Genomic DNA, 72089 nt, shown 5'->3' on the forward strand with positions numbered 1-72089 from the left:
GAGGAGAACAGAGCGGTGGAGAGAATCACCAGCAAGTGAGTTATGAAGGAGTTACACTATCCTAACTGTTACCTAAAGTAGAGGGGGACATTCAGACTGGGTTCTGGGTTAACGTGCACTGAATCAACCCCTTCAGGTCAACTGGGTCCATCTGGAATCAAAACCGTACTGTGTTTACTCTGTGTCACCTGTAGCTAAACGGTGATGTGTCACCTGTAGCTAAACGGTAATGTGTCACCTGTAGCTAAACAGTGATGTGTCACCTGTAGCTAAACGGCGATGTGTCACCTTTAGCTAAACAGTGATGTGTCACCTGTAGCTAAACGGTGATGTGTCACCTGTAGCTAAACGGTGATGTGTCACCTGTAGCTAAACGGTGATGTGTCACCTGTAGCTAAACGGTGTTGTGTCACCTGTAGTTAAACGGTGATGTGTCACCTGTAGCTAAACGGTGATGTGTCACCTGTAGCTAAACAGTGATGTGTCACCTGTAGCTAAACGGTGATGTGTCACCTGTAGCTAAACGGTGATGTGTCACCTGTAGCTAAACGGTGATGTGTCACCTGTAGCTAAACGGCGTTGTGTCACCCGTAGTTAAACGGTGATGTGTCACCTGTAGCTAAACAGTGATGTGTCACCTGTAGATAAACGGTGATGTGTTACCTGTAGCTAAACAGTGATGTGTCACCTGTAGCTAAACAGTGATGTGTCACCTGTAGCTAAACGGTGATGTGTCACCTGTAGCTAAACAGTGATGTGTCACCTGTAGCTAAACAGTGATGTGTATCCTGTAGCTAAACGGTGATGTGTCACCTGTAGCTAAACAGTGATGTGTATCCTGTAGCTAAACGGTGATGTGTCACCTGTAGCTAAACGGTGATGTGTCACCTGTAGCTAAACGGTGATGTGCCACCGGTAGCTAAACGGTGATGTGCCACCTGTAGCTAAACAGTGTTGTGTCACCTGTAGCTAAACAGTGTTGTGTCACCTGTAGCTAAACGGTGATGTGTCACCTGTAGTTAAACAGTGATGTGTCACCTGTAGCTAAACGGTGATGTGTCACCTGTAGCTAAACAGTGATGTGTCACCTGTAGCTAAACGGTGATGTGTCACCTGTAGCTAAACAGTGGTGTGTCACCTGTAGCTAAACAGTGGTGTGTCACCTGTAGCTAAACAGTGATGTGTCACCTGTAGCTAAACAGCGATGTGTCACCTGTAGCTAAACGGTGATGTGTCACCTGTAGCTAAACAGCGATGTGTCACCTGTAGCTAAACAGTGATGTGTCACCTGTAGCTAAACAGCGATGTGTCACCTGTAGCTAAACGGTGATGGGTCACCTGTAGCTAAACAGCGATGTGTCACCTGTAGCTAAACGGTGATGTGTCACCTGTAGTTAAACAGTGATGTGTCACCTGTAGCTAAACAGTGATGTGTCACCTGTAGCTAAACGGTGATGTGTCACCTGTTGCAAAACGGTGAAGTGTCACCTGTAGCTAAACAGTGATGTGTCACCTATAGCTAAACAGTGAAGTGTCACCTGTAGCTAAACAGTGATGTGTCACCTGTAGCTAAACGGTGATGTGTCACCTGTAGCTAAACGGTGATGTGTCACCTGTAGCTAAACAGTGATGTGTCACCTGTAGCTAAACGGTGATGTCTCACCTGTAGCTAAACAATGATGTGTCACCTGTAGCTAAACGGTGATGTCTCACCTGTAGCTAAACGGTGATGTGTCACCTCTAGCTAAGCGGTGATGTGTCACCTGTAGCTAAACGGTGATGTGTCACCTGTAGCTAAACAATGATGTGTCACCTGTAGCTAAACGGTGATGTGTCACCTGTAGCTAAGCGGTAATGTGTCACCTGTAGCTACACAGGTGATGTGTAACCTGTAGCTAAACAGTGATGTGTCACCTGTAGCTAAACAGTGATGTGTCACCTGTAGCTAAGCGGTGATGTGTCACCTGTAGCTAATCGGTGATGTGTCACCTGTAGTAAAACAATGATGTGTCACCTGTAGCGAAACGGTGATGTGTCACCTGTAGTTAAACAGTGGTGTCATCTGTAGTTAAACAATGATGTGTCAACAGTGATGTGTCACCTGTAGCTAAACAGTGATGTGTCTCCTGTAGTTAAGCGGTGATGTGTCACCTGTAGCTAATCGGTGATGTGTCACCTGTAGCTAAACGTTGATGTGTCACCTGTAGCTAAACAGTGATGTGTCACCTGTAGCTAAACAGTGATGTGTCACCTGTAGCTACACAGGTGATGTGTAACCTGTAGCTAAACAGTGATGTGTCACCTGTAGCTAAACAGTGATGTGTCACCTGTAGCTAAGCGGTGATGTGTCACCTGTAGCTAATCGGTGATGTGTCACCTGTAGTAAAACAATGATGTGTCACCTGTAGCGAAACGGTGATGTGTCACCTGTAGTTAAACAGTGGTGTCATCTGTAGTTAAACAATGATGTGTCAACAGTGATGTGTCACCTGTAGCTAAACAGTGATGTGTCTCCTGTAGTTAAGCGGTGATGTGTCACCTGTAGCTAATCGGTGATGTGTCACCTGTAGCTAAACGGTGATGTGTCACCTGTAGCTAAGCGGTGATGTGTCACCTGTAGCTAAACGGTGATGTGTCACCTGTAGCTAAACAATGATGTGTCACCTGTAGCTAAACGGTGATGTGTCACCTGTAGCTAAGCGGAAATGTGTCACCTGTACCTAAAAGTTGATGTGTCACCTGTAGCTAAACAGTGATGTGTCACCTGTAGCTAAACAGTGATGTGTCACCTGTAGCTAAGCGGTGATGTGTCACCTGTAGCTAATCGGTGATGTGTCACCTGTAGTAAAACAATGATGTGTCACCTGTAGCGAAACGGTGATGTGTCACCTGTAGTTAAACAGTGGTGTGTCTCCTGTAGTTAAACAGTGGTGTCACCTGTAGCTAAACAATGATGTGTCAACAGTGATGTGTCACCTGTAGCTAAACAGTCATGTGTCACCTGTAGCTAAACAGTGTTGTGTCACCTGTAGCTAAACAGTGATGTGTCACCTGTAGCTAAACATTGATGTGTCACCTGTAGCTAAACAGTCATGTGTCACCTGTAGTTAAACAGTGGTGTGTCTCCTGTAGTTAAACAGTGGTGTCACCTGTAGTTAAACAATGATGTGTCAACAGTGATGTGTCACCTGTAGCTAAGCGGTGATGTGTCACCTGTAGCTAAACGGTGATGTGTCACCTGTAGCTAAACAATGATGTGTCACCTGTAGCTAAACGGTGATGTGTCACCTGTAGCTAAGCGGAAATGTGTCACCTGTACCTAAAAGTTGATGTGTCACCTGTAGCTAAACAGTGATGTGTCACCTGTAGCTAAACAGTGATGTGTCACCTGTAGCTAAGCGGTGATGTGTCACCTGTAGCTAATCGGTGATGTGTCACCTGTAGTAAAACAATGATGTGTCACCTGTAGCGAAACGGTGATGTGTCACCTGTAGTTAAACAGTGGTGTGTCTCCTGTAGTTAAACAGTGGTGTCACCTGTAGCTAAACAATGATGTGTCAACAGTGATGTGTCACCTGTAGCTAAACAGTCATGTGTCACCTGTAGCTAAACAGTGTTGTGTCACCTGTAGCTAAACAGTGATGTGTCACCTGTAGCTAAACATTGATGTGTCACCTGTAGCTAAACAGTCATGTGTCACCTGTAGTTAAACAGTGGTGTGTCTCCTGTAGTTAAACAGTGGTGTCACCTGTAGTTAAACAATGATGTGTCAACAGTGATGTGTCACCTGTAGCTAAACAGTGATGTGTCTCCTGTAGTTAAACAGTGGTGTCACCTGTAGCTAAACAATGATGTGTCAACAGTGATGTGTCACCTGTAGCTAAACATTGATGTGTCACCTGTAGCTAAACAGTGTTGTGTCACCTGTAGCTAAACAGTGATGTGTCACCTGTAGCTAAACATTGATGTGTCACCTGTAGCTAAACAGTGTTGTGTCACCTGTAGCTAAACAATGATGTGCTGTTTTTGTGTCCTATAGGTACAACCAACAGCAAATAGTCTTGTCTCAGCTTCTCAGCTCCAAGATCACCAAGACCGAGACAGAGGTGTGAGGAGTGGCCTTCACACAGACTGGACTTCACACAGACTGGACTTCACACAGACTGGACTTCACACAGACTGGACTTCACACAGACTGGCCTTCACACAACAATTACCAGAACAACAGTACACAGAATACAGGAGGGGACAGACTGTCCAGGGAAGAGAATGTTCAACATTTAACTGATATTTTTGTGTCCCAAATGGCACCCTATTCCCTATATAGTACACTACCTTAGACCAGAGCCCTATTCCCTATAGAATACTCTACCTCTGACCAGGGCCCTATCCCCTATAGAGTGCACTACCTTTGACCAGGGCCCTATTTCCTATAGAGTGCACTACCTTTGACCAGGACATTGCGCTGTATAGGGAATAGGGTGTATACTTCATCATAACTCAACCTGAAAGATTGCAGGAGAAAACAGATGTCCAGGGAAGATATTTTTCAATGTTAACCTGAAACTGTTACACAGCAGATGATGAACTGAAAGCAAAAAGTAGAAAAATAGGAAAAGTGAAATATGGAAATATTTTTCAATGAACCTGCATCTAATAGAAAGCACTTTTGGTACCAGACTGACTAGTCATCCCTCCACCTACACAGCTGAACGGGTAGTCATCCCTCCACCTACACAGCTGAACGAGTAGTCATCCCTCCACCTACACAGCTGAACGGGTAATCATCCCTCCACCTACACAGCTGAACGGGTAGTCATCCCTCCACCTACACAGCTGAACGGGTAGTCATCCTTCTACCTACACAGCTGAACGGGTAGTCATCCCTCCACCTACACAGCTGAACGGGTAGTCATCCCTCCACCTACACAGCTGAACGGGTAGTCATCCCTCCACCTACACAGCTGAACGGGTAGTCATCCCTCCACCTACACAGCTGAACGGGTAATCATCCCTCCACCTAGACAGCTGAACGGGTAATCATCCCTCCACCTACACAGCTGAACGGGTAGTCATCCTTCTACCTACACAGCTGAACGGGTAGTCATCCCTCCACCTACACAGCTGAACGGGTAGTCATCCTTCTACCTACACAGCTGAACGGGTAGTCATCTCTCCACCTAAATGGCTGAACAGGAAGTCATCCCTCCACCTACACAGCTGAATGGGTAGTCATCCGTACACCTACACAGCTAGCTCCAGAACAAATAGTCATCCTTCCACCTACACAGCTGAACGGGAAGTCATCCTTCTACCTAGACAGCTGAACGGGTAGTCATCCCTCCACCTACACAGCTGAACGGGAAGTCATCCTTCTACCTAGACAGCTGAACGGGTAGTCATCCCTCCACCTACACAGCTGAACGGGAAGTCATCCTTCTACCTAGACAGCTGAACGGGTAGTCATCCCTCCACCTACACAGCTGAACGGGTAGTCATCCCTCCACCTACACAGCTGAACGGGTAGTCATCCCTCCACCTACACAGCTGAATGAGTAGTCATCCTTCTACCTACACAGCTAGCTCCTGTTTCTGTAATAGATGCTTGACAACACAACAAATAAATGCTAGCTAGCTCCCAGTTTGTACACTGGTTTGTTACTGTTGAATCATATGAAGTGATTCATTTTTCAATAACTCACGGGCGGCTAGCTAGCTAACTGGCTAGCGGAGGTGTTATGATCACTAACATCATGGCAGGAATGTACTTTTGACCAATCAGATTACTTGGCCCGGACTAACGGTTTAATAAGCCCTATAAAGTGATGGTCTGCAAAGATTATAATTACCCAAGATTGGACAGCGGCATCATTTACATTGGGAGCCTCCTCCGGATGCTTCAGGTTTTTCCCCATGTGACTAATCTGGAGGCCGTACATAGATTTTCAGCTTCCTGTGATTACATTGGGGGTCATAGTGGTGGTTTTGAAGAGTTTAAAATGTTTTTTTTTACATATTTGTGACCAGTGGACAGTTAAGACCCGGCATATGAAATCTGAATTCAATCTGCCCAAAAGGATTGTTGGCCTCCATTGGACACAATTGTCTTACAGTACCAGAGGGTCTATATGTCTGTCCCCACCACCTTCGTCAAAATAGTTTCATTCTTAACCAAAATCCTGGAGAAAAAGATTTTTCAAACAGCTGAATGATTTTTAAAGTGCCAACTGTATTTTTGACAAATTCCAATCTGGTTTTGCGGCCCACCACAGCACATAGACAGCGTTAGTTCAAGTGGTAAATGATCCTAGAGCCAACACAGAGACAGCGTTAGTTCAAGAGGTAAATGATCCTATAGCCAACACAGAGACAGCCTTAGTTAAAGTGGTAAATGAACCTAGAGCCAATACAGATGGCAAACAGCTCTATGTCCTTGTACTCTTGTATTTAAATGGTGCATTCCTCAGTGTTGACCATGATGTCCTTCTACACAGACTGGAGAGGTGGGTTGGCCTCTCTGGTCCAGTTCTAAATTGGTTTAGAACTTGTTGTACCGGTCAAGAAGTTTTGGTCAACCTTGGTGAACATAACTCAGAGAATATACAAACTGTGTTAGTGATTTAAATACTTGAATGGCTCAACTTCCTCCAGCTAAATCCAGACAAGCCTGAGGTAATTATTGTTGGAGCCAAAGCTCAGAGAGAATCTCGACACATATTTTATTTCACGGGGAATAAAGATAAAACACCAGGTAAAAATCCTAGTTGTCATTTTAGATTCTGATCTCCGTTTCGAATCACACATTAGGAATGTGACCAAAATAGCTTTTTACCACCTGAGGAACATTGGTCCTCCTCAAAGTGCAGCCGTTTCTCTCTCAGGCTGATACAGAGAGACTCATCCATGTTTTATTACAAGAAGGCTTGACTACTGTAATGCTCTCCTGTCTGGTCTACCTAAGAAAGCTGTTGGTCAACTGTACAACATACAGAATGCTGCAGCACGGGTACTGACATTTGTAGTACCAGATTGGGTACTGACCAAGACCAGACGGAGACATTACATCGGTTCTAAGGTCTCTGGCTGCCTGTGAGTTTTATAATTAATTTAAAGATTATTCTAACCCCAATACATACATGCACTTAAGTTATGTACCCAGTAGGTCCCTCAGGTCCTCTGGGTACATAATACATCTTATACCTATCCCAATGCCTAGGACCAAGAGGCATGGAGAGACAGTCTTTAGTTATTATGCCCCGAGCCTCTGGAATAGCCTGCCAGAGAACCTGAGGGGAACCAAGAGGTATGGAGAGGCAACCTTTAATTACTATGCCCTGAGTCTCTGGAATAGCCTGCCACTGTGGACATTTTTAAAATAGATCAAAACACACAATTGTAGCTTTGATTTTCCTTAGGGTGATTTTTGAGTCGTTCAGGTTATATTATTATTCTTTAGTTGTTTTATCCTCTTCAGTTTTTTTCATTGTTTTCATTCGTTTTTTTCCTGTGAAGCACATTGTGTTGCATTCCACGTCTGAAATGTGCTGTATAAATAAAGTATGATTAGATTTGTTCTGTCTGTCTCTGTGTCCGTCTGTCTGACTGAGACTTTCACCAAATCAGCATTATCGCCATTTTTTTGTTGTTGCTTTGAATGCAATGTATTGACGAGAGAAAAGTGTGTCGTGGGAATATAGAGGATAGTTTGAGGAAATAGTGACAGACAAGAACTTTATAGTTTAATTAGTCGCATGTACATGACACACATGGTATACATCATCCAACAAAATGCAGGTTCCTTCTGGACAGTCAGAAATAATAAAATACGAGAATAGGAACATAAAGCAAGTTCCATTCATCACGAAAAAAAGAGTCCTATTCAGACTCAGGAGGTGTGGCGTCACTTGAGGAGGCGTCACTTGAGGAGGCGTCACTTGAGGAGGCGTCCCTTGAGTGGGTTGAGTCTGACGTGATCTTCCTGTTAGCCCCCCCCCTCCCTTGGGTTGTGCCGTGGCGGAGATCTTTGTGGGCTATACTCGGCCTTGTCTCAGGATGGTAAGTTGGTAGTTGAAGATATCCCTCTAGTGGTGTGGGGGCTGTGCTTTGGCAAAGTGGGTGAGGTTATATCCTGCCTGTTTGGCCCTGTCCGGGGGTATCGTCGGATGGGGCCACAGTGTTTATGTGTCGGGAGGCTAGGGTCAGTCTGTTATGTCTGGAGAAATTCTCTTGTCTTATCCGGTGTCCTGTGTGAATTGAAGTATGCTCTCTCTAATTCTCTCTCCCTCTCCTTCCCCTCCCAGAGGACCTGAGCCCTGGGACCATGCCGCAGGACTACCTGGCCTGATGACTCCTTGCTGTCCCCAGTCCACCTGGTCATGCTGCTGCTCCAGTTTCAACTGTTCTGCCTGCGGCTATGGAACCCTGACCTGTTCACCGGACGTGCTACCTTGTCCCGGACCTGCTGTTTTCGACTCTCTCTACCGCACCTGCTGTCTCTAACTCTGAATGCTCGGCTATGAAAAGCAAACTAACATTTACTCCTGAGGTGCTGGCTTGTTGCACCCTCTACAACCACTGTGATTATTATTATTATTATTATTTGACCCTGCTGGTCATCTATGAACGTTTGAGCATCTTGGCCATGTTCTGTTATAATCTCCACCCGGCACAGCCAGAAGAGGACTGGCCACCCCTCAGAGCCTGGTTCCTTTCTACATTTCTTCCTAGGTTCCGGCCTTTCTAGGGAGTTTTTCCTAGCCACCGTGCTTCTACATCTGCATTGCTTGCTGTTTGGGGTTTTAGGCTGAGTTTCTGTATAGCACTCTGTGACATCGGCTGATGTAAAAAGGGCTTTATAAATACATTTGAGTGATTGATAGTTCAAAGAGACAGCTCGGTACCTCTCATACATACAAGTAGTGATGAAGTCAATCTCTTCTCCACTTTGAGCCAGGAGAGATTGTTAATATTAGCTCTCTGTATACATCCAAGGGCCAGCCGTGCTGCCCTGTTCTGAGCCAATTGCAATTATAATAAGTCATTTTTTGTGGCACCTGACCACACGACTGAACAGCAGTCAAGGTGCGACAAAACTAGGGCCTGTAGGACCTGCCTTGTTGATAGTGTTGTTAAGAAGGTAGAAACTAGGGCCTGTAGGACCTGCCTTGTTGATAGTGTTGTTAAGAAGGTAGAAACTAAGGCCTGTAGGACCTGCCTTGTTGACAGTGCTGTGAAGATAGAAACTAGGGCCTGTAGGACCTGCCTTGTTGATAGTGTTGTTAAGAAGGCAGAGCAGCGCCTTATTATGGACAGACTTCTCCCCATCTTAGCTACTGTTGTATCAATATGTTTTGACCATGACCGTTTACAATCCAGGGTAACTCCATGCAGTTTAGTCACCTTGCTCATTTTCCGAATAATTTTTTACAAGATTTAGTTGAGGTTTAGGGTTTAATGAATGATTTGCCCCAAATACAATGCTTTTAGTTTTAGAAATATTTAGGACTAACTTATTCCTTGCCACCTTTTCTGAAACTAACTGCAGCTCTTTGTTGAGTGTTGCAGTCATTTCAGTCTCTGTAGTAGCTGACGTGTATAGTGTTGAGTCATCCACATACATAGACACACTGGCTTTACTCAAAGCCAGTGACGTGTCGTTAGTAAAGATTGAAAAAAGCAATTGGCCTGAACAGCTGCCCTGGGGAATTCCTGCTTCTACCTGGATTATGTTGGAGAGGCTTCCATTAATGAACACCCTCTGTGTTCTGTTAGACAGGTAACTCTTTATCCCCAACATAGCAGGGGGTGTAAAGCCATAACACCCTCTGTGTTCTGTTAGACAGGTAACTCTTTATCCCCAACATAGCAGGGGGTGTAAAGCCATAACACCCTCTGTGTTCTGTTAGACAGGTAACTCTTTATCCACAGTATAGCAGGGGGTGTAAAGCCATAACACATATGTTTATCCAGCAGCAGACTATGATCAATAATGTCAAAAGCTGCACAGAAGTCTAACAAGATAGCCCCCACAATCATTTTATCATCAATTTCTCTCAGTCATTTTTGTAAGTGCTGTGCGTGTTGTATGTCCTTCCCTATAAACATGCTTAACGTCTTGTTGTCAATTTGTTTACCTTGAAATAGCATTGTATCTGGTCAAACACCATTTTTTTCCAGAAGTTTACTAAGGGTTGGTAACAGGCTATTTAGGATCCATAATAAATACAAATACCATGAGCCCATGGTGACTTTAAAACAGGTGCAGAGTTTATCGGCCGTGACAGGAGAACACTGAGGATGGATCAACAACATAGTAGTTACCCCACAATACAAAATAAATGACAGAGTGAAAAGAAGGAACCCTGTACAACAAAAATATTCCAAAACATGCATCCTGTTTGCAATATGGCACTAAAGTAAATCTGCAAAAAATGTGGCAAAGAAATGTACTTTATCTCCTGAATATAAAGCGTTATGATTGGGGCAAATCCAACACAACACGTCATTGAGTACCACTCTTCATATTTTCAAGCAAAATGGTGGCTGCATCATGTTATGGGTATGATTGACATTGGCAAGAACTAAGGAGTTTTTTGGGGGGATAAAAATAAACGAAATACAGCTAACATCACAGGCAAAATCCTAGAGGAAAACCTGGTTCAGTCTGCTTTCCAACAGACACATTTACCTTTCAGCAGGACAATAACCTAAAACACAAGGTAAAATATACACTGGAGTTGTTTACCAAGAAGACATTGAATGTTCCTGAGTGGCCGAGGTACAGTTTGGACTTAAATCGGCTTGAAAATCTATGCCAAGACTTGAAAATTACAGTCCAGTAATGACCAACAACCAATTTGACAGAGCTTGAAGCATATTTTACATTCCGGGTGTTTAAAGCTCTTAGAGACATACCCAGAAAGACTCACAGTTGTAAACGTTGACAAATGTGATTCTAAGATGAATTGACGAAGGGGTGTGAATACTTACAATATTTAAATGAGATATTTCTGCATTTAATGTTCAATAAATTTGCTTAAAAGAAAAATATAAAAACAATGTTTTCACTTTGTCATTATGGAGTATTGTGTGTAGATGGGTGATTTTAAATACAGGCTTAAACAACCAAATGCGAAATAAGTCAAGGTGTATGAATAGTTTCAGAAAGCTGTGTGTGTGTTCGTGTGCTTGCGTGCGTTTGTGCAGAGAATCAGAGCAGGTTGTAAGTCCTGTTAGAATCAGAGCAGGTGGTCAGTCCTGTTAGAATCAGTGCAGGTGGTCAGTCCTGTTAGAATCAGAGCAGGTGGTCAGTCCTGTTAGAATCAGAGCAGGTGGTCAGTCCTGTTAGAATCAGAGAAAGTGGTCAGTCCTGTTAGAATCAGAGCAGGTGATCAGTCCTGTTAGAATCAGAGCAGGTGATCAGTCCTGTTAGAATCAGAGCAGGTTGTCAGTCCTGTTAGAATCAGAGCAGGTGATCAGTCCTGTTAGAATCAGAGCAGGTGGTCAGTCCTGTTAGAATCAGAGCAGGTGGTCAGTCCTGTTAGAATCAGAGCAGGTGGTCATTCCTGTTAGAATCAGAGAAGGTGGTCAGTCTTGTTAGAATCAGAGAAAGTGGTCAGTCCCGTTAGAATCAGAGCAGGTGGTCAGTCCTGTTAGAATCAGAGAAAGTGGTCAGTCCTGTTAGAATCAGAGCAGGTGGTCAGTCCTGTTAGAATCAGAGCAGGTGGTCAGTCCTGTTAGAATCAGAGCAGGTGATCAGTCCTGTTAGAATCAGAGCAGGTGGTCAGTCCTGTTAGAATCAGTGCAGGTGATCAGTCCTGTTAGAATCAGAGCAGGTGGTCAGTCCTGTTAGAATCAGAGCAGGTGATCAGTCCTGTTAGAATCAGAGCAGGTGGTCAGTCCTGTTAGAATCAGAGCAGGTGGTCAGTCCTGTTAGAATCAGAGCAGGTGGTCAGTCCTGTTAGAATCAGAGCAGGTGGTCAGTCCAGGTCAAGTGTTCCGCAGTCTGATGGCTTGTAGATACCAACCGGCTCAGAGACAGTTTCTATCAGACCTCATGCTCCGATACCATCTGCCGATGGTAAGGGAGAGAACAGCTCTTGGCTGGAGTGTGTGGGGTCCTTGATGATGCTGCAGGCCTTTCTCAGGCACCGTTTTCAGTAGATGTCCTGGATGGATGGGAGCATGATCCCACTACTGGGCCGTCTTCACCACCTGCTGGAAGGCCTTGCGGTCATGGACGGAGCAATTCCCGTACCAGGTCGTGATGCAACCGGTCAGGACACTCGATGGTACAGGTGTAGTATTTGGAGATTAACCTGGGGTGGCATGCTGAATTTCTTCAGCTGCCTTCGGAAGTAGAGACGCTGTTGTGCCCTCTTGACAAGAGTGATGGTGTTGTTGGTCCATGTCAAGTCCTCTGTGATGTGGACGACCAGGAACTTCAAACTGCTGACTCTCTCTACTGCAGATTAGTGGATCGGGGCATGTTCCCTCCTCTGCTCCCTGAAGTCAACAATCAACTGCTTTGTTTTGTTGACATTGAGGGAGAGGTTGTCATGATTCCACAATGCCAGTTCACTTACCTCCTTCCTGTAGGCTGACTCTTCGTTGTTGATTATCAGGCCTACAACTGTGGTGTTGTCAGAAAACTTAAACTGGCATTGTGGTGTCATGACAACCTCTCCCTCAATGTCAACAAAACTAAGGAGTTGATTGTTGACTTCAGGAAGCAGAGGGAACATGCCGTCTAAAATGGGAGATTTCCGTCTTTATTAATAATCCATTCGAAAAAAATAAAAATAAACAGTTTTTGCTTTGTCATTATGGGGTGTATTGTGATGTCATTATGGGGTGTATTGTGATGTCATTATGGGGTGTATTGTGATGTCATTATGGGGTGTATTGTGATGTCATTATGGGGTGTATTGTGATGTCATTATGGGGTGTATTGTGATGTCATTATGGGGTGTATTGTGATGTCATTATGGGGTGTATTGTGATGTCATTATGGGGTGTATTGTGATGTCATTATGGGGTGTATTGTGTGTAGACTGATGAGGGGAAAAAACTATTTAATCCATTTTTTGAATAAGGCTGTAACGTAACAAAATGTGGGAAAAGTCAAGGGGTCTGAATACTTTCCGAAGGCAATGTATATTATCACAGGCCGGCTCATAGCCTGTGAAAAAAATGAGGGGACACGAACAACAGGTATAGGCCAATTAAAAAGGTTCTTTATTCTAAACAAAACTATTAACTTTAAACAAAGAAAAAGGAATGAGGTGTGGAAGTATCATAATGTAGGGTGTATGTAAAGTGCAGGGATGCGGGAATCTGTGTGTGTGAACATGACTGAGTGAAAACTATGTACAACTACAAAGGAACAAACAAAACAGGATCATACCTGGAGGAGCAGAGAGAAGGAGAAGTAATTAGTGAAGCAGAAGTTTAAATACCCTGAGCCCAGGTGGCTCCAATCACTAACGACCCTCCTCTGCCTGCAGGAGGAACCGCCCCAGAGGAGGAGCCGTGAGAATACACATATATATGGCTCTATTCAATCCGCTGTATAAAATGATCAAATAAGATGATTTGCAGAATAAAAGTTGAATGACAAAGCTGTAAAAACATTGTCCTAAATATAAACCATTAACTTAGTGAATACCATTTGTGTGAAATATCCGTAATATATATTTTTTGACACAGTTGTATATATTTTACCATGTCAATATGTCTCTATTGTAAATGTTTTACCGCCAAACCCATAGCAGTGAAAACGTAAATAGTTAGATGAGTTGCAGAGTCAATTGAAAATAATGCCATTGTTGATTAGATGCTTTTTTAATTAATTAGGCTGTTTTCTCTTGAACCACATGGTCAATAGAGTAGAAAATCATGGACAATACAGACACAGATATACTAAATGAATAGAATATATAAATATATTAAACATGTAAGTTATTCAATGATAAGTTACCATAGATTGCCATAGACAGCGCAGGAAGTCTCTCAGAAGCCAAACTCTCACCTGGACAGCGGTCAGCTCTGGTCCTTGTGTTGCTTCAGAAGAGGTTTGGTTTGAACTGAAGAAATACTCCAGATCAGAGGCGAACACTAGGGAACTCTGTCATCTCTGTCCCAGTAGGGAACTCTGTCATCTCTGTCCCAGTAGGGAACTCTGTCATCTCTGTCCCAGTAGGGAACTCTGTCATCTCTGTCCCAGTAGGGAACTCTGTCATCTCTGTCCCAGTAGGGAACTCTGTCATCTCTGTCCCAGTAGGGAACTCTGTCATCTCTGTCCCAGTAGGGAACTCTGTCATCTCTATCCCAGTAGGGAACTCTGTCATCTCTGTCCCAGTAGGGAACTCTGTCATCTCTGTCCAAGTAGGGAATTATGTCATCTCTGTCCCAGTAGAGAACTCTGTCATCTCTGTCCTAGTAGGGAATTATGTCATCTCTGTCCCAGTAGGGAACTCTGTCATCTCTGTCCCAGTAGGGAACTCTGTCATCTCTGTCCCAGTAGGGAACTCTGTCATCTCTGTCCCAGTAGGGAACTCTGTCATCTCTGTCCCAGTAGGGAACTCTGTCATCTCTGTCCAAGTAGGGAATTATGTCATCTCTGTCCCAGTAGAGAACTCTGTCATCTCTGTCCTAGTAGGGAATTATGTCATCTCTGTCCCAGTAGGGAACTCTGTCATCTATGTCCCAGTAGGGAACTCTGTCATCTCTGTCCCAGTAGGTAAATCTGTCATCTCTGTCCCAGTAGGGAACTCTGTCATCTCTGTCCCAGTAGAGAACTCTGTCATCTCTGTCCCAGTAGGGAACTCTGTCATCTCTGTCCAAGTAGGGAATTATGTCATCTCTGTCCCAGTAGAGAACTCTGTCATCTCTGTCCTAGTAGGGAATTATGTCATCTCTGTCCCAGTAGGGAACTCTGTCATCTCTGTCCCAGTAGGGAACTCTGTCATCTCTGTCCCAGTAGGGAACTCTGTCATCTCTGTCCCATTAGGGATCTATGTCATCTCTGTCCAATTAGGGAATTATGTCATCTCTGTCCCAGTAGGGAACTATGTCATCTCTGTCCCAGTAGAGAACTCTGTCATCTCTGTCCCAGTAGGGAACTCTGTCATCTCTGTCCCAGTAGGGAACTCTGTCATCTCAGTCCCAGTAGGGAACTCTGTCATCTCTGTCCCAGTAGGGAACTCTGTCATCTCTGTCCCAGTAGGGAACTCTGTCATCTCTGTCCCAGTAGGGAACTCTGTCATCTCTGTCCCAGTAGAGAACTCTGTCATCTCTGTCCCAGTAGGGAACTCTGTCATCTCTGTCCCAGTAGGGAACTCTGTCATCTCTGTCCCAGTAGAGAACTCTGTCATCTCTGTCCCAGTAGGGAACTCTGTCATCTCTGTCCCAATATGGAACTCTGTCATCTCTGTCCAAGAGTAAAATGAATCTGGTCATCCACTGATAACATTTCCTGGTTATCCACTGATAAAAATCATATGATTAAAAACCACAACAAATAGATTCTTAAATAATGTCAGTTGAAATCAGTTTTATTAGAAACAAAATCACAACAAATCCTAAAAGAAATCTATGCAGTTTTGAAAAGTCAAGTCATTCAATGATGAAGCATGTCGTTTAGGCGTAACTCTGTAGATAGTCATGGTCATGTTCAGGAAGTCAGTAGACGGTGACGACTGGTCTGGAGTCAGTGTTACTTATTACAGGACGAAGAGGACAGATCATGTAGTTGTTGGTTGAAACAGATCTGGAGTCAGATTTGCTTCTGGCAAGAGGAGGTGGCGATCTCGTGCTTCTCATTACGAGGGTTAAACCACACCTCAAACGTACATGTCAGACGCTGTAAAACAAACAATTACGTCACATTAATGTCAATAAACTGTATAGACACTGTGATCTATGAGGTGAATATTACATGGTGTACTGTATGTATAGCCTGAGTACCAGGACTGTCTGTGCTATTGTTACAAACGTGTCTGGGACATAACATGGAGCGGAATGATAACACAAACCGTTCTGGTACCCCCAGGTCACTATATGTACTGCATGTTATAAAATGGTCGTTTTTGACTTATGTAAGAATGACGCTCTAATGCCCCGCTCAGTATCTGCATGAAGTGCTTAAATCTCTCCATTATCAAAGGAAAGAACTGATAAATCTGGAGCTTTCCAATGCAGAAGCACTTATTTCATAATTACACTTATGTAACACAGTGTACCACATGGCACCCTAATGCCTAAATAGGGCACTACTCTGGTCAAAAGTAGTGCACTACTCTGGTCAAAAGTAGTGCACGACTCTGGTCAAAAGTAGTGCACGACTCTGGTCAAAAGTAGGGCACTACTCTGGTCAAAAGTAGTGCACGACTCTGGTCAAAAGTAGTGCACGACTCTGGTCAAAAGTAGTGCACAACTCTGGTCAATAGTAGTGCACTACTCTGGTCAATAGTAGTGCACTACTCTGGTCAAAAGTAGTGCACAACTCTGGTCAATAGTAGTGCACTACTCTGGTCAATAGTAGTGCACTACTCTGGTCAATAGTAGTGCACTACTCTGGTCAAAAGTAGTGCACTACTCTGGTCAAAAGTAGTGCACTACTCTGGTCAAAAGTAGTGCACTACTCTGGTCAAAAGTAGTGCACTACTCTGGCCAAAAGTAGTGCACTACTCTGGTTAATAGTAGTGCACTACTCTGGTCAAAAGTAGTGCACTACTCTGGTTAATAGTAGTGCACTACTCTGGTCAATAGTAGTGCACTACTCTGGTCAATAGTAGTGCACTACTCTGGTCAATAGTAGTGCACTACTCTGGTCAATAGTAGTGCACTACTCTGGTCAATAGTAGTGCACTATATAGGGAATAGGGTGCCTTGTAGGACATACATCCAGTTTCTAAGTCACATACACTATATCTGTATTCTCTGCTCTGTATATCCATGAGCATCAGAAAACACAGTGTTTAGAAAAGTCACCTTCTTCCCCAGAACACAGGACTCCACATCTGAGTCGTGCTCTGTCTTGAGGCACTTGGTCTTCCCGATGACCACCTCTATCCTGTAGTTGATCATGTTAGTCACCTGTTTGGGTCATATAAAGGAGAGCCTTGGTAAGAAACAACCATACATTGACATCAGCTTTTTAGTTGAATAAATTAACTCATCATGAGAGATGTTTGTACAATTAATTTAAATTAATGTTATGCACTTCTCACATGAATAGCAGACGTTGTGTAAATTACTTTACCACTTAAAGGGAGGTAGTAAGAAGTATAGGAAAGTGTCCCAAATGGAAAAAGAAGTGCACTCTAGGGTCAATAGGGGACCATTCAGGACAAAGGCTAGCGGTAATAGGGGACCATTTAGGATGTAGTCTAGAGGTAATAGGGGACCAATCAGGATGTAGTCTAGAGGTAATAGGGGACCATTCAGGATGTAGTCTAGAGGTAATAGGGGACCATTTAGGATGTAGTCTAGAGGTAATAGGGGACCATTTAGGATGTAGTCTAGAGGTAATAGGGGACCATTCAGGATGTAGTCTAGAGGTAATAGGGGACCATTCAGGATGTAGTCTAGAGGTAATAGGGGACCATTCAGGATGTAGTCTAGAGGTAATAGGGGACCATTCAGGATGTAGTCTAGAGGTAATAGGGGACCATTCAGGATGTAGTCTAGAGGTAATAGGGGACCATTTAGGATGTAGTCTAGAGGTAATAGGGGACCATTTAGGATGTAGTCTAGAGGTAATAGGGGACCATTTAGGATGTAGTCTAGAGGTAATAGGTGACCATTTAGGATGTAGTCTAGAGGTAATAGGGGACCATTTAGGATGTAGTCTAGAGGTAATTGGGGACCATTCAGGATGTAGTCTAGAGGTAATAGGGGACCATTCAGGATGTAGTCTAGATGTAATAGGGGACCATTCAGGATGTAGCCTAGAGGTAATAGGGGACCATTCAGGATGTAGTCTAGAGGTAATAGGGGACCATTTAGGATGTAGTCTAGAGGTAATAGGGGACCATTCAGGATGTAGTCTAGAGGTAATAGGGGACCATTCAGGATGTAGTCTAGATGTAATAGGGGACCATTCAGGATGTAGTCTAGAGGTAATAGGGGACCATTCAGGATGTAGTCTAGAGGTAATAGGGGACCATTCAGGATGTAGTCTAGAGGTAATAGGGGACAATTCAGGATGTAGTCTAGAGGTAATAGGGGACCATTCAGGATGTAGTCTAGAGGTAATAGGGGACCATTCAGGATGTAGTCTAGAGGTAATAGGGGACCATTTAGGATGTAGTCTGGAGGTAATAGGGGACCATTCAGGATGTAGTCTAGAGGTAATAGGGGACCATTTAGGATGTAGTCTAGAGGTAATAGGGGACCATTCATGATGTAGTCTAGAGGTAATAGGGGACCATTCAGGATGTAGTCTAGAGGTAATAGGGGACAATTCAGGATGTAGTCTAGAGGTAATAGGGGACCATTCAGGATGTAGTCTAGAGGTAATAGGGGACAATTCAGGATGTAGTCTAGAGGTAATAGGGGACCATTCAGGATGTAGTCTAGAGGTAATAGGGGACCATTCAGGATGTAGTCTAGAGGTAATAGGGGACCATTTAGGATGTAGTCTGGAGGTAATAGGGGACCATTCAGGATGTAGTCTAGAGGTAATAGGGGACCATGTAGGATGTAGTCTAGAGGTAATAGGGGACCATTTAGGATGTAGTCTAGAGGTAATAGGGGACCATTTAGGATGTAGTCTAGAGGTAATAGGGGACCATTCAGGATGTAGTCTAGAGGTAATAGGGGACCATTTAGGATGTAGTCTAGAGGTAATAGGGGACCATTCAGGATGTAGTCTAGATGTAATAGGGGACCATTCAGGATGTAGTCTAGAGGTAATAGGGGACCATTTAGGATGTAGTCTAGAGGTAATAGGGGACCATTCAGGATGTAGTCTAGAGGTAATAGGGGACCATTTAGGATGTAGTCTAGAGGTAATAGGGGACCATTCAGGATGTAGTCTAGATGTAATAGGGGACCATTCAGGATGTAGTCTAGAGGTAATAGGGGACCATTCAGGATGTAGTCTAGAGGTAATAGGGGACCATTCAGGATGTAGTCTAGAGGTAATAGGGGACCATTTAGGATGTAGTCTAGAGGTAATAGGGGACCATTCAGGATGTAGTCTAGAGGTAATAGGGGACCATTCAGGATGTAGTCTAGAGGTAATAGGGGACCATTTAGGATGTAGTCTAGTGGTAATAGGGGACCATTCAGGATGTAGTCTAGAGGTAATAGGGGACCATTTAGGATGTAGTCTAGAGGTAATAGGGGAACATTTAGGATGTAGTCTAGAGGTAATAGGGGACCATTCAGGATGTAGTCTAGAGGTAATAGGGGACCATTCAGGATGTAGTCTAGAGGTAATAGGGGACCATTCAGGATGTAGTCTAGAGGTAATAGAGGACCATTCAGGATGTAGTCTAGAGTTAATAGGGGACCATTCAGGATGTAGTCTAGAGGTAATAGGGGACCATTTAGGATGTAGTCTAGAGGTAATAGGGGACCATTTAGGATGTAGTCTAGAGGTAATAGGGGACCATTCAGGATGTAGTCTAGAGGTAATAGGGGACCATTCAGGATGTAGTCTAGAGGTAATAGGGGACCATTTAGGATGTAGTCTAGAGGTAATATGGGACCATTCAGGATGTAGTCTAGATGTAATAGGGGACCATTCAGGATGTAGTCTAGAGGTAATAGGGGACCATTTAGGATGTAGTCTAGAGGTAATAGGGGACCATTCAGGATGTAGTCTAGAGGTAATAGGGGACCATTTAGGATGTAGTCTAGAGGTAATAGGGGACCATTCAGGATGTAGTCTAGATGTAATAGGGGACCATTCAGGATGTAGTCTAGAGGTAATAGGGGACCATTCAGGATGTAGTCTAGAGGTAATAGGGGACCATTCAGGATGTAGTCTAGAGGTAATAGGGGACCATTTAGGATGTAGTCTAGAGGTAATAGGGGACCATTCAGGATGTAGTCTAGAGGTAATAGGGGACCATTCAGGATGTAGTCTAGAGGTAATAGGGGACCATTTAGGATGTAGTCTAGTGGTAATAGGGGACCATTTAGGATGTAGTCTAGAGGTAATAGGGGAACATTTAGGATGTAGTCTAGAGGTAATAGGGGACCATTCAGGATGTAGTCTAGAGGTAATAGGGGACCATTCAGGATGTAGTCTAGAGGTAATAGGGGACCATTCAGGATGTAGTCTAGAGGTAATAGAGGACCATTCAGGATGTAGTCTAGAGTTAATAGGGGACCATTCAGGATGTAGTCTAGAGGTAATAGGGGACCATTTAGGATGTAGTCTAGAGGTAATAGGGGACCATTTAGGATGTAGTCTAGAGGTAATAGGGGACCATTTAGGATGTAGTCTAGAGGTAATAGGGGACCATTTAGGATGTAGTCTAGAGGTAATAGGGGACCATTTAGGATGTAGTCTAGAGGTAATAGGGGACCATTCAGGATGTAGTCTAGATGTAATAGGGGACCATTCAGGATGTAGTCTAGAGGTAATAGGGGACCATTTAGGATGTAGTCTAGAGGTAATAGGGGACCATTCAGGATGTAGTCTAGAGGTAATAGGGGACCATTTAGGATGTAGTCTAGAGGTAATAGGGGACCATTCAGGATGTAGTCTAGATGTAATAGGGGACCATTCAGGATGTAGTCTAGAGGTAATAGGGGACCATTCAGGATGTAGTCTAGAGGTAATAGGGGACCATTCAGGATGTTGTCTAGAGGTAATAGGGGACCATTCAGGATGTAGTCTAGAGGTAATAGGGGACCATTTAGGATGTAGTCTAGTGGTAATAGGGGACCATTTAGGATGTAGTCTAGAGGTAATAGGGGACCATTTAGGATGTAGTCTAGAGGTAATAGGGGACCATTCAGGATGTAGTCTAGAGGTAATAGGGGACCATTCAGGATGTAGTCTAGAGGTAATAGGGGACCATTCAGGATGTAGTCTAGAGGTAATAGAGGACCATTCAGGATGTAGTCTAGAGTTAATAGGGGACCATTCAGGATGTAGTCTAGAGGTAATAGGGGACCATTTAGGATGTAGTCTAGAGGTAATAGGGGACCATTTAGGATGTAGTCTAGATGTAATAGGGGACCATTCAGGATGTAGTCTAGATGTAATAGGGGACCATTCAGGATGTAGTCTAGAGGTAATAGGGGACCATTCAGGATGTAGTCTAGAGGTAATAGGGGACCATTCAGGATGTAGTCTAGAGGTAATAGGGGACCATTCAGGATGTAGTCTAGAGGTAATAGGGGACCATTCAGGATGTAGTCTAGAGGTAATAGGGGACCATTCAGGATGTAGTCTAGAGGTAATAGGGGACCATTTAGGATGTAGTCTGGAGGTAATAGGGGACCATTCAGGATATAGTCTAGAGGTAATAGGGGACCATTTAGGATGTAGTCTAGAGGTAATAGGGGACCATTCAGGATGTAGTCTAGAGGTAATAGGGGACCATTCAGGATGTAGTCTAGAGGTAATAGGGGACCATTCAGGATGTAGTCTAGAGGTAATAGGGGACCATTCAGGATGTAGTCTAGAGGTAATAGGGGACCATTCAGGATGTAGTCTAGATGTAATAGGGGACCATTCAGGATGTAGTCTAGATGTAATAGGGGACCATTCAGGATGTAGTCTAGAGGTAATAGGGGACCATTCAGGATGTAGTCTAGAGGTAATAGGGGACCATTCAGGATGTAGTCTAGAGGTAATAGAGGACCATTCAGGATGTAGTCTAGAGTTAATAGGGGACCATTCAGGATGTAGTCTAGAGGTAATAGGGGACAATTCAGGATGTAGTCTAGAGGTAATAGGGGACCATTTAGGATGTAGTCTAGAGGTAATAGGGGACCATTTAGGATGTAGTCTAGAGGTAATAGGGGACCATTTAGGATGTAGTCTAGAGGTAATAGGGGACCATTCAGGATGTAGTCTAGAGGTAATAGGGGACCATTTAGGATGTAGTCTAGAGGTAATAGGGGACCATTTAGGATGTAGTCTAGAGGTAATAGGGGACCATTCAGGATGTAGTCTAGAGGTAATAGGGGACCATTCAGGATGTAGTCTAGAGGTAATAGGGGACCATTCAGGATGTAGTCTAGAGGTAATAGGGGACCATTCAGGATGTAGTCTAGATGTAATAGGGGACCATTCAGGATGTAGTCTAGATGTAATAGGGGACCATTCAGGATGTAGTCTAGAGGTAATAGGGGACCATTCAGGATGTAGTCTAGAGGTAATAGGGGACCATTCAGGATGTAGTCTAGAGGTAATAGGGGACCATTCAGGATGTAGTCTAGAGGTAATAGGGGACCATTCAGGATGTAGTCTAGAGGTAATAGGGGACCATTCAGGATGTAGTCTAGAGGTAATAGGGGACCATTCAGGATGTAGTCTGGAGGTAATAGGGGACCATTCAGGATGTAGTCTAGAGGTAATAGGGGACCATTTAGGATGTAGTCTAGAGGTAATAGGGGACCATTCAGGATGTAGTCTAGAGGTAATAGGGGACCATTTAGGATGTAGTCTAGAGGTAATAGGGGACCATTTAGGATGTAGTCTAGAGGTAATAGGGGACCATTCAGGATGTAGTCTAGAGGTAATAGGGGACCATTCAGGATGTAGTCTAGAGGTAATAGGGGACCATTCAGGATGTAGTCTAGAGGTAATAGGGGACCATTCAGGATGTAGTCTAGAGGTAATAGGGGACCACTTAGGATGTAGTCTAGAGGTAATAGGGGACCACTTAGGATGTAGTCTAGAGGTAATAGGGGACCATTTAGGATGTAGACTAAAGGTAATAGGGGAACATTTAGGATGTAGTCTAGAGGTAATAGGGGACCATTTAGGATGTAGACTAGAGGTAATAGGGGACCATTCAGGATGTAGTCTAGAGGTAATAGGGGACCATTCAGGATGTAGTCTAGAGGTAATAGGGGACCATTTAGGATGTAGTGTAGAGGTAATAGGGGCCCATTCAGGATGTAGTCTAGAGGTAATAGGGGACCATTTAGGATGTAGTCTAGAGGTAATAGTGGACCATTCAGGATGTAGTCTAGAGGTAATAGGGGACCATTCAGGATGTAGTCTAGAGGTAATAGGGGACCATTCAGGATGTAGTCTAGAGGTAATAGGGGACCATTTAGGATGTAGTCTAGAGGTAATAGGGGACCATTTAGGATGTAGTCTAGAGGTAATAGGGGACCATTTAGGATGTAGTCTAGAGGTAATAGGGGACCATTCAGGATGTAGTCTAGAGGTAATAGGGGACCATTCAGGATGTAGTCTAGAGGTAATAGGGGACCATTTAGGATGTAGTCTAGAGGTAATAGGGGACCATTTAGGATGTAGTCTAGAGGTAATAGGGGACCATTTAGGATGTAGTCTAGAGGTAATAGGGGATCATTTAGGATGTAGTCTAGAGGTAATAGGGGACCATTCAGGATGTAGTCTAGAGGTAATAGGGGACCATTCAGGATGTAGTCTAGAGGTAATAGGGGACCATTCAGGATGTAGTCTAGAGGTAATAGGGGACCATTCAGGATGTAGTCTAGAGGTAATAGGGGACCATTCAGGATGTAGTCTAGATGTAATAGGGGACCATTCAGGATGTAGTCTAGATGTAATAGGGGACCATTCAGGATGTAGTCTAGAGGTAATAGGGGACCATTCAGGATGTAGTCTAGAGGTAATAGGGGACCATTCAGGATGTAGTCTAGAGGTAATAGGGGACCATTCAGGATGTAGTCTAGAGGTAATAGGGGACCATTCAGGATGTAGTCTAGAGGTAATAGGGGACCATTCAGGATGTAGTCTAGAGGTAATAGGGGACCATTCAGGATGTAGTCTAGAGGTAATAGGGGACCATTTAGGATGTAGTCTAGAGGTAATAGGGGACCATTCAGGATGTAGTCTAGAGGTAATAGGGGACCATTTAGGATGTAGTCTAGAGGTAATAGGGGACCATTTAGGATGTAGTCTAGAGGTAATAGGGGACCATTCAGGATGTAGTTTAGAGGTAATAGGGGACCATTCAGGATGTAGTCTAGAGGTAATAGGGGACCATTCAGGATGTAGTCTAGAGGTAATAGGGGACCATTCAGGATGTAGTCTAGAGGTAATAGGGGACCATTCAGGATGTAGTCTAGAGGTAATAGGGGACCACTTAGGATGTAGTCTAGAGGTAATAGGGGACCATTTAGGATGTAGACTAAAGGTAATAGGGGAACATTTAGGATGTAGTCTAGAGGTAATAGGGGACCATTTAGGATGTAGTCTAGAGGTAATAGGGGACCATTCAGGATGTAGTCTAGAGGTAATAGGGGACCATTTAGGATGTAGTCTGGAGGTAATAGGGGACCATTCAGAATGTAGTCTAGAGGTAATAGGGGACCATTTAGGATGTAGTCTAGAGGTAATAGGGGACCATTCAGGATGTAGTCTAGATGTAATAGGGGACCATTCAGGATGTAGTCTAGATGTAATAGGGGACCATTCAGGATGTAGCCTAGAGGTAATAGGCGACCATTCAGAATGTAGTCTAGAGGTAATATGGGACCATTCAGGATGTAGTCTAGAGGTAATATGGGACCATTCAGGATGTAGTCTAGATGTAATAGGGGACCATTCAGGATGTAGTCTAGAGGTAATAGGGGACCATTCAGGATGTAGTCTAGAGGTAATAGGGGGCCATTCAGGATGTAGTCTAGAGGTAATAGGGGACCATTCAGGATGTAGTCTAGAGGTAATAGGGGACCACTTAGGATGTAGTCTAGAGGTAATAGGGGACCATTTAGGATGTAGACTAAAGGTAATAGGGGAACATTTAGGATGTAGTCTAGAGGTAATAGGGGACCATTTAGGATGTAGACTAGAGGTAATAGGGGACCATTCAGGATGTAGTCTAGAGGTAATAGGGGACCATTCAGGATGTAGTCTAGAGGTAATAGGGGACCATTTAGGATGTAGTGTAGAGGTAATAGGGGCCCATTCAGGATGTAGTCTAGAGGTAATAGGGGACCATTTAGGATGTAGTCTAGAGGTAATAGTGGACCATTCAGGATGTAGTCTAGAGGTAATAGGGGACCATTCAGGATGTAGTCTAGAGGTAATAGGGGACCATTCAGGATGTAGTCTAGAGGTAATAGGGGACCATTTAGGATGTAGTCTAGAGGTAATAGGGGACCATTTAGGATGTAGTCTAGAGGTAATAGGGGACCATTTAGGATGTAGTCTAGAGGTAATAGGGGACCATTCAGGATGTAGTCTAGAGGTAATAGGGGACCATTCAGGATGTAGTCTAGAGGTAATAGGGGACCATTTAGGATGTAGTCTAGAGGTAATAGGGGACCATTTAGGATGTAGTCTAGAGGTAATAGGGGACCATTTAGGATGTAGTCTAGAGGTAATAGGGGATCATTTAGGATGTAGTCTAGAGGTAATAGGGGACCATTCAGGATGTAGTCTAGAGGTAATAGGGGACCATTCAGGATGTAGTCTAGAGGTAATAGGGGACCATTCAGGATGTAGTCTAGAGGTAATAGGGGACCATTCAGGATGTAGTCTAGAGGTAATAGGGGACCATTCAGGATGTAGTCTAGAGGTAATAGGGGACCACTTAGGATGTAGTCTAGAGGTAATAGGGGACCATTTAGGATGTAGACTAAAGGTAATAGGGGAACATTTAGGATGTAGTCTAGAGGTAATAGGGGACCATTTAGGATGTAGACTAGAGGTAATAGGGGACCATTCAGGATGTAGTCTAGAGGTAATAGGGGACCATTCAGGATGTAGTCTAGAGGTAATAGGGGACCATTTAGGATGTAGTGTAGAGGTAATAGGGGCCCATTCAGGATGTAGTCTAGAGGTAATAGGGGACCATTTAGGATGTAGTCTAGAGGTAATAGTGGACCATTCAGGATGTAGTCTAGAGGTAATAGGGGACCATTCAGGATGTAGTCTAGAGGTAATAGGGGACCATTCAGGATGTAGTCTAGAGGTAATAGGGGACCATTTAGGATGTAGTCTAGAGGTAATAGGGGACCATTTAGGATGTAGTCTAGAGGTAATAGGGGACCATTTAGGATGTAGTCTAGAGGTAATAGGGGACCATTTAGGATGTAGTCTAGAGGTAATAGGGGACCATTTAGGATGTAGTCTAGAGGTAATAGGGGACCATTTAGGATGTAGTCTAGAGGTAATAGGGGACCATTTAGGATGTAGTCTAGAGGTAATAGGGGATCATTTAGGATGTAGTCTAGAGGTAATAGGGGACCATTCAGGATGTAGTCTAGAGGTAATAGGGGACCATTCAGGATGTAGTCTAGAGGTAATAGGGGACCATTCAGGATGTAGTCTAGAGGTAATAGGGGACCATTCAGGATGTAGTCTAGAGGTAATAGGGGACCATTCAGGATGTAGTCTAGATGTAATAGGGGACCATTCAGGATGTAGTCTAGATGTAATAGGGGACCATTCAGGATGTAGTCTAGAGGTAATAGGGGACCATTCAGGATGTAGTCTAGAGGTAATAGGGGACCATTCAGGATGTAGTCTAGAGGTAATAGGGGACCATTCAGGATGTAGTCTAGAGGTAATAGGGGACCATTCAGGATGTAGTCTAGAGGTAATAGGGGACCATTCAGGATGTAGTCTAGAGGTAATAGGGGACCATTCAGGATGTAGTCTAGAGGTAATAGGGGACCATTTAGGATGTAGTCTAGAGGTAATAGGGGACCATTCAGGATGTAGTCTAGAGGTAATAGGGGACCATTTAGGATGTAGTCTAGAGGTAATAGGGGACCATTTAGGATGTAGTCTAGAGGTAATAGGGGACCATTCAGGATGTAGTTTAGAGGTAATAGGGGACCATTCAGGATGTAGTCTAGAGGTAATAGGGGACCATTCAGGATGTAGTCTAGAGGTAATAGGGGACCATTCAGGATGTAGTCTAGAGGTAATAGGGGACCATTCAGGATGTAGTCTAGAGGTAATAGGGGACCACTTAGGATGTAGTCTAGAGGTAATAGGGGACCATTTAGGATGTAGACTAAAGGTAATAGGGGAACATTTAGGATGTAGTCTAGAGGTAATAGGGGACCATTTAGGATGTAGTCTAGAGGTAATAGGGGACCATTCAGGATGTAGTCTAGAGGTAATAGGGGACCATTTAGGATGTAGTCTGGAGGTAATAGGGGACCATTCAGAATGTAGTCTAGAGGTAATAGGGGACCATTTAGGATGTAGTCTAGAGGTAATAGGGGACCATTCAGGATGTAGTCTAGATGTAATAGGGGACCATTCAGGATGTAGTCTAGATGTAATAGGGGACCATTCAGGATGTAGCCTAGAGGTAATAGGCGACCATTCAGAATGTAGTCTAGAGGTAATAGGGGACCATTCAGGATGTAGTCTAGAGGTAATATGGGACCATTCAGGATGTAGTCTAGATGTAATAGGGGACCATTCAGGATGTAGTCTAGAGGTAATAGGGGACCATTCAGGATGTAGTCTAGAGGTAATAGGGGGCCATTCAGGATGTAGTCTAGATGTAATAGGGGACCATTCAGGATGTAGCCTAGAGGTAATAGGGGACCATTCAGGATGTAGTCTAGAGGTAATAGGGGACCATTCAGGATGTAGTCTAGATGTAATAGGGGACCATTCAGGATGTAGTCTAGATGTAATAGGGGACCATTCAGGATGTAGTCTAGATGTAATAGGGGACCATTCAGGATGTAGTCTAGAGGTAATAGGGGACCATTCAGGATGTAGTCTAGATGTAATAGGGGACCATTCAGGATGTAGTCTAGAGGTAATAGGGGACCATTCAGGATGTAGTCTAGAGGTAATAGGGGACCATTCAGGATGTAGTATAGAGGTAATAGGGGACCATTCAGGATGTAGTCTAGAGGTAATAGGGGACCATTCAGGATGTAGTCTAGAGGTAATAGGGGACCATTTAGGATGTAGTCTAGAGGTAATAGGGGACCATTTAGGATGTAGTCTAGAGGTAATAGGGGACCCTTCAGGATGTAGTCTAGAGGTAATAGGGGACCATTTAGGATGTAGTCTAGAGGTAATAGGGGACCATTCAGGATGTAGTCTAGAGGTAATAGGGGACCATTCAGGATGTAGTCTAGAGGTAATAGGGGACAATTCAGGATGTAGTCTAGAGGTAATAGGGGACCATTCAGGATGTAGTCTAGAGGTAATAGGGGACAATTCAGGATGTAGTCTAGAGGTAATAGGGGACCATTTAGGATGTAGTCTGGAGGTAATAGGGGACCATTTAGGATGTAGTCTAGAGGTAATAGGGGACCATTCAGGATGTAGTCTAGAGGTAATAGGGGACCATTTAGGATGTAGTCTAGAGGTAATAGGGGACCATTCAGGATGTAGTCTAGAGGTAATAGGGGACCATTTAGGATGTAGTCTAGAGGTAATAGGGGACCATTCAGGATGTAGTCTAGAGGTAATAGGGGACCATTTAGGATGTAGTCTAGAGGTAATAGGGGACCATTTAGGATGTAGTCTAGAGGTAATAGGGGACCATTTAGGATGTAGTCTAGAGGTAATAGGGGACCATTCAGGATGTAGTCTAGAGGTAATAGGGAACCATTCAGGATGTAGTCTAGAGGTAATAGGGGACCATTTAGGATGTAGTCTAGAGGTAATAGGGGACCATTTAGGATGTAGTCTAGAGGTAATAGGGGACCATTCAGGATGTAGTCTAGAGGTAATAGGGGACCATTCAGGATGTAGTCTAGATGTAATAGGGGACCATTCAGGATGTAGTCTAGAGGTAATAGGGGACCATTCAGGATGTAGTCTAGATGTAATAGGGGACCATTCAGGATGTAGTCTAGATGTAATAGGGGACCATTCAGGATGTAGTCTAGAGGTAATAGGGGACCATTCAGGATGTAGTCTAGAGGTAATAGGGGGACCATTTAGGATGTAGTCTAGAGGTAATAGGGGACCATTCAGGATGTAGTCTAGAGGTAATAGGGGACCATTTAGGATGTAGTCTAGAGGTAATAGGGGACCATTTAGGATGTAGTCTAGAGGTAATAGGGGACCATTCAGGATGTAGTCTAGAGGTAATAGGGGACCATTCAGGATGTAGTCTAGAGGTAATAGGGGACCATTCAGGATGTAGTCTAGAGGTAATAGGGGACCATTCAGGATGTAGTCTAGAGGTAATAGGGGACCATTCAGGATGTAGTCTAGAGGTAATAGGGGACCATTCAGGATGTAGTCTAGAGGTAATAGGGGACCATTTAGGATGTAGTCTAGAGGTAATAGGGGACCATTTAGGATGTAGTCTAGAGGTAATAGGGGACCATTTAGGATGTAGTCTAGAGGTAATAGGGGACCATTTAGGATGTAGTCTAGAGGTAATAGGTGACCATTTAGGATGTAGTCTAGAGGTAATAGGGGAACATTTAGGATGTAGTCTAGAGGTAATAGGGGACCATTCAGGATGTAGTCTAGAGGTAATAGGGGGCCATTCAGGATGTAGTCTAGATGTAATAGGGGACCATTCAGGATGTAGCCTAGAGGTAATAGGGGACCATTTAGGATGTAGTCTAGAGGTAATAGGGGACCATTCAGGATGTAGTCTAGAGGTAATAGGGGGCCATTCAGGATGTAGTCTAGATGTAATAGGGGACCATTCAGGATGTTGCCTAGAGGTAATAGGGGACCATTCAGGATGTAGTCTAGAGGTAATAGGGGACCATTCAGGATGTAGTCTAGAGGTAATAGGGGACCATTCAGGATGTAGTTTAGAGGTAATATGGGACCATTCAGGATGTAGTCTAGATGTAATAGGGGACCATTCAGGATGTAGTCTAGAGGTAATAGGGGACCATTCAGGATGTAGTCTAGATGTAATAGGGGACCATTCAGGATGTAGTCTAGATGTAATAGGGGACCATTCAGGATGTAGTCTAGAGGTAATAGGGGACCATTTAGGATGTAGTCTAGAGGTAATAGGGGACCATTCATTATTTAGTCTAGATGTAATAGGGGACCATTCAGGATGTAGTCTAGAGGTAATAGGGGACCATTCAGGATGTAGTCTAGAGGTAATAGGGGACCATTCAGGATGTAGTCTAGAGGTAATAGGGGACCATTCAGGATGTAGTCTAGAGGTAATAGGGGACCATTTAGGATGTAGTCTAGAGGTAATAGGGGACCATTCAGGATGTAGTCTAGAGGTAATAGGGGACCATTCAGGATGTAGTCTAGAGGTAATAGGGGACAATTCAGGATGTAGTCTAGAGGTAATAGGGGACCATTCAGGATGTAGTCTAGAGGTAATAGGGGACCATTCAGGATGTAGTCTAGAGGTAATAGGGGACCATTTAGGATGTAGTCTGGAGGTAATAGGGGACCATTTAGGATGTAGTCTAGAGGTAATAGGGGACCATTTAGGATGTAGTCTAGAGGTAATAGGGGACCATTCAGGATGTAGTCTAGAGGTAATAGGGGACCATTTAGGATGTAGTCTAGATGTAATAGGGGACCATTCAGGATGTAGTCTAGAGGTAATAGGGGACCATTTAGGATGTAGTCTAGAGTTAATAGGGGACCATTCAGGATTTAGTCTAGATGTAATAGGGGACCATTCAGGATGTAGTCTAGAGGTAATAGGGGACCATTTAGGATGTAGTCTAGAGGTAATAGGGGACCATTCAGGATGTAGTCTAGAGGTAATAGGGGACCATTCAGGATGTAGTCTAGAGGTAATAGGGGACCATTCAGGATGTAGTCTAGAGGTAATAGGGGACCATTCAGGATGTAGTCTAGAGGTAATAGGGGACAATTCAGGATGTAGTCTAAAGGTAATAGGGGACCATTCAGGATGTAGTCTAGAGGTAATAGGGGACCATTTAGGATGTAGTCTGGAGGTAATAGGGGACCATTTAGGATGTAGTCTAGAGGTAATAGGGGACCATTTAGGATGTAGTCTAGAGGTAATAGGGGACCATTCAGGATGTATTCTAGAGGTAATAGGGGACCATTTAGGATGTAGTCTAGAGGTAATAGGGGACCATTCAGGATGTAGTCTAGATGTAATAGGGGACCATTCAGGATGTAGTCTAGAGGTAATAGGGGACCATTTAGGATGTAGTCTAGAGGTAATAGGGGACCATTCAGGATGTAGTCTAGAGGTAATAGGGGACCATTCAGGATGTAGTCTAGAGGTAATAGGGGACCATTCAGGATGTAGTCTAGAGGTAATAGGGGACCATTCAGGATGTAGTCTAGAGGTAATAGGGGACCATTTAGGATGTAGTCTAGAGGTAATAGGGGACCATTCAGGATGTAGTCTAGAGGTAATAGGGGACCATTCAGGATGTAGTCTAGAGGTAATAGGGGACAATTCAGGATGTAGTCTAGAGGTAATAGGGGACCATTCAGGATGTAGTCTAGAGGTAATAGGGGACCATTCAGGATGTAGTCTAGAGGTAATAGGGGACCATTCAGGATGTAGTCTAGAGGTAATAGGGGACCATTCAGGATGTAGTCTAGAGGTAATAGGGGACAATTCAGGATGTAGTCTAGAGGTAATAGGGGACCATTCAGGATGTAGTCTAGAGGTAATAGGGGACCATTCAGGATGTAGTCTAGAGGTAATAGGGGAACATTTAGGATGTAGTCTAGAGGTAATAGGGGACCATTCAGGATGTAGTCTAGAGGTAATAGGGGAACATTCAGGATGTAGTCTAGAGGTAATAGGGGACCATTCAGGATGTAGTCTAGAGGTAATAGGGGACCATTTAGGATGTAGTCTAGAGGTAATAGGGGACCATTCAGGATGTAGTCTAGAGGTAATAGGGGACCATTTAGGATGTAGTCTAGAGGTAATAGGGGACCATTCAGGATGTAGTCTAGAGGTAATAGGGGACCATTTAGGATGTAGTCTAGAGGTAATAGGGGACCATTCAGGATGTAGTCTAGAGGTAATAGGGGACCATTCAGGATGTAGTCTAGAGGTAATAGGGGACCATTTAGGATGTAGTCTAGAGGTAATAGGGGACCATTCAGGATGTAGTCTAGAGGTAATAGGGGACCATTCAGGATGTAGTCTAGAGGTAATAGGGGACCATTCAGGATGTAGTCTAGAGGTAATAGGGGACCATTCAGGATGTAGTCTAGAGGTAATATGGGACCATTTAGGATGTAGTCTAGAGGTAATAGGGGACCATTCAGGATGTAGTCTAGAGGTAATAGGGGACCATTCAGGATGTAGTCTAGAGGTAATAGGGGACCATTCAGGATGTAGTCTAGAGGTAATAGTGGACCATTCAGAATGTAGTCTAGAGGTAATAGGGGACCATTCAGGATGTAGTCTAGAGGTAATAGGGGACCATTCAGGATGTAGTCTAGAGGTAATAGGGGACCATTTAGGATGTAGTCTAGAGGTAATAGGGGACCATTCAGGATGTAGTCTAGAGGTAATAGGGGACCATTCAGGATGTAGTCTAGAGGTAATAGGGGACCATTTAGGATGTAGTCTAGAGGTAATAGGGGACCATTTAGGATGTAGTCTAGAGGTAATAGGGGACCATTTAGGATGTAGTCTAGAGGTAATAGGGGACCATTCAGGATGTAGTCTAGAGGTAATAGGGGACCATTCAGGATGTAGTCTAGAGGTAATAGGGGACCATTTAGGATGTAGTCTAGAGGTAATAGGGGACCATTCAGGATGTAGTCTAGAGGTAATAGGGGACCATTCAGGATGTAGTCTAGAGGTAATAGGGGACCATTTAGGATGTAGTCTAGAGGTAATAGGGGACCATTCAGGATGTAGTCTAGAGGTAATAGGGGACCATTTAGGATGTAGTCTAGAGGTAATAGGGGACCATTTAGGATGTAGTCTAGAGGTAATAGGGGACCATTTAGGATGTAGTCTAGAGGTAATAGGGGACCATTTAGGATGTAGTCTAGAGGTAATAGGGGACCATTCAGGATGTAGTCTAGAGGTAATAGGGGACCATTCAGGATGTAGTCTAGAGGTAATAGGGGACCATTCAGGATGTAGTCTAGAGGTAATAGGGGACCATTCAGGATGTAGTCTAGAGGTAATAGGGGACCATTTAGGATGTAGTCTAGAGGTAATAGGGGACCATTCAGGATGTAGTCTAGAGGTAATAGGGGACCATTTAGGATGTAGTCTAGAGGTAATAGGGGACCATTTAGGATGTAGTCTAGAGGTAATAGGGGACCATTTAGGATGTAGTCTAGAGGTAATAGGGGACCATTCAGGATGTAGTCTAGAGGTAATAGGGGACCATTCAGGATGTAGTCTAGAGGTAATAGGGGGCCATTCAGGATGTAGTCTAGAGGTAATAGGGGACCATTCAGGATGTAGCCTAGAGGTAATAGGGGACCATTCAGAATGTAGCCTAGAGGTAATAGGGGACCATTCAGAATGTAGTCTAGAGGTAATAGGGGACCATTTAGGATGTAGTCTAGATGTAATAGGGGACCATTCAGGATGTAGTCTAGAGGTAATAGGGGACCATTCAGGATGTAGTCTAGATGTAATAGGGGACCATTCAGGATGTAGTCTAGAAGTAATAGGGGACCAATCAGGATGTAGTCTAGAGGTAATAGGGGACCATTTAGGATGTAGTCTAGAGGTAATAGGGGACCATTCAGGATGTAGTCTAGATGTAATAGGGGACCATTCAGGATGTAGTCTAGAGGTAATAGGGGACCATTCAGGATGTAGTCTAGAGGTAATAGGGGACCATTCAGGATGTAGTCTAGAGGTAATAGGGGACCATTCAGGATGTAGTCTAGAGGTAATAGGGGACCATTTAGGATGTAGTCTAGAGGTAATAGGGGACCATTCAGGATGTAGTCTAGAGGTAATAGGGGACCATTCAGGATGTAGTCTAGAGGTAATAGGGGACCATTCAGGATGTAGTCTAGAGGTAATAGGGGACAATTCAGGATGTAGTCTAAAGGTAATAGGGGACCATTCAGGATGTAGTCTAGAGGTAATAGGGGACCATTTAGGATGTAGTCTGGAGGTAATAGGGGACCATTTAGGATGTAGTCTAGAGGTAATAGGGGACCATTTAGGATGTAGTCTAGAGGTAATAGGGGACCATTCAGGATGTAGTCTAGAGGTAATAGGGGACCATTTAGGATGTAGTCTAGAGGTAATAGGGGACCATTCAGGATGTAGTCTAGATGTAATAGGGGACCATTTAGGATGTAGTCTAGAGGTAATAGGGGACCATTCAGGATGTAGTCTAGAGGTAATAGGGGACCATTCAGGATGTAGTCTAGAGGTAATAGGGGACCATTCAGGATGTAGTCTAGAGGTAATAGGGGACCATTCAGGATGTAGTCTAGAGGTAATAGGGGACCATTTAGGATGTAGTCTAGAGGTAATAGGGGACCATTCAGGATGTAGTCTAGAGGTAATAGGGGACCATTCAGGATGTAGTCTAGAGGTAATAGGGGACAATTCAGGATGTAGTCTAGAGGTAATAGGGGACCATTCAGGATGTAGTCTAGAGGTAATAGGGGACCATTCAGGATGTAGTCTAGAGGTAATAGGGGACCATTTAGGATGTAGTCTGGAGGTAATAGGGGACCATTTAGGATGTAGTCTAGAGGTAATAGGGGACCATTTAGGATGTAGTCTAGAGGTAATAGGGGACCATTCAGGATGTAGTCTAGAGGTAATAGGGGACCATTCAGGATGTAGTCTAGAGGTAATAGGGGACCATTTAGGATGTAGTCTAGAGGTAATAGGGGACCATTCAGGATGTAGTCTAGAGGTAATAGGGGACCATTCAGGATGTAGTCTAGAGGTAATAGGGGACCATTTAGGATGTAGTCTAGAGGTAATAGGGGACCATTCAGGATGTAGTCTAGATGTAATAGGGGACCATTTAGGATGTAGTCTAGAGGTAATAGGGGACCATTCAGGATGTACTCTAGAGGTAATAGGGGACCATTCAGGATGTAGTCTAGAGGTAATAGGGGACCATTCAGGATGTAGTCTAGAGGTAATAGGGGACCATTCAGGATGTAGTCTAGAGGTAATAGGGGACCATTTAGGATGTAGTCTAGAGGTAATAGGGGACCATTCAGGATGTAGTCTAGAGGTAATAGGGGACCATTCAGGATGTAGTCTAGAGGTAATAGGGGACAATTCAGGATGTAGTCTAGAGGTAATAGGGGACCATTCAGGATGTAGTCTAGAGGTAATAGGGGACCATTCAGGATGTAGTCTAGAGGTAATAGGGGACCATTTAGGATGTAGTCTGGAGGTAATAGGGGACCATTTAGGATGTAGTCTAGAGGTAATAGGGGACCATTTAGGATGTAGTCTAGAGGTAATAGGGGACCATTCAGGATGTAGTCTAGAGGTAATAGGGGACCATTCAGGATGTAGTCTAGAGGTAATAGGGGACCATTTAGGATGTAGTCTAGAGGTAATAGGGGACCATTCAGGATGTAGTCTAGAGGTAATAGGGGACCATTCAGGATGTAGTCTAGAGGTAATAGGGGACCATTTAGGATGTAGTCTAGAGGTAATAGGGGACCATTCAGGATGTAGTCTAGAGGTAATAGGGGACCATTCAGGATGTAGTCTAGAGGTAATAGGGGACAATTCAGGATGTAGTCTAGAGGTAATAGGGGACCATTCAGGATGTAGTCTAGAGGTAATAGGGGACCATTCAGGATGTAGTCTAGAGGTAATAGGGGACCATTTAGGATGTAGTCTGGAGGTAATAGGGGACCATTTAGGATGTAGTCTAGAGGTAATAGGGGACCATTTAGGATGTAGTCTAGAGGTAATAGGGGACCATTCAGGATGTAGTCTAGAGGTAATAGGGGACCATTTAGGATGTAGTCTAGAGGTAATAGGGGACCATTCAGGATGTAGTCTAGAGGTAATAGGGGACCATTTAGGATGTAGTCTAGAGGTAATAGGGGACCATTCAGGATGTAGTCTAGAGGTAATAGGGGACCATTCAGGATGTAGTCTAGAGGTAATAGGGGACCATTCAGGATGTAGTCTAGAGGTAATAGGGGACCATTCATGATGTAGTCTAGAGGTAATAGGGGACCATTTAGGATGTAGTCTAGAGGTAATAGGGGACCATTTAGGATGTAGTCTTGAGGTAATAGGGGACCATTCAGGATGTAGTCTAGAGGTAATAGGGGACCATTCAGGATGTAGTCTAGAGGTAATAGGGGACCATTTAGGATGTAGTCTAGAGGAAATAGGGGACCATTCAGGATGTAGTCTAGAGGTAATAGGGGACCATTCAGGATGTAGTCTAGAGGTAATAGGGGACCATTTAGGATGTAGTCTAGAGGTAATAGGGGACCATTCAGGATGTAGTCTAGAGGTAATAGGGGACCATTCAGGATGTAGTCTAGAGGTAATAGGGGACCATTCAGGATGTAGTCTAGAGGTAATAGGGGACAATTCAGGATGTAGTCTAGAGGTAATAGGGGACCATTCAGGATGTAGTCTAGAGGTAATAGGGGACCATTCAGGATGTAGTCTAGAGGTAATAGGGGAACATTTAGGATGTAGTCTAGAGGTAATAGGGGACCATTCAGGATGTAGTCTAGAGGTAATAGGGGACCATTCAGGATGTAGTCTAGAGGTAATAGGGGACCATTTAGGATGTAGTCTAGAGGTAATAGGGGACCATTCAGGATGTAGTCTAGAGGTAATAGGGGACCATTTAGGATGTAGTCTAGAGGTAATAGGGGACCATTCAGGATGTAGTCTAGAGGTAATAGGGGACCATTCAGGATGTAGTCTAGAGGTAATAGGGGACCATTTAGGATGTAGTCTAGAGGTAATAGGGGACCATTCAGGATGTAGTCTAGAGGTAATAGGGGACCATTCAGGATGTAGTCTAGAGGTAATAGGGGACCATTTAGGATGTAGTCTAGAGGTAATAGGGGACCATTCAGGATGTAGTCTAGAGGTAATAGGGGACCATTCAGGATGTAGTCTAGAGGTAATAGGGGACCATTCAGGATGTAGTCTAGAGGTAATAGGGGACCATTCAGGATGTAGTCTAGAGGTAATAGGGGACCATTCAGGATGTAGTCTAGAGGTAATATGGGACCATTTAGGATGTAGTCTAGAGGTAATAGGGGACCATTCAGGATGTAGTCTAGAGGTAATAGGGGACCATTCAGGATGTAGTCTAGAGGTAATAGGGGACCATTCAGGATGTAGTCTAGAGGTAATAGTGGACCATTCAGAATGTAGTCTAGAGGTAATAGGGGACCATTCAGGATGTAGTCTAGAGGTAATAGGGGACCATTCAGGATGTAGTCTAGAGGTAATAGGGGACCATTCAGGATGTAGTCTAGAGGTAATAGGGGACCATTCAGGATGTAGTCTAGAGGTAATAGGGGACCATTCAGGATGTAGTCTAGAGGTAATAGGGGACCATTTAGGATGTAGTCTAGAGGTAATAGGGGACCATTCAGGATGTAGTCTAGAGGTAATAGGGGACCATTCAGGATGTAGTCTAGAGGTAATAGGGGACCATTTAGGATGTAGTCTAGAGGTAATAGGGGACCATTCAGGATGTAGTCTAGAGGTAATAGGGGACCATTCAGGATGTAGTCTAGAGGTAATAGGGGACCATTCAGGATGTAGTCTAGAGGTAATAGGGGACCATTTAGGATGTAGTCTAGAGGTAATAGGGGACCATTTAGGATGTAGTCTAGAGGTAATAGGGGACCATTTAGGATGTAGTCTAGAGGTAATAGGGGACCATTCAGGATGTAGTCTAGAGGTAATAGGGGACCATTCAGGATGTAGTCTAGAGGTAATAGGGGACCATTCAGGATGTAGTCTAGAGGTAATAGGGGACCATTCAGGATGTAGTCTAGAGGTAATAGGGGACCATTTAGGATGTAGTCTAGAGGTAATAGGGGACCATTCAGGATGTAGTCTAGAGGTAATAGGGGACCATTCAGGATGTAGTCTAGAGGTAATAGGGGACCATTTAGGATGTAGTCTAGAGGTAATAGGGGACCATTTAGGATGTAGTCTAGAGGTAATAGGGGACCATTTAGGATGTAGTCTAGAGGTAATAGGGGACCATTCAGGATGTAGTCTAGAGGTAATAGGGGACCATTCAGGATGTAGTCTAGAGGTAATAGGGGACCATTCAGGATGTAGTCTAGAGGTAATAGGGGACCATTTAGGATGTAGTCTAGAGGTAATAGGGGACCATTCAGGATGTAGTCTAGAGGTAATAGGGGACCATTCAGGATGTAGTCTAGAGGTAATAGGGGACCATTTAGGATGTAGTCTAGAGGTAATAGGGGACCATTCAGGATGTAGTCTAGAGGTAATAGGGGACCATTTAGGATGTAGTCTAGAGGTAATAGGGGACCATTTAGGATGTAGTCTAGAGGTAATAGGGGACCATTTAGGATGTAGTCTAGAGGTAATAGGGGACCATTTAGGATGTAGTCTAGAGGTAATAGGGGACCATTCAGGATGTAGTCTAGAGGTAATAGGGGACCATTCAGGATGTAGTCTAGAGGTAATAGGGGACCATTCAGGATGTAGTCTAGAGGTAATAGGGGACCATTTAGGATGTAGTCTAGAGGTAATAGGGGACCATTCAGGATGTAGTCTAGAGGTAATAGGGGACCATTCAGGATGTAGTCTAGAGGTAATAGGGGACCATTTAGGATGTAGTCTAGAGGTAATAGGGGACCATTCAGGATGTAGTCTAGAGGTAATAGGGGACCATTTAGGATGTAGTCTAGAGGTAATAGGGGACCATTTAGGATGTAGTCTAGAGGTAATAGGGGACCATTTAGGATGTAGTCTAGAGGTAATAGGGGACCATTCAGGATGTAGTCTAGAGGAAATAGGGGACCATTCAGGATGTAGTCTAGAGGTAATAGGGGACCATTCAGGATGTAGTCTAGAGGTAATAGGGGACCATTTAGGATGTAGTCTAGAGGTAATAGGGGACCATTCAGGATGTAGTCTAGAGGTAATAGGGGACCATTCAGGATGTAGTCTAGAGGTAATAGGGGACCATTCAGGATGTAGTCTAGAGGTAATAGGGGACAATTCAGGATGTAGTCTAGAGGTAATAGGGGACCATTCAGGATGTAGTCTAGAGGTAATAGGGGACCATTCAGGATGTAGTCTAGAGGTAATAGGGGAACATTTAGGATGTAGTCTAGAGGTAATAGGGGACCATTCAGGATGTAGTCTAGAGGTAATAGGGGACCATTCAGGATGTAGTCTAGAGGTAATAGGGGACCATTTAGGATGTAGTCTAGAGGTAATAGGGGACCATTCAGGATGTAGTCTAGAGGTAATAGGGGACCATTCAGGATGTAGTCTAGAGGTAATAGGGGACCATTTAGGATGTAGTCTAGAGGTAATAGGGGACCATTCAGGATGTAGTCTAGAGGTAATAGGGGACCATTTAGGATGTAGTCTAGAGGTAATAGGGGACCATTCAGGATGTAGTCTAGAGGTAATAGGGGACCATTCAGGATGTAGTCTAGAGGTAATAGGGGACCATTTAGGATGTAGTCTAGAGGTAATAGGGGACCATTCAGGATGTAGTCTAGAGGTAATAGGGGACCATTCAGGATGTAGTCTAGAGGTAATAGGGGACCATTCAGGATGTAGTCTAGAGGTAATAGTGGACCATTCAGAATGTAGTCTAGAGGTAATAGGGGACCATTCAGGATGTAGTCTAGAGGTAATAGGGGACCATTCAGGATGTAGTCTAGAGGTAATAGGGGACCATTTAGGATGTAGTCTAGAGGTAATAGGGGACCATTCAGGATGTAGTCTAGAGGTAATAGGGGACCATTCAGGATGTAGTCTAGAGGTAATAGGGGACCATTCAGGATGTAGTCTAGAGGTAATAGGGGACCATTCAGGATGTAGTCTAGAGGTAATAGGGGACCATTTAGGATGTAGTCTAGAGGTAATAGGGGACCATTCAGGATGTAGTCTAGAGGTAATAGGGGACCATTCAGGATGTAGTCTAGAGGTAATAGGGGACCATTTAGGATGTAGTCTAGAGGTAATAGGGGACCATTCAGGATGTAGTCTAGAGGTAATAGGGGACCATTTAGGATGTAGTCTAGAGGTAATAGGGGACCATTTAGGATGTAGTCTAGAGGTAATAGGGGACCATTTAGGATGTAGTCTAGATGTAATAGGGGACCATTCAGGATGTAGTCTAGAGGTAATAGGGGACCATTCAGGATGTAGTCTAGAGGTAATAGGGGACCATTTAGGATGTAGTCTAGAGGTAATAGGGGACCATTTAGGATGTAGTCTAGAGGTAATAGGGGACCATTCAGGATGTAGTCTAGAGGTAATAGGGGACCATTCAGGATGTAGTCTAGAGGTAATAGGGGACCATTTAGGATGTAGTCTAGAGGTAATAGTGGACCATTTACGATGTAGTCTAGAGGTAATAGGGGACCATTTAGGATGTAGTCTAGAGGTAATAGGGGACCATTTAGGATGTAGTCTAGAGGTAATAGGGGACCATTCAGGATGTAGTCTAAAGGTAATAGGGGACCATTTAGGATGTAGTCTAGAGGTAATAGGGGACCATTCAGGATGTAGTCTAGAGGTAATAGGGGACCATTTAGGATGTAGTCTAGAGGTAATAGGGGACCATTTAGGATGTAGTCTAGAGGTAATAGGGGACCATTCAGGATGTAGTCTAGAGGTAATAGGGGACCATTTAGGATGTAGTCTAGAGGTAATAGGGGACCATTTAGGATGTAGTCTAGAGGTAATAGGGGACCATTCAGGATGTAGTCTAGAGGTAATAGGGGACCATTTAGGATGTAGTCTAGAGGTAATAGGGGACCATTCAGGATGTAGTCTAGAGGTAATAGGGGACCATTTAGGATGTAGTCTAGAGGTAATAGGGGACCATTTAGGATGTAGTCTAGAGGTAATAGGGGACCATTTAGGATGTAGTCTAGAGGTAATAGGGCACCATTCAGGATGTAGTCTAGAGGTAATAGGGGACCATTCAGGATGTAGTCTAGAGGTAATAGGGGACCATTCAGGATGTAGTCTAGAGGTAATAGGGGACCATTTAGGATGTAGTCTAGAGGTAATAGGGGACCATTTAGGATTTAGTCTAGAGGTAATAGGGGACCATTCAGGATGTAGTCTAGAGGTAATAGGGGACCATTCAGGATGTAGTCTAGAGGTAATAGGGGACCATTTAGGATGTAGTCTAGAGGTAATAGGGGACCATTTAGGATGTAGTCTAGAGGTAATAGGGGACCATTCAGGATGTAGTCTAGAGGTAATAGGGGACCATTCAGGATGTAGTCTAGAGGTAATAGGGGACCATTCAGGATGTAGTCTAGAGGTAATAGGGGACCATTTAGGATGTAGTCTAGAGGTAATAGGGGACCATTTAGGATGTAGTCTAGAGGTAATAGGGGACCATTTAGGATGTAGTCTAGAGGTAATAGGGGACCATTCAGGATGTAGTCTAGAGGTAATAGGGGACCATTCAGGATGTAGTCTAGAGGTAATAGGGGACCATTTAGGATGTAGTCTAGAGGTAATAGGGGACCATTTAGGATGTAGTCTAGAGGTAATAGGGGACCATTTAGGATGTAGTCTAGAGGTAATAGGGGACCATTCAGGATGTAGTCTAGAGGTAATAGGGGACCATTTAGGATGTAGTCTCGAGGTAATAGGGGACCATTCAGGATGTAGTCTAGAGGTAATAGGGGACCATTCAGGGTGTAGTCTAGAGGTAATAGGGGACCATTCAGGATGTAGTCTAGAGGTAATAGGGGACCATTTAGGATGTAGTCTAGAGGTAATAGGGGACCATTTAGGATGTAGTCTAGAGGTAATAGGGGACCATTCAGGATGTAGTCTAGAGGTAATAGGGGACCATTCAGGATGTAGTCTAGAGGTAATAGGGGACCATTTAGGATGTAGTCTAGAGGTAATTAGGGGACCATTCAGGATGTAGTCTAGAGGTAATAGGGGACCATTTAGGATGTAGTCTAGAGGTAATAGGGGACCATTCAGGATGTAGTCTAGAGGTAATAGGGGACCATTTAGGATGTAGTCTAGAGGTAATAGGGGACCATTCAGGATGTAGTCTAGAGGTAATAGGGGACCATTCAGGATGTAGTCTAGAGGTAATAGGGGACCATTTAGGATGTAGTCTAGAGGTAATAGGGGACCATTCAGGATGTAGTCTAGAGGTAATAGGGGACCATTCAGGATGTAGTCTAGAGGTAATAGGGGACCATTCAGGATGTAGTCTAGAGGTAATAGGGGACCATTCAGGATGTAGTCTAGAGGTAATAGGGGACCATTTAGGATGTAGTCTAGAGGTAATAGGGGACCATTCAGGATGTAGTCTAGAGGTAATAGGGGACCATTCAGGATGTAGTCTAGAGGTAATAGGGGACCATTTAGGATGTAGTCTAGAGGTAATAGGGGACCATTCAGGATGTAGTCTAGAGGTAATAGGGGACCATTTAGGATGTAGTCTAGAGGTAATAGGGGACCATTTAGGATGTAGTCTAGAGGTAATAGGGGACCATTTAGGATGTAGTCTAGATGTAATAGGGGACCATTCAGGATGTAGTCTAGAGGTAATAGGGGACCATTCAGGATGTAGTCTAGAGGTAATAGGGGACCATTTAGGATGTAGTCTAGAGGTAATAGGGGACCATTTAGGATGTAGTCTAGAGGTAATAGGGGACCATTCAGGATGTAGTCTAGAGGTAATAGGGGACCATTCAGGATGTAGTCTAGAGGTAATAGGGGACCATTTAGGATGTAGTCTAGAGGTAATAGTGGACCATTTACGATGTAGTCTAGAGGTAATAGGGGACCATTTAGGATGTAGTCTAGAGGTAATAGGGGACCATTTAGGATGTAGTCTAGAGGTAATAGGGGACCATTCAGGATGTAGTCTAAAGGTAATAGGGGACCATTTAGGATGTAGTCTAGAGGTAATAGGGGACCATTCAGGATGTAGTCTAGAGGTAATAGGGGACCATTTAGGATGTAGTCTAGAGGTAATAGGGGACCATTTAGGATGTAGTCTAGAGGTAATAGGGGACCATTCAGGATGTAGTCTAGAGGTAATAGGGGACCATTTAGGATGTAGTCTAGAGGTAATAGGGGACCATTTAGGATGTAGTCTAGAGGTAATAGGGGACCATTCAGGATGTAGTCTAGAGGTAATAGGGGACCATTTAGGATGTAGTCTAGAGGTAATAGGGGACCATTCAGGATGTAGTCTAGAGGTAATAGGGGACCATTTAGGATGTAGTCTAGAGGTAATAGGGGACCATTTAGGATGTAGTCTAGAGGTAATAGGGGACCATTTAGGATGTAGTCTAGAGGTAATAGGGCACCATTCAGGATGTAGTCTAGAGGTAATAGGGGACCATTCAGGATGTAGTCTAGAGGTAATAGGGGACCATTCAGGATGTAGTCTAGAGGTAATAGGGGACCATTTAGGATGTAGTCTAGAGGTAATAGGGGACCATTTAGGATGTAGTCTAGAGGTAATAGGGGACCATTCAGGATGTAGTCTAGAGGTAATAGGGGACCATTTAGGATGTAGTCTAGAGGTAATTAGGGGACCATTCAGGATGTAGTCTAGAGGTAATAGGGGACCATTTAGGATGTAGTCTAGAGGTAATAGGGGACCATTCAGGATGTAGTCTAGAGGTAATAGGGGACCATTTAGGATGTAGTCTAGAGGTAATAGGGGACCATTCAGGATGTAGTCTAGAGGTAATAGGGGACCATTCAGGATGTAGTCTAGAGGTAATAGGGGACCATTTAGGATGTAGTCTAGAGGTAATAGGGGACCATTCAGGATGTAGTCTAGAGGTAATAGGGGACCATTCAGGATGTAGTCTAGAGGTAATAGGGGACCATTCAGGATGTAGTCTAGAGGTAATAGGGGACCATTCAGGATGTAGTCTAGAGGTAATAGGGGACCATTTAGGATGTAGTCTAGAGGTAATAGGGGACCATTCAGGATGTAGTCTAGAGGTAATAGGGGACCATTCAGGATGTAGTCTAGAGGTAATAGGGGACCATTTAGGATGTAGTCTAGAGGTAATAGGGGACCATTCAGGATGTAGTCTAGAGGTAATAGGGGACCATTTAGGATGTAGTCTAGAGGTAATAGGGGACCATTTAGGATGTAGTCTAGAGGTAATAGGGGACCATTTAGGATGTAGTCTAGATGTAATAGGGGACCATTCAGGATGTAGTCTAGAGGTAATAGGGGACCATTCAGGATGTAGTCTAGAGGTAATAGGGGACCATTTAGGATGTAGTCTAGAGGTAATAGGGGACCATTTAGGATGTAGTCTAGAGGTAATAGGGGACCATTCAGGATGTAGTCTAGAGGTAATAGGGGACCATTCAGGATGTAGTCTAGAGGTAATAGGGGACCATTTAGGATGTAGTCTAGAGGTAATAGTGGACCATTTACGATGTAGTCTAGAGGTAATAGGGGACCATTTAGGATGTAGTCTAGAGGTAATAGGGGACCATTTAGGATGTAGTCTAGAGGTAATAGGGGACCATTCAGGATGTAGTCTAAAGGTAATAGGGGACCATTTAGGATGTAGTCTAGAGGTAATAGGGGACCATTCAGGATGTAGTCTAGAGGTAATAGGGGACCATTTAGGATGTAGTCTAGAGGTAATAGGGGACCATTTAGGATGTAGTCTAGAGGTAATAGGGGACCATTCAGGATGTAGTCTAGAGGTAATAGGGGACCATTTAGGATGTAGTCTAGAGGTAATAGGGGACCATTTAGGATGTAGTCTAGAGGTAATAGGGGACCATTCAGGATGTAGTCTAGAGGTAATAGGGGACCATTTAGGATGTAGTCTAGAGGTAATAGGGGACCATTCAGGATGTAGTCTAGAGGTAATAGGGGACCATTTAGGATGTAGTCTAGAGGTAATAGGGGACCATTTAGGATGTAGTCTAGAGGTAATAGGGGACCATTTAGGATGTAGTCTAGAGGTAATAGGGCACCATTCAGGATGTAGTCTAGAGGTAATAGGGGACCATTCAGGATGTAGTCTAGAGGTAATAGGGGACCATTCAGGATGTAGTCTAGAGGTAATAGGGGACCATTTAGGATGTAGTCTAGAGGTAATAGGGGACCATTTAGGATTTAGTCTAGAGGTAATAGGGGACCATTCAGGATGTAGTCTAGAGGTAATAGGGGACCATTCAGGATGTAGTCTAGAGGTAATAGGGGACCATTTAGGATGTAGTCTAGAGGTAATAGGGGACCATTTAGGATGTAGTCTAGAGGTAATAGGGGACCATTCAGGATGTAGTCTAGAGGTAATAGGGGACCATTCAGGATGTAGTCTAGAGGTAATAGGGGACCATTCAGGATGTAGTCTAGAGGTAATAGGGGACCATTTAGGATGTAGTCTAGAGGTAATAGGGGACCATTCAGGATGTAGTCTAGAGGTAATAGGGGACCATTCAGGATGTAGTCTAGAGGTAATAGGGGACCATTTAGGATGTAGTCTAGAGGTAATAGGGGACCATTTAGGATGTAGTCTAGAGGTAATAGGGGACCATTTAGGATGTAGTCTAGAGGTAATAGGGGACCATTCAGGATGTAGTCTAGAGGTAATAGGGGACCATTTAGGATGTAGTCTCGAGGTAATAGGGGACCATTCAGGATGTAGTCTAGAGGTAATAGGGGACCATTCAGGGTGTAGTCTAGAGGTAATAGGGGACCATTCAGGATGTAGTCTAGAGGTAATAGGGGACCATTTAGGATGTAGTCTAGAGGTAATAGGGGACCATTTAGGATGTAGTCTAGAGGTAATAGGGGACCATTCAGGATGTAGTCTAGAGGTAATAGGGGACCATTCAGGATGTAGTCTAGAGGTAATAGGGGACCATTTAGGATGTAGTCTAGAGGTAATTAGGGGACCATTCAGGATGTAGTCTAGAGGTAATAGGGGACCATTTAGGATGTAGTCTAGAGGTAATAGGGGACCATTCAGGATGTAGTCTAGAGGTAATAGGGGACCATTTAGGATGTAGTCTAGAGGTAATAGGGGACCATTCAGGATGTAGTCTAGAGGTAATAGGGGACCATTCAGGATGTAGTCTAGAGGTAATAGGGGACCATTTAGGATGTAGTCTAGAGGTAATAGGGGACCATTCAGGATGTAGTCTAGAGGTAATAGGGGACCATTCAGGATGTAGTCTAGAGGTAATAGGGGACCATTCAGGATGTAGTCTAGAGGTAATAGGGGACCATTCAGGATGTAGTCTAGAGGTAATAGGGGACCATTTAGGATGTAGTCTAGAGGTAATAGGGGACCATTCAGGATGTAGTCTAGAGGTAATAGGGGACCATTCAGGATGTAGTCTAGAGGTAATAGGGGACCATTTAGGATGTAGTCTAGAGGTAATAGGGGACCATTCAGGATGTAGTCTAGAGGTAATAGGGGACCATTTAGGATGTAGTCTAGAGGTAATAGGGGACCATTTAGGATGTAGTCTAGAGGTAATAGGGGACCATTTAGGATGTAGTCTAGATGTAATAGGGGACCATTCAGGATGTAGTCTAGAGGTAATAGGGGACCATTCAGGATGTAGTCTAGAGGTAATAGGGGACCATTTAGGATGTAGTCTAGAGGTAATAGGGGACCATTTAGGATGTAGTCTAGAGGTAATAGGGGACCATTCAGGATGTAGTCTAGAGGTAATAGGGGACCATTCAGGATGTAGTCTAGAGGTAATAGGGGACCATTTAGGATGTAGTCTAGAGGTAATAGTGGACCATTTACGATGTAGTCTAGAGGTAATAGGGGACCATTTAGGATGTAGTCTAGAGGTAATAGGGGACCATTTAGGATGTAGTCTAGAGGTAATAGGGGACCATTCAGGATGTAGTCTAAAGGTAATAGGGGACCATTTAGGATGTAGTCTAGAGGTAATAGGGGACCATTCAGGATGTAGTCTAGAGGTAATAGGGGACCATTTAGGATGTAGTCTAGAGGTAATAGGGGACCATTTAGGATGTAGTCTAGAGGTAATAGGGGACCATTCAGGATGTAGTCTAGAGGTAATAGGGGACCATTTAGGATGTAGTCTAGAGGTAATAGGGGACCATTTAGGATGTAGTCTAGAGGTAATAGGGGACCATTCAGGATGTAGTCTAGAGGTAATAGGGGACCATTTAGGATGTAGTCTAGAGGTAATAGGGGACCATTCAGGATGTAGTCTAGAGGTAATAGGGGACCATTTAGGATGTAGTCTAGAGGTAATAGGGGACCATTTAGGATGTAGTCTAGAGGTAATAGGGGACCATTTAGGATGTAGTCTAGAGGTAATAGGGCACCATTCAGGATGTAGTCTAGAGGTAATAGGGGACCATTCAGGATGTAGTCTAGAGGTAATAGGGGACCATTCAGGATGTAGTCTAGAGGTAATAGGGGACCATTTAGGATGTAGTCTAGAGGTAATAGGGGACCATTTAGGATTTAGTCTAGAGGTAATAGGGGACCATTCAGGATGTAGTCTAGAGGTAATAGGGGACCATTCAGGATGTAGTCTAGAGGTAATAGGGGACCATTTAGGATGTAGTCTAGAGGTAATAGGGGACCATTTAGGATGTAGTCTAGAGGTAATAGGGGACCATTCAGGATGTAGTCTAGAGGTAATAGGGGACCATTCAGGATGTAGTCTAGAGGTAATAGGGGACCATTCAGGATGTAGTCTAGAGGTAATAGGGGACCATTTAGGATGTAGTCTAGAGGTAATAGGGGACCATTTAGGATGTAGTCTAGAGGTAATAGGGGACCATTTAGGATGTAGTCTAGAGGTAATAGGGGACCATTCAGGATGTAGTCTAGAGGTAATAGGGGACCATTCAGGATGTAGTCTAGAGGTAATAGGGGACCATTTAGGATGTAGTCTAGAGGTAATAGGGGACCATTTAGGATGTAGTCTAGAGGTAATAGGGGACCATTTAGGATGTAGTCTAGAGGTAATAGGGGACCATTCAGGATGTAGTCTAGAGGTAATAGGGGACCATTTAGGATGTAGTCTCGAGGTAATAGGGGACCATTCAGGATGTAGTCTAGAGGTAATAGGGGACCATTCAGGGTGTAGTCTAGAGGTAATAGGGGACCATTCAGGATGTAGTCTAGAGGTAATAGGGGACCATTTAGGATGTAGTCTAGAGGTAATAGGGGACCATTTAGGATGTAGTCTAGAGGTAATAGGGGACCATTCAGGATGTAGTCTAGAGGTAATAGGGGACCATTCAGGATGTAGTCTAGAGGTAATAGGGGACCATTTAGGATGTAGTCTAGAGGTAATTAGGGGACCATTCAGGATGTAGTCTAGAGGTAATAGGGGACCATTTAGGATGTAGTCTAGAGGTAATAGGGGACCATTCAGGATGTAGTCTAGAGGTAATAGGGGACCATTTAGGATGTAGTCTAGAGGTAATAGGGGACCATTTAGGATGTAGTCTAGAGGTAATAGGGGACCATTCAGGATGTAGTCTAGAGGTAATAGGGGACCATTTAGGATGTAGTCTAGAGGTAATAGGGGACCATTTAGGATGTAGTCTAGAGGTAATAGGGGACCATTCAGGATGTAGTCTAGAGGTAATAGGGGACCATTCAGGATGTAGTCTAGAGGTAATAGGGGACCATTCAGGATGTAGTCTAGAGGTAATAGGGGACCATTTAGGATGTAGACTAGAGGTAATAGGGGACCATTCAGGATGTAGTCTAGAGGTAATAGGGGACCATTTATGATGTAGTCTATAGGTAATAGGGGACCATTCAGGATGTAGTCTAGAGGTAATAGGGGACCATTTAGGATGTAGTCTAGAGGTAATAGGGGACCATTTAGGATGTAGTCTAGAGGTAATAGGGGACCATTCAGGATGTAGTCTAGAGGTAATAGGGGACCATTTAGGATGTAGTCTAGAGGTAATAGGGGACCATTTAGGATGTAGTGTAGAGGTAATAGGGGACCATTCAGGATGTAGTCTAGAGGTAATAGGGGACCATTTAGGATGTAGTCTAGAGGTAATAGTGGACCATTTACGATGTAGTCTAGAGGTAAAAGGGGACCATTCAGGATGTAGTCTAGATGTAATAGGGGACCATTTAGGATGTAGTCTAGAGGTAATAGGGGCCCATTTACGATATATCCTAGATTATACTGTCACCTGAGTTTCAGCAGAGATGACATTGATCAGTCTGAAGAATTTCCTGGCATTAGACTGGATGTTAAAGTTGTCCACAGCAGCTTTGGCAGCGGTCTGCACCTCTAGGCTCTCTGGGTCTCTGCTGAACCAGCCACCCAGAGGCTGGATGTTCTCTACAACCACAACACTCAGTTACATTGGAGCTGAACAGAAGAGAGGAACTCTTTGAGAGGGAGACCACCCACATGTCTAGTAGCAAGTGGAACAGAGTCACTGCGCTAACTGAACCGTATCGCTCATTCCTGAAGATGTTTGTTGGGGGGTGGACCGATAGTGGACCGTTATACAGAGGCTATAATTACTACAGGACTAGTACTACTCTAATACAGGACTAGTAAAGGGTTAGTATTACTCTAATACAGGACAAGTAAAGGGTTAGTACTACTTTAATACAGGACTAGTAAAGGGTTAGTACTACTCTAATACAGGACTAGTAAAGGGTTAGTACTACTCTAATACAGGACTAGTAAAGTGTTAGTACTACTCTAATACATGACTAGTAAAGGGTTAGCACTACTCTAATACAGGACTAGTAAAGGGTTAGTACTACTCTAATACAGGACTAGTAAAGGGTTAGTACTACTCTAATACAGGACTAGTAAAGGGTTAGTACTACTCTAATACAGGACTAGTAAAGAGTTAGTACTACTCTAATACAGGACTAGTAAAGGGTTAGTACTACTCTAATACAGGACTAGTAAAGGGTTAGTACTACTCTAATACAGGACTAGTAAAGGGTTAGTACTACTCTAATACAGGACTAGTAAAGGGTTAGTACTACTCTAATACAGGACTAGTAAAGGGTTAGTACTACTCTAATACAGGACTAGTAAAGGGTTAGTACTACTCTAATACAGGACTAGTAAAGGGTTAGTACTACTTTAGTACAGGACTAGTAAAGGGTTAGTACTACTATAATACAGGACTAGTAAAGGGTTAGTACTACTCTAATACAGGACTAGTAAAGGGTTAGTACTACTCTAATACAGGACTAGTAAAGGGTTAGTACTACTCTAATACAGGACTAGTAAAGGGTTAGTACTACTCTAATACAGGACTAGTAAAGGGTTAGTACTACTCTAATACAGGACTAGTAAAGGGTTAGTACTACTCTAATACAGGACTAGTAAAGGGTTAGTACTACTATAATACAGGACTAGTAAAGAGTTAGTACTACTATAATACAGGACTAGTAAAGGGTTAGTACTACTTTAATACAGGACTAGTAAAGGGTTAGTACTACTCTAATACAGGACTAGTAAAGGGTTAGTACTACTTTAGTACAGGACTAGTAAAGGGTTAGTACTACTCTAATACAGGACTAGTAAAGGGTTAGTACTACTTTAATACAGGACTAGTAAAGGGTTAGTACTACTCTAATACAGGACTAGTAAAGGGTTAGTACTACTATAATAAAGGACTAGTAAAGGGTTAGTACTACTCTAATACAGGACTAGTAAAGGGTTAGTACTACTTTAGTACAGGACTAGTAAAGGGTTAGTACTACTCTAATACAGGACTAGTAAAGGGTTAGTACTACTCTAATACAGGACTAGTAAAGGGTTAGTACTACTTTAATACAGAACTAGTAAAGGGTTAGGGTTAGTACTACTCTAATACAGGACTAGTAAAGGGTTAGTACTACTCTAATACAGGACTAGTAAAGGGTTAGTACTACTCTAATACAGGACTAGTAAAGGGTTAGTACTACTATAATAAAGGACTAGTAAAGGGTTAGTACTACTCTAATACAGGACTAGTAAAGGGTTAGTACTACTCTAATACAGGACTAGTAAAGGGTTAGTACTACTCTAATACAGGACTAGTAAAGGGTTAGTACTACTCTAATACAGGACTAGTAAAGGGTTAGGGTTAGTACTACTTTAGTACAGGACTAGTAAAGGGTTAGTACTACTCTAATACAGGACTAGTAAAGGGTTAGTACTACTCTAATACAGGACTAGTAAAGGGTTAGTACTACTCTAATACAGGACTAGTAAAGGGTTAGTACTACTCTAATACAGGACTAGTAAAGGGTTAGGGTTAGTACTACTTTACTACAGGACTAGTAAAGGGTTAGTACTACTCTAATACAGGACTAGTAAAGGGTTAGTACTACTTTAATACAGGACTAGTAAAGGGTTTGTACTACTCTAATACAGGACTAGTAAAGAGTTAGTACTACTTTAATACAGGACTAGTAAAGGGTTAGTACTACTTTAATACAGGACTAGTAAAGGGTTAGTACTACTATAATAAAGGACTAGTAAAGGGTTAGTACTACTTTAATACAGGACTAGTAAAGGGTTAGAACTACTCTAATACAGGACAAGTAAAGGGTTAGTACTACTCTAATACAGGACTAGTAAAGGGTTAGTACTACTCTAATACACGACTAGTAAAGGGTTAAGGTTTGTACTACTTTAATACAGGACTAGTAAAGGGTTAGTACTACTCTAATACAGGACTAGTAAAGGGTTAGTACTACCTTAATACAGGACTAGTAAAGGGTTAGTACTACTTTAATACAGGACTAGTAAAGGGTTAGTACTACTTTAATACAGGACTAGTGAAGGGTTAGTACTACTTTAATACAGGACTAGTAAAGGGTTAAGGTTAGTACTACTTCAATACAGGACTAGTAAAGGGTTAGTACTACTCTAATACAGGACTAGTAAAGGGTTAGTACTACTTTAATACACGACTAGTAAAGGGTTAAGGTTTGTACTACTTTAATACAGGACTAGTAAAGGGTTAGTACTACTCTAATACAGGACTAGTAAAGGGTTAGTACTACTTTAATACAGGACTAGTAAAGGGTTAGTACTACTATACTAAAGGCCTAGTAAAGGGTTAAGGTTAGTACTACTCTAATACAGGACTAGTAAAGGGTTAGTACTACTCTAATACAGGACTAGTAAAGGGTTAGTACTACTTTAATACAGGACTAGTAAAGGGTTAGTACTACTCTAATACAGGACTAGTAAAGGGTTAGTACTACTATACTAAAGGACTAGTAAAGGGTTAGTACTACTCTAATACAGGACTAGTAAAGGGTTAGTACTACTCTAATACAGGACTAGTAAAGGGTTAGTACTACTCTAATACACGACTAGTAAAGGGTTGTACTACTTTAATACAGGACTAGTAAAGGGTTAGTACTACTATACTAAAGGACTAGTAAAGGGTTAGTACTACTTTAATACAGGACTAGTAAAGGGTTAGTACTACTCTAATACAGGACTTGTAAAGGGTTAGTACTACTCTAATACAGGACTAGTAAAGGGTTAGTACTACTCTAATACAGGACTAGTAAAGGGTTAGTACTACTCTAATACAGGACTAGTAAAGGGTTAGTACTACTCTAATACAGGACTAGTAAAGGGTTAGTACTACTCTAATACAGGACTAGTGAAGGGTTAGTACTACTCTAATACAGGACTAGTAAAGGGTTAGTACTACTCTAATACAGGACTAGTAAAGGGTTAGTACTACTATAATACAGGACTAGTAAAGGGTTAGTACTACTATAATACAGGACTAGTAAAGGGTTAGTACTACTCTAATACAGGACTAGTAAAGGGTTAGTACTACTCTAATACAGGACTAGTAAAGGGTTAGTACTACTCTAATACAGGACTAGTAAAGGGTTAGTACTACTTTAATACAGGACTAGTAAAGGGTTAGTACTACTTTAATACTGGACTAGTAAAGGGTTAAGGTTTGTACTACTTTAATACACGACTAGTAAAGGGTTAGTACTACTCTGATACAGGACTAGTAAAGGGTTAGTACTACTCTAATACAGGACTAGTAAAGGGTTAGTACTACTCTAATACAGGACTAGTAAAGGGTTAGTACTACTCTAATACAGGACTAGTAAAGGGTTAGTACTACTCTAATACAGGACTAGTAAAGGGTTAGTACTACTCTAATACAGGACTAGTAAAGGGTTAGTACTACTCTAGTACAGGACTAGTAAAGGGTTAGTACTACTCTAATACAGGACTAGTAAAGGGTTAGTACTACTCTAATACAGGACTAGTAAAGGGTTAGTACTACTCTAATACAGGACTAGTAAAGGGTTAGTACTACTTTAATACACGACTAGTAAAGGGTTAGTACTACTTTAATACAGGACTAGTAAAGGGTTAGTACTACTCTAATACACGACTAGTAAAGGGTTAAGGTGTGTACTACTTTAATACAGGACTAGTAAAGGGTTAAGTGTGTACTAGTAACTGCCCAGTGCACTAGGTGTTTTTTAAATGTAGATTGTTTTAATCCAGCACCCTCAGAACCCCTTCTTCCCAAGGCTATGGTATTGCCTCCTTCTTTTTTCCCTGTCCCTTACTGGGCTCGAACCAAGGATCTTCTGTCACGCAAACACATGTGACTGCCCGTTTGACATCATAGTCAATTACACTAAAGAAAAGGTAACACTTGGAAAGCGTGACTGGAGACATTTGAAGCCGGGCCTCCTGTACTGAAGGCTCCCCCATCAGCAGGCTCAGTCAGTAAAAACAGAACAACAACACAGTCCAACTCCTCTGACTCATAGGAACCAGAGAGCTGAGTGGGCAGGATGGCGTCAACATTGTGGTAAAAAAAGGAAAATAAAAAGCCGCAAATTGAGTCACTTCTGCCATCTGCCCAACTCAACAAATGACATCAACTGCTTCGACTCTAAGACTCATCAACGTCTAGACAGCAGACAGGGTTTTTTAAACACCTTAAAATGCTATTTGGAGATTCAAATAAAACATTAAGGTGGCCATAATGTATGTGCCAATTGTTTGGATTGTTTAAGAAAAATGTAAAGTCCAAATTGGCACCAATCCCGGATTGGCCCATTAAATGTTTCACGTCCAAGCAGACTTTTATCACACTATGTTTTGTTAGTTCTGTTGACATCAGGTTTGTACTACTTTAATACAGGACTAATCTAACTAATTAATCTTCAAAATTAACTGGGTTCGGATTAATTCATGTTTTCCCTGTTTGGGGTTAATTAGTAAAGTACACAATCATTTCAATGTCAAGTTTGTAGTTACATTTCCTACAGCATCATTCATAACACACATTGTTACAATTTCAGACACGATCACAACACACTAAAAGACATTACGCAGTTGAGTTTATCACAAACAAAAAGCAACAACTTTGGATTGGATGCAGAATTATCTGAAAATGGATTCTAGTCCACAGTAGGACCAGTCAGTGAACAGGCATGAGGTAAGGAACAGTAAGGTAAGATAAGCTAGTCCACGGGACTTACTCGCTGTGATGGGTTCCTCCTGTATGGGTTGAGGCTGCTCCTGTCCCTGGGCCACCAGGTAGAGAGTTGAGACCAGAGACAACAAGGGCAACAACTGGGGAGCCATGGTGTTATGGTATCCTGGGGAGTTAGAAGAGTGTCCTGGGCTGTTAGATGAAGCTGTTATAGCTCTCCGAAAGAGAGACACAGAGACACAGAGAGACACAGAGACAGAGAGAGAGAGAGACACAGAGACAGAGAGAGACACAGAGAGAGAGAGAGACACAGAGACAGAGAGAGACACAGAGACAGAGAGAGACACAGAGACAGAGAGAGACACAGAGACAGAGAGAGACAGAGAGATATATTACCCGTAACTTTCCTCTGTGGTCTGAGTCAGTTGCTGTTGAATGAGAGAAAGGAAGGGTTCTGTATTTAGGCAGTGGAATGTTTAACCAGCCAGTTAAGTCCACACCCTCTTTCTGTCAGTAACAGCAGTAAGAGCTGAGCAGTCAGTCAGCAGGGCTTTAATATAGATGACTGAGTACTGGGCATTGGGTGGGTGGGTATTATGCCAGTCAGCAGGACTTTAATATAGATGACTGGGCATTGGGTGGATGGGTATTGTGTGGGTGTGTGTATTGTGTGGGTGTGTGTGTGTATTTTGTGTGCGTAGGGATGTGTGTGGGTGTGTTGGGGTTTTCAAAGGTGTGGATGTTTCTATGTGAACCTAAATCACATTGTATTTGTCACATGCACCGAATACAACAGACTTTACCATCACGGACTGACGAGCCCTTCCCAACGATGCAGAGTCTAAATATATAACAAATAAATAGTGACACACCCCACATTCCCCCATGCTGTTCTTTATGTTCTACTGTAGGTGACAGGGCAACATGTGTGGACTTAAACAACATACAACTGGTTGTATCACACAGCATGATCAAATTCATTAGCCAGCAACAGTAATTGAGAAACATTGACATATAGTTTGAGCGATTATTTGGGGTCAAATTAACCAGTTATCTACCTTTGATAAGCTAGGTAGCTTGCTAGCTCGTTAGCTCCCAAGTCTTTCTAAACTAATATCTGACTAACTCAGAAATATGAAGTTATTTCTGAATGAAAGTTAACTGGCTGGTGCATTAAGCAGGCTAGCTATCCCCAGTTAGATAATGCTTTGTGACATTATGTTAGCTTATTAACCCCAGTTAGATAATGCTTTGTGACATTATGTTAGCTTATTAACCCCAGTTAGATAATGCTTTGTGACATTATGTTAGCTAGCTATCCCCAGTTAGATAATGCTTTGTGACATTATGTTAGCTTATTAACCCCAGTTAGATAATGCTCTGTGACATTATGCTAGCTATCTAACCCCAGTTAGATAATGCTTTGTGACATTATGCTAGCTATCTAACCCCAGTTAGATAATGCTTTGTGACATTATGCTAGCGATCTAACCCCAGTTAGATAATGCTTTGTGACATTATGCTAGCTATCTAACCCCAGTTAGATAATGCTTTGTGACATTATGCTAGCGATCTAACCCCAGTTAGATAATGCTTTGTGACATTATGCTAGCTATCTAACCCCAGTTAGATAATGCTTTGTGACATTATGCTAGCTAGCTATCCCCGGTTAGATAATGCTTAGTGACATTATGTTAGCTAGCTATCCCCAGTTAGATAATGCTTAGTGACATTATGTTAGCTAGCTATCCCCGGTTAGATAATGCTTTGTGACATTATGTTAGCTAGTTATCCCCAGTTAGATAATGCTTTGTGACATTATGTTAGCTATCTATCCCCAGTTAGATAATGCTTTGTGACATTATGTTAGCTAGCTATCCCCAGTTAGATAATGCTTTGTGACATTACGTTAGCTAGTTATCCCCAGTTAGATAATGATTTGTGACATTACGTTAGCTAGTTATCCCCAGTTAGATAATGCTTTGTGACATTATGTTAGCTAGCTATCCCCAGTTAGATAATGCTCTGTGACATTACGTTAGCTAGTTATCCCCAGTTAGATAATGCTTAGTGACATTATGTTAGCTAGCTATCACCAGTTAGATAATGCTTTGTGACATTACGTTAGCTACCTAACCCCAGTTAGATAATGCTTTGTGACATTATGTTAGCTAGCTTTCCCCAGTTAGATAATGCTTTGTGACATTATGTTAGCTAGCTTTCCCCAGTTAGATAATGCTTTGTGACATTACGTTAGCTAGTTATCCCCAGTTAGATAATGCTTTGTGACATTATGCTAGCTAGCTATCCCCAGTTAGATAATGCTTTGTGACATTACGTGAGCTAGTTATCCCCAGTTAGATAATGCTTTGTGACATTATGCTAGCTAGCTATCCCCAGTTAGATAATGTGTTTTCACTTATTGCATCTGCATGCTTGTTGCGTTCTCCCTGGTGCACTCATTTGTTCATGGTGAGAGCTGGCTGCTCGTTCTCAACAGTATAATATAATCTGTTCAAAACAGTAGCAGCATGTGCTGCAGTGGTCATTCTTTTTTTAACATGCAAAAGTGAAATAGATGCATTTATTCTGTTGTTCAAATGCACAGATCACTTTATATATCCCCTCAAAAGACACTATGGTAGTTTGAAAACTTGGCATCGTATTTCTGTCATGATGCTTTGCTGACAACTTTAAGCCTCTTCAGATTTAAACGTTAATTGATAAACATGTAAAGAGTTGAGGTCAGCGTGTCTCTGTGACAGCAGGCTGGTGGATTATGCTAATGGGGATTAGTAGTGAAAGTCAATGTGCGTCCTAAATAGTGCCCTATACCCTATTTAGTGCACTACTTGACCAGGGCCCAAAGGGGAATAGGATGCCATCTGGGACGCAGTTCTGCGTTTTGGGGGGGATGCTTCCCTTCCCTCCCGCTTGACTCACTGTCTGTATTCAGTTTGTACTTTGCTGGTTTTGAGTCACAGCAGGTTTACCCGGCATTCATGTACACATCTACCTCAGTGGCGGCGGCCGCTGATTGGCTGAATACCCGGGGCTCGAGGTGGTTAAAGAATGTGAAAAGGTTCTGCAGTCACCACAGCAATACACTGAGCTCAACTCTTTACCTTAATAATGAGGTAGATTCATTAATTATGAGTTATATTTCTTAGTATTAATGGGGCAGGGCAGTAAAAAAATTGATTTTGCTGTGTTTTATATACAGTGAACAAAAATATAAACGCAACATGCAACAATTTCAAAGACTTTACTGAGTTACAGTTCATATACAGTTTTTTAAGATGGTGCCGGAGAAGAAGGCATACGTTTTACGTGCCCTCAAACAATTTTGTTTTTTTGTTTGTTTATTTGCGTTGTTTGTAACTTAATTTTTTTACTTATTTTGTACATAATGTTGCCGTTACCGTCTCTTATGACCGAAAATAACTTCTGGGTATCAGGACTGAGATTACTCTCCACGGACTGACAGAATCCTTTTCTTCCTTAAACGAGTCTGACGAACCCGACGCGAACGATATACTGCTTTCTCGGGAACAGGCCCAGATCCCCGTGATTTGCTTGAAGAGGAGGCGGAGAAAAAGGGCCGGAGGGCAGGCTGCCTTCTGAGAATTTGTAGGCGATCGAATAAACCCCCACTTCCTTCCATTCTGCTAGCAAACGTGCAATCTGGAGAATAAAATAGATGACCTACGCAGCTGATTAAACTACCAACGGGACATTCAAAACTGTAATATCTTATGCTTCACGGAGTCGTGGCTGAATGACGACACTATCAACATACAGCTGGCTGGTTATACGCTGCACCAGCAGGATAGAACAGCAGCGTCTGGTAAGACAAGGGGCGGTGGACTCTGTATTTTTGTAAATAACAGCTGGTGCACGATATTTAAGGAAGTCTCAAACTATTGCTCGCCTGAGGTAGAATATCTCATGATAAGCTGTAGACCACACTATCTACCTAGAGAGTTTTCATCTGTATTTTTCGCAGCTGTTTACATACAACCACAGTCAGAGGCTGGCACTAAGACAACATTGAATGAGGTGTATTCCACCATAAGCAAACAAGAAAACGCTCAACCAGAGGCAGCGCTCCTAGTGGCCGGGGACTTTAAAACCTCTTAGCGCTAGGGGTCAGAATGTTTTAATTTTTTTTTAAATAAAGTGCCCAATGTAAACAGACATTTTCTCTGGCCCAGATCGTAGAATATGTATATAATTTACAGATTAGGATAGAAAACACTCCAAAGTTTCCATAACTGTCAAAATATTGTCTGTGAGAATAAGAATACTTATTCTGCAAATGAAAACCTGAGAAAATGTAACCCGGAAGTGATATATAAAAAATAAAAAATCTGTGTTCCCTGGCCCGTCTAACCTCCATTTAAAGGGGTATCAACCAGATTCCTTTTCCAATGGCTTCCTCAGGCTGTGACCAGGCTTTAGACATAGTTTCAGGCTTTTATTTTGAAAAATGAACGAGTTTTTTCAAAACTAGTCAGGTGTCCTCAGAATATTTCCTGCGCGCGCGGGAGGAGCTCACCATTTTCCGTTTGTCTCTTATTGAATAGGTTATGCTCCGGTTGAAATATTATCGATTATGTTTGTTAAAGACAACCTGAGGATTGATTATAAAAAACATTTGAAATGTTTCTACGACCATTTCGGATACTTTTTTGGAATTTGTCGAACGGATTTTTTTTTAAATTGTTGCATCATCATGTTTAAAATGAACAAGAAAAAACAAACATTCAGAGGATGATGGGGACAATTTCAGTGAAAAACATAAGAGGGCAACAGTGCAAAGGCTCAGAACTTCCGGAGTGAGTGTGCTACATGACATTTATCATGAAGTCACCCAGGTGTCCCACGCATGTAGGCTAAATGTACCCAAGTGGCCAAATTGGTGAAGTTATATATTTTGAAACAAATAACTATATACAAAATACCAAAATGGTATTCTAACACACCCCCTCAAAAAATGAAAAAAAAGCCCTTCCCCAGCAGTTGAAAATCCAATAACTCCATTACAGAGTCATAGCTAAGTCCCTTACTGGGAGCAAAACTGTTCTCCGCCTCATAGACACAAAAATTGCATGTGTAGGCACACACAGAATCAGCCAACACAAACAGCTTGTAACCCCACTTGGTTGGTTTGTTTCTCATGTATTGTTTGAGGCCAATTCTGGCCTTTGAGGCTACCATCCTCTCATCTATTGACACGTTCTGGGCGGGCTGAAAGTAGGTCTTGCAGGCCTCAACAATGTTGGGGTAGAGAGGTTTGATTTTGCACAGTCTATCAAACGTTGCTGTGCCTCTCTTCTTGTCATTCGCCTCATCAACCTTTGGGTCACGGATATGAAGCGCCTGTGAGAGAACCAGAAACCTTTTGCAAGACATGACATTCATGGGGAAAGGCAGTTGGTAGAGAGATGATGTTTTCCCCTAGTCCCTCAGGGTTTTCAGCTTCACCAGCCCCATGTAGATGACCAGTGAAAGGTAGCAGAAAAGGTCTGACATGGATATGGGCTTCCATGCTACTTTTTTGCCTGCTTGCTTCTTCTCCCCATACTTATTTGTGTTGGACAAGCGAATCAACAACTGATTGGGTGAAAAACAGCTGAAGGGGGCTGTACGTTGTTCAGCTGAGGTCCTGGCTTCCTTTTCGGCCTAAATGTTGGTTGAGGTGACTCCACATCATCTTCTAGGACAGTGTGCCAACGCCCGTCTGTCCCTCTGTTAGCAGGTGGCACACTTCCCCTCCTCCGCTTCTTTGTCAGTGCCTTCACACCTCTAGATGGCCCGGGAGGTGTGGAGCCAGAGACAGCAGGGGTCCAGCTGGATGAACCAGCTTCAGAGGGGGATGGACACCTTGGCACTGGGGGCTCCCATTCGGGGTCACTGGCACTGTGAAAGAAAAAAGTTCAGTTAGAATAGTTTCACGTATGAGCCCTGCATCAACAGGTATAATAAACAGATATATAGAGTACAGGGAACATAAGGTTGAAGTGCTGTTCCATTTCACTTTGGCCATTGTTGTGGGCCTGCCTCAAATAGGCTATTTCATGTGGGGGTGGGGTGGAGCGGCAGACACACGCATCTCGACCATGCTCCCTCTAATCCATAATATGTAGACTGAGTGGAGGAAGCATGCTCGCTGTGTTGAGATGTGTGGGTTTGCTGTTACATTCTACTCTATTCCAATTATATATATATACAGTGGGGAGAACAAGTATTTGAAACACTGCCGATTTTGCAGGTTTTCCTACTTACAAAGCATGTAGAGGTCTGTACATTTTTATCATAGGTACACTTCAACTATGAGAGACGGAATCTAAAACAAAAATCCAGAAAATCACATTGTATGATTTTTAAGTAATTAATTTGCATTTTATTGCATGACATAAGTATTTGATACATCAGAAAAGCAGAACTTAATATTTGGTACAGAAACCTTTGTTTGCAATTACAGAGATCATACGTTTCCTGTAGTTCTTGACTAGGTTTGCACACACTGCAGCAGGGACTTTGGCCCACTCCTCCATACGTTAGGCTGTGTTTCGTTAGATGTGTTTATGTCGTTTTGATCGCGGGGGAGGCACTAGTAATGTCTGCAGTTTTCGGTTTAGCTATTTGTTTCAAGTGTATTAGTCTGTAAATAAATCTCTTTGCCAAAATGCGTCTTCTCTCCCATGTCTTATTCGACTAGTAGTTCTGAAATGTTTATTGTTTGCCTACATTTTACTCCCTCCTCTATGTTAAATACATTTTACTCTATGTTTATTATAACACATTCATTATTCATTTCGGATGCCTATCCTGATGTTTGTTCTATAGAAATTATTTGACTCTGATGAAAGTACTTCATCCAGTGTTCAATTCTCGGGCTGACTCTTTTCTCTGTATATATCAATGATGTCGCTCTTGCTACGGGTGATCCACCATCCCAGATCCACCTGTACGCAGACGACACCATTCTGTATACATCTGGCCCTTCTTTGGACACTGTGCTAACGACCATCAATGCCATACAACACTCCTTCCCTCCAACTGCTTTTAAATGCTAGTAAAACACAAAGCATGCTTTTCAACCGTTCGCTGCCCGGACCCGCCCGCCCGACTAGCATCACTACTCTGGATGGTTCTGACCGAGAATACGTGGACAACTACAAATACCTAGGTGTCTGGCTAGACTATAAACTCTCCTTTCAGACTCATATTAAACATGTCCAATCCAAAATCAAATCTAGAACGTCCGACTTCAACTGTATAAGTCAACATGAGTGCAGAGGAAAAGGGGCAAACTAGATCCCAACTATCTCTATATACAATTCGAGGTCTCAAAGGGAAAAGTGCGGACTTGGAAGATGACATAAGCGTTGATCACCTGATGCCTCATGTAGAGGAAACTCCTCGGATCCCTCATAAAATAAAATCAGCATCCTCCACCTCCACAGCCACCACACCAGCAGGGGCAGCCTCCACAACCACCACACCAGCAGGGGCAGCCTCCACAACCACCACACCATCAGGGCCAGCCTCCAAAACCACCACACCAACAGGGGCAGCCTCCACAACCACCACACCAGGTGGGGCAGCCTCCACAACCACCACACCAGCAGGGGCAGCCTCCACAACCACCACACCAGCAGGGGCAGCCTCCACAACCACCACACCATCAGGGCCAGCCTCCAAAACCACCACACCAACAGGGGCAGCCTCCACAACCACCACACCAGGTGGGGCAGCCTCCACAACCACCACACCAGCAGGGGCAGCCTCCACAACCACCACACCAGCAGGGGCAGCCTCCACAACCACCACACCAGCAGGGGCAGCCTCCACAACCACCACACCAGCAGGGGCAGCCTCCACAACCACCACACCATCAGGGCCAGCCTCCAAAACCACCACACCAACAGGGGCAGCCTCCACAACCACCACACCATCAGGGCCAGCAGCTACTGATATAAACAAATGTATGTTTGTAATCTTGTCAGGTTGATCCATGTATATATCTCAGTACTCTTACAGGTATATTTTTCCAGGAGTTGCAGAGGCTTGGGGAGGAAAATATGTATTTATGCTATTGTCTAGAATCGGCACATTTAAAATCCTTTTTCAGGATCTCCACAGAACTGGTCCAAGTCTGGAGCTGGAAAGTGAGGTAAGACTGTGTTGCACATACAGTATATGTTAAAACTGTATGTGTGATTAATCTGTGTTTTTATAAGGAAAACCTTAATTGTTGTTTTCCATGTTGTACCTTCATTGTCTTTCTTTTTGTCTGTCAGACCACCAATACATGTTCCATCTGGTGCGGGATTTGAACAGGCAGTCAACAGAGCAACTTTCTACATTGACACTTTTTATTTTATTTTATTTAAATGTGTTTTTTATTTACTGATAGCCAGGGGCACACTCCAACACAGACATAATTTACAAATGAAGCATGTGCTTTTAGTAAGTCCGCCAGATCAGAGGCTGTAGAGATGACCAGGGATGTTCTCTGTTTAGTGAGTCCTCCAGATCAGAGGCAGTAGGGATGACCAGAGATGTTCTCTGTTTAGTGAGTCCTCCAGATCAGAGGCAGTAGGGATGACCAGGGATGTTCTCTGTTTAGTGAGTCCTCCAGATCAGAGGTAGTAGGGATGACCAGGGATGTTCTCTGTTTAGTGAGTCCTCCAGATCCGAGGCAGTAGGGATGACCAGGGATGTTCTCTGTTTAGTGAGTCCTCCAGATCAGAGGCAGTAGGGATGACCAGGGATGTTCTCTGTTTAGTGAGTCCTCCAGATCAGAGGCAGTAGGGATGACCAGGGATGTTCTGTGTTTAGTGAGTCCTCCAGATCAGAGGTAGTAGGGATGACCAGGGATGTTCTCTGTTTAGTGAGTCCTCCAGATCCGAGGCAGTAGGGATGACCAGGGATGTTCTCTGTTTAGTGAGTCCTCCAGATCCGAGGCAGTAGGGATGACCAGGGATGTTCTCTGTTTAGTGAGTCCTCCAGATCAGAGGCAGTAGGGATGACCAGGGATGTTCTCTGTTTAGTGAGTCCTCCAGATCAGAGGCAGTAGGGATGACCAGGGATGTTCTCTGTTTAGTGAGTCCACCAGATCATGTTCTCTTGATAAGTGTGTGAATTGGACCATTTTCCTGTCCTGCTAAACATCCTAAATTAAACGAGTACTTTTGTGTGTCAGAGGAAATGTATGGAGTAAAAAGTACCTTATTTTCTTTAGGAATCTAGTGGAGTAATAGTAAGTTGTCAAAAATATAAAATAGTAAATTAAAGTACAGAGACCCCCGAAAACCTACTTCAGTAGTACTTTAAGGGATTGTTTGGTGCCACCTCTGAAATCACCACACAATGTTACAAATGAAAAAACATATCCTATTTGTATGAGCTACATTTTACATGTTTTGGTGGGGAGGATAGGTTTCCGCTATTGCGACAATTTCAGAATGTTACAATTTCAGGTAAAAACTCAATAACAAGTCTCAAATATTAGGAAAATGTCTGTCAGCTGTTCTCAAAAACATTGCTCTGCTATTACCATCTATACAATGAGACAACTGTGGTGCTATACCTCTGGAGGTGGCGTTCGAGACAACTGTGGTGCTATACCTCTGGAGGTGGCGTTCGAGACAACTGTGGTGCTATACCTCTGGAGGTGGCGTTCGAGACAACTGTGGTGCTATACCTCTGGAGGTGGCGTTCGAGACAACTGTGGTGCTATACCTCTGGAGGTGGCGTTCGAGACAACTGTGGTGCTATACCTCTGGAGGTGGTGTTCGAGACAACTGTGGTGCTATACCTCTGGAGGTGGCGTTCGAGACAACTGTGGTGCTATACCTCTAGAGGTGGCGTTCGAGACAACTGTGGTGCTATACCTCTGGAGGTGGCGTTCGAGACAACTGTGGTGCTATACCTCTGGAGGTGGCGTTCGAGACAACTGTGGTGCTATACCTCTGGAGGTGGCGTTCGAGACAACTGTGGTGCTATACCTCTGGAGGTAGGGTTCGAGACAACTGTGGTGCTATACCTCTGGAGGTAGGGTTCGAGACAACTGTGGTGCTATACCTCTGGAGGCAGGGTTCGAGACAACTGTGGTGCTATACCTCTGGAGGTGGCGTTCGAGACAACTGTGGTGCTATACCTCTGGAGGTAGCGTTCGAGACAACTGTGGTGCTATACCTCTGGAGGTAGCGTTCGAGACGTAGCAAGTATGCACGTTTACATGTGAGTGATGTGTAGCCATCGGTATTTCTACAAAAAGTGTAGTAAGTGTTTCTGGGGATTAGGGAGTTTTTAGGCTACGGTAAATAGATCCTTAGCAACAATGGAAAACCATTTACTACGTCTATGTATTATCATCATCTATCTATCACCACCATGCTAAGGATCATTTGTAGAACTTTAAAAGATAATCAGAGAGCTCCATTGTGCTGACATTTGCCTTTCATTCAAAGACAATAGCTGATATTCAGTCCTTTATAATTATTTATTACAAAAAAACACAAGGAAGGGGTAACATTAAAGTATTAGAACATGAAGGACAAACAATACAGCATCAAGACACTATCAAACATGTATCAGTCTTTCTGAAACAGAGACATCCTTATATGTGAGGGTGCGTGTGCATGATAGTGATATAAAATATATGTCATAGTTTCCTTTTTCATGATCACAATCTAGTGAAACCCAAACCCTCCAAGATCCCCCCACAGTTCCCCAATAGCTGTCCCTCAACCATTCAAGACCCCTCCCACAAAAAAAAATACAATTAATTCCATTATATTATATAGAATTACAATTCCATTTCCCACCCCCAATAACCCCCCCAATGCACCACCAACCAAGAGAATGAACTAAAGAGAAAAAAGGAAAAGACCGAAGAAAACAGCAAACAACAATGCAAAAATAAAAATATTACATTTAAAACAAAGGACATCAAGGACAACTGAAATCATAACAACAATGCCAACTGTATATGTTTGTGTGCACGTCTGGCACTATTACATGTATGTGTGTGTTCTTGTATGTGTTTCTTTGAATGAGAGTGTGTGTATTTGCATGTGAACAAACACCTGCATGGCATCAGCCTCAGGCAAACCGGCATTAGTTCTAAAAACACTGCCACTTAGTGTCATTCAAATGTACTTTTATTATGTTTTATTTTAACTTTTTTTCCCCCTTTATCTTTGACCATCATTCTCTCTCTCACACAGCAACTCCACTCCCACTTGTCTCTAATTCCACATCCCAACCCTCAGCTTCCCTCAGCCCATCCCATCTATCTCTGCTGGCCACCCACTTCGTGTTTCTACGCACCATATATATTTCAACTATGCTGTGATGTTTAACATACAATTTCAATCTATCTAATCGAATAGAATCCACAGATTGCGTGTTGAAGATAAATACTTTTACTGAGAGTATTAGTATATTAGTAATTGACTGACCCGGTCTCTCCAGATCTCCTAACAGTACTATTTCTAGCGTCAATTTTAGATCAATACTATGCATTTTCAGCCATTCCTGAACCTGAGACCTGAAACAGGCTACCTGAGGGCAATACCAAAATAAATGGTCTATTGATTCCTTATCCTCACAACAAAACCTGCAGAGCTTCCATGATTTTATCCCCCAAATATTCAACATTTTGTTGGAGGCAAGAATTCTATATAATAATTTTAGCTGAAAAGCACGAAGTCTTGAATCTTGCATTGTTTTATATATCAACTCACACACCCTGTACCATGGAATCAGTACATCAAAAATCTCTTCCCAACTATTTTGCAATCTGTATGGCACAGTTGTCAACATCTTGGTCCTCAAATGAAACTGGTATTCTTTCCTATTTATGCTATTTTTATTCCTCCTCCATTTTGATCCTTTATATTGGGCAGACAGACCAGTTCCCTACCTCCTCCCGCTGCCACCTGCCTCCTCCAGTTGTGATCCTTTATATTGGGCAGACAGACCAGTTCACTACCTCCTCCCGCTGCCACCTGCCTCCTCCAGTTGTGATCCTTTATATTGGGCAGACAGACCAGTTCACTACCTCCTCCCGCTGCCACCTGCCTCCTCCAGTTGTGATCCTTTATATTGGGCAGACAGACCAGTTCCCTACCTCCTCCCGCTGCCACCTGCCTCCTCCATTTTGATCCTTTATATTGGGCAGACAGACCAGTTCCCTACCTCCTCCATTTTGATCCTTTATATTGGGCAGACAGACCAGTTCCCTACCTCCTCCATTTTGATCCTTTATATTGGGCAGACAGACCAGTTCCCTACCTCCTCCATTTTGATCCTTTATATTGGGCAGACAGACCAGTTCCCTACCTCCTCCATTTTGATCCTTTATATTGGGCAGACAGACCAGTTCCCTACCTCCTCCATTTTGATCCTTTATATTGGGCAGACAGACCAGTTCCCTACCTCCTCCATTTTGATCCTTTATATTGGGCAGACAGACCAGTTCCCTACCTCCTCCATTTTGATCCTTTATATTGGGCAGACAGACCAGTTCCCTACCTCCTCCATTTTGATCCTTTATATTGGGCAGACAGACCAGTTCCCTTCCTCCTCCCGCTGCCACCAGCCTCCTCCAGTTTTGATCCTTTATATTGGGCAGACAGACCAGTTCCCTTCCTCCTCCCGCTGCCACCAGCCTCCTCCATTTTGATCCTTTATATTGGGCAGACAGACCAGTTCCCTACCTCCTCCATTTTGATCCTTTATATTGGGCAGACAGACCAGTTCCCTACCTCCTCCCGCTGCCACCAGCCTCCTCCAGTTTTGATCCTTTATATTGGGCAGACAGACCAGTTCCCTTCCTCCTCCCGCTGCCACCAGCCTCCTCCATTTTGATCCTTTATATTGGGCAGACAGACCAGTTCCCTACCTCCTCCTGCTGCCACCAGCCTCCTCCATTTTTGGGGTAATGCTGTAATCAATTGGTTGTACTCTTGGATTGAGCAGACCTTTCCATACAAATCTGATAACTCCATGAAGGACATAACTCTACCATTCCAATTTACAATATCAATTAAGAACAAAATACCCTTTTCAAACGTCTTTCACATAAATACAGGTATTTTATCAACCAACACATTTGAGTTCAGCCATTATATTTGTTGTAATATTTGTTCTATCTTTTCAGGGGGATGAAACTGAAATTGTAGCCAGCTCTGCAATGCTTGTTTGAAAATACTTTGCAAAAACAGATACTTTGCAAAAAGTATAATTTTCAATTAATCGAAAATGAGACATGGAGACATTGATTGACACCTTTGACATTACTGCCATTTGGGGGAGCAAGAAATCAAAACTTAAGGTTGGGTTGGACAATTCTCATAATACCATAATATTATATGTTATATTATATATTCTGTTATATGTTATATTATAAATGATACATTATATATGATATTACATGTTATATTATATATGACATTATTTGTTATATTATATATTATATTATGTTATATTATATTAAATGTTAAATGATATGGTATTTTATATATTATATGTTAAATTATATATTATATTTAAGTCATTTAGCAGACGCTCTTATCCAGAGCGACTTACAAATTGGAAAGTTCATACATATTCATCCTGGTCCCCCCGTGGGGAATGAACCCACAACCCTGGCGTTGCAAGCGCCATGCTCTACCAACTGAGCCACACGGGACCACATTATGTTATATATTATTTTCTGTTATATATTAGGTTAAAATATATATGATATTATATGTTTCATTGTAAGTTATATTATATATTATATTGCATATTATATTGTGTTATATTGTATATTAAATTATATGTTATATATTATAATATATTTTATAGTATATGTTATATTTTATATTATATGTTATATTATATATGATATTATATGTTTTATTATGTGTTATATTATATATGATATTATATGTTTTATATGTTATATTACATATTATATTATGTGTTATATTGTATATTATATCATATGTTATATATTATATATTATATGTTATATTACATATTCTAGTATGTGTTATATTGTATATTATATTATAATATATTTTATACTATATGTTATATTATATATTATATGTTATATTACATATTATATTATGTGTTATATTATGTTATTATATGTTATATGTTATATTACATATTATATTATGTGTTATATTGTATATTATATTATATGTTATATATTATAATATATTTTATAGTATATGTTATATTATATATTATATGTGATATTACATTATATGATGTGTTATATTATATATGGTATTATATGTTATGTTATATGTTATGTTATATGTTATATATTATATGTTATATTATATGTTATATTTGACAGATTTGAACTCAAGCAACTGTATCCTTGCTCTTTTAATTTTCTGATTAATGTACAAGTCAATGAACACAACCACTGGACTGTGAGGTTAGAGCCGCTAAGTACTAAGAAATACATAATACAGGATGTGAACAAATACACGTGTGCCATATGTGTGTATTTATGTGTGTGTGTGTGTGTGTGTAATATGTGTGAATGTAATATGTGTGTATGTATGTGTGTGTAATGTGTGTGTCTGTCTGTCGAAACTTGAAAGGTTATGCTGCCATGCCAGAAGAGGGCTCTGTTCCTCCACCCAATGGGGGAAAGTGCCATAAAGATAAAAAATGCCAGAGGGTAACAAGGTAAAAAGTTATTTTAATATATTTCAATAAAGTATTTGAGTTGCTATGCTGTTATTAATCTCTATATTGTCATCAAGGGAATTGTTTCAAAATGCTTTTATTAACATATATGTTCATTCCTGAGAGAGAAGGGGTACCTCCAGCAGGGGGTGTGGTACCCTCCTCACCCACGCCAACAAGATGTTACTTCTTGTGGGGTCTTTGTATGAGGGGGAGCTTTTCAGCACAACACCAGCTCTTTTCAGTGAGCCGGCTCGCTGGGCTCAGCTCTCCAAAAAGAGCCGGCTCGTTGGGCTCAGCTCTCCAAAAAGAGCCGGCTCGTTGGGCTCAGCTCTCCAAAAAGAGCCGGCTCGTTGGGCTCAGCTCTCCAAAAAGAGCCGGCTCGTTGGGCTCAGCTCGCCAAAAGAGCCGGCTCGTTGGGCTCAGCTCTCCAAAAAGAGCCGGCTCGTTGGGCTCAGCTCTCCAAAAAGAGCCGGCTCGTTGGGCTCAGCTCTCCAAAAAGAGCCGGCTCGTTGGGCTCAGCTCTCCAAAAAGAGCCGGCTCGTTGGGCTCAGCTCTCCAAAAAGAGCCGGCTCGTTGGGCTCAGCTCTCCAAAAAGAGCCGGCTCTTCTGGCTCCCAAACGGCTCTTTAAAAAAAATATGTTTTGTATTTTTTCAAGTCAAACAGTTTTCGATAGTTTGACTATGATTGGTGTTAAAACAATTCTAATTAAATTATTAAATCAAATCATATTCTACCTTAACCACAATGTATTTAAAAAAGCATTGGTTTGTTATGAAATATAACGCTATTAAACATTTCAATTTAAAGTATAACTTTTTAATGTATATAAACAAAGTGCATATAAATGTAACAATTCAAAAAGATTACAATCTGAACAGCATAATAGAATATTGCACCATATCAAAGAAAAATAAATAACAATGTGCAAAAATGCAGCATCCCACTTAAAACATTAAACTGGTCCCTCATTTCTCTCTCTTCTTTATTACCATGTTATAACCAGCATCCCACTTAAAACATTAAACTGGTCCCTCATTTCTCTCTCTTCTTTATTACCATGTTATAACCAGCAGCACACAGCAATGCTGACCATATTTTGCTTTTAATGAGTGATTTGCATTCAGAAATGCAAGCTGCCTCACTTTCGAGGGGCTGATGTGGTTTCTTCTCTCAGTAATTATTTGTCAAGTTCGAGGTTATCTCAGAGGGAACGGATGAGGCCACAGAGTCTCTCTGTCATGACTTTAATAAGCCGTGGGTAGACAGAGGCCTTGTTCTTCCACCAGCTCAGAGGATCTGCTCCTCCAAACAGGATCGGACCTCCATTATGGCATCTGCTGAGGGATTCCTTTGTGTTGCATCCCCAGTTGTTCTCTCGTCAAACCGCATCCAAACAGCAGACGTTTGTGGCACTACTGCTGGTGCTTCTGCTCCATCTGGTCGCTCTTCTTCCTGTTAACCTGGTGCCTGAGACAGCTGACTGCTGGGGCTGTCCCTCCCTCTTCTTCCTGTTGCCCTGGTGCCTGAGCCAGCTGACTGCTGGGGCTGTCCCTCCCTCTTCTTCCGGTTGCCCTGGTGACTGAGCCAGCTGACTGCTGGGGCTGTCCCTCCCTCTTCTTCCTGTTGCCCTGGTGCCTGAGTCAGCTGACTGCTGGGGCTGTCCCTCCCTGCTGCTGAGGTTATTCTTTAAGAGCCTCATCAATCACTCTGGCATCACTGAAGGCTAACTTCTTAAACCTGGGGTCAAGTGCAACGGTTTCTGATAGCACGTGATTATATTCCATTCTGTGTAACTTTCTGTCCATTGATGAACAAAGGGTGTCCATAAACTCTGTCACATGTCCTGTGGTTACATCTGCTTCTCTCTGGCGGCTGGCTGTGATTCACTGCAGACCCTTACACAAGAGTATCATTTTTGAGGATGTCACATAGCTGAAAAGAGAGAACAGTAACTTATTAGTTCAGGTTCATGTTTTGTCTACTGATACTACATTCTCATCTACTGCTCATATACATATATAATACTGGATTAAATAGTATGTAGTAATAACTGCTTACTGTACCTCTCTCCTGATCTCCACAGTGACCTGCTCAAAAGGTTCCAGGACACATCTCCTCCACCACTTCCCATTCCTCTTGAGTCAGAGCACCAACAGGTGCATTGCCAATGGCCAGGGTAGAGATGATGGCATCCTTTGACTCACGAAACCGCTTCAACATATAAAATGTCAAACTGCAGTAGCTTTTTGGACTCTTTCCCGCACTGAAGCCTGTGTGCTCTCGTACAGTTGTGGAATAAGTGATTTTGAAAGGGTTTTCCTGCTTGTAATAGTGTACATTGGATTTAGACTATTGCTATCATTTCTAAAACCTCTGTCCTCCACGATCGCAAATAGCTGGAAATCAATGAAAGTCATTTTAGCCAATGAAATATCAACTTGGTCTTGTTTTGTAACAGACATAGAGTTTGGCATAAACTGGTCCATAGAAGAGTGTGTGTGACTGAGTGAGTTGGCTCGCCCCTGCACCCATCATTGGTTCATTGGTTGAAACTGCGTGTCTGATTGACAGGAACCAACAGGTGAGGCTGTTAGTCTGAGCAAACGGTCAGAACGAATGTGTGTGCTTGAGCATTTGGGCCTATATTATTATTATTTATTTTCTTCGTTCTTTGAATTAGTTAATTCTATTCATTTAAATCTTTTGATTA

The 72089-nt window shown here is 42.9% G+C and overlaps 2 protein-coding genes across 4 annotated transcripts in view; one reads left to right on the forward strand and one right to left on the reverse strand.

The window, feature by feature from the left end:
• The window catches only part of rassf6 (Ras association domain family member 6), a 29395-nt gene extending 21822 nt beyond the window's left edge, over positions 1–7573 (forward strand). For all 3 annotated transcript variants that reach the window (XM_071351563.1, XM_071351564.1, XM_071351562.1), the window contains 2 exons: positions 1–35; positions 4040–7573. The exon at positions 1–35 is cut by the window's left edge and continues 63 nt beyond it. In XM_071351563.1, coding sequence (XP_071207664.1) covers positions 1–35; positions 4040–4112 — 108 coding nt within the window. In that variant the 3' untranslated portion in view covers positions 4113–7573. The remainder of the gene's footprint in view (positions 36–4039) is intronic.
• Positions 7574–15533: 7960 nt separating this feature from the next.
• LOC139544453 (cystatin) lies at positions 15534–55252 on the reverse strand. Its single transcript, XM_071351566.1, has 5 exons — positions 55057–55252; positions 54707–54826; positions 49390–49541; positions 16993–17097; positions 15534–15862 (listed from the first exon to the last, which is right to left on the reverse strand). Exons 2-5 carry the CDS (start codon positions 54810–54812, stop codon positions 15776–15778), a joined length of 450 nt encoding a protein of 149 aa, XP_071207667.1. The 5' UTR covers positions 54813–54826; positions 55057–55252; the 3' UTR covers positions 15534–15775.
• Positions 55253–72089: the final 16837 nt, after the last annotated feature.

Source organism: Salvelinus alpinus, chromosome 18 (assembly GCF_045679555.1).
Source record: "Salvelinus alpinus chromosome 18, SLU_Salpinus.1, whole genome shotgun sequence".
NCBI classification, from domain to species: Eukaryota; Metazoa; Chordata; class Actinopteri; order Salmoniformes; family Salmonidae; genus Salvelinus; species Salvelinus alpinus.

Coding starts and splice junctions, on each gene's coding strand:
- LOC139544453 (XM_071351566.1), bottom strand. CDS start 54,812: ATGGCTCCCCAGTTGTTGCCCTTGTTGTCTCTGGTCTCAACTCTCTAC. Junction 49,542..54,706: donor GGAGGAACCCATCACAGCGA/GTAAGTCCCGTG, acceptor TTGTGGTTGTAG/AGAACATCCAGCCTCTGGGT. Junction 15,863..16,992: donor CCTGTGTTCTGGGGAAGAAG/GTGACTTTTCTA, acceptor TTTGTTTTACAG/CGTCTGACATGTACGTTTGA.